General features: G+C 50.0%; 1 protein-coding gene across 2 annotated transcripts; it reads right to left on the bottom strand.

Annotated features, from left to right (window-relative positions):
* Positions 1-19,559: 19,559 nt before the first annotated feature.
* FAM83F (family with sequence similarity 83 member F) lies at positions 19,560-67,876 on the bottom strand. Of its 2 annotated transcripts, XR_010139468.1 has the most exons (6): positions 67,287-67,876; positions 41,933-42,100; positions 41,259-41,380; positions 39,310-39,983; positions 31,414-31,778; positions 30,052-30,422 (listed from the first exon to the last, which is right to left on the bottom strand). XR_010139468.1 is itself a non-coding variant. In XM_002831162.4 (5 exons), exons 1-5 carry the CDS (start codon positions 67,773-67,775, stop codon positions 31,729-31,731), a joined length of 1,503 nt encoding a protein of 500 aa, XP_002831208.1. In that variant the 5' UTR covers positions 67,776-67,876; the 3' UTR covers positions 19,560-31,728. The 2 variants fall into 2 exon arrangements, 1 of the variants encoding a protein (XP_002831208.1); XM_002831162.4 differs by having other exon boundaries at positions 19,560-31,778.
* Between the last annotated feature and the right edge of the window lie 2,817 nt (positions 67,877-70,693).

Genomic DNA, 70,693 nt, shown 5'->3' with positions numbered 1-70,693 from the left:
GAAACCCCGTCGCTACTAAAAATACAAAAAAAAAAAAAAAAAAAAAAAAATTAGGCAGACGTGGTGGCGCATGCCTGTAATCCCAGCTACTCAGGAGGCCAAGGCTGGAGAATCACTTGAACCTGGAAGACGGAGGTTGCAGTGAGCCGAGATCACGCCATTGCACTCCAGCCTGAGCAACAAGAGCAAAACTCCGTCTCAAATAATAATAATAAATCCAACAACAGCGGACATACATTGCTTTCAAATGCACAAATAATATTTACCTAGATAGACCATATTCTGTACCATAAAACAAATCTCAATACATTTTAAAGGATTCAGTTATACAAAGTGTACCAAAAAGAATTCAAATAGCATAACCAGAGGCTACTATCCTTGGAAAAGTCAGCTTGCAAAAAGGTTGGCTCTTGGGTGGCATCTGGGAATCTAAATTTCAGGACTGTTTCCACCATTCTCTAATTGATAAGGGTGGTTTACTGTGTCAAACTCTACATACCATGCGGTTCATGCAGAACACCTGTTTTCCTACTGGAAGCCTGAAATTTTGGTACATGCTAGGTACCAAACTAGCTCCTGATAAAAACCCTGGATTCCTAGGCTCAGGCAAGCTTTCCTAGTAGACAACACTTCACACACATTGTTACAACTTGTTCCTGGGGGAATTAAGTGTGTCCTGTATGTTCTACTGGGAAAAGACTTTTGGAAGCTTGCACCTGGGCACCTGGTTTCTACCAGCACCTTTTCCCTTTTAATTTTGCACTGTATTTTTTCACTGAAATAAATCTTAGTCATGAGTATGACTATATGCTGGGCCCTGTGAGTTCTCCTAAGTAATCACTGAACCTAGGCATAGTCTTGGGGACCCTAGAAACACAAAGTCTATTCTTTGGTACAATAAAATTAAAGTAGAAATCAATAACAGAAAGATATGTAGAAACTTCCAAGTATTTGGAAATCAAATAACACTTCTAAATAATCCATAGGTTGGCTGGCCATGGTGGCTCATGCCCGTAATCCTAGCACTTTGGGAGACTAAGGTGGGTCAACATGGCGAAACCCTATCGCTAATAAATTTATAAAAATTAGCCGGGTGCGGTGGCACACACCTGAACTCAGGAAGTGAAGGTTGCAGTGAGTGGAGATCGTGCCACTGCACCTTAGCCTGGGCAACAGAGTGAGACTTTTTGTCAAAAAAAAAAAAAAAAAAAAAAAAAAGTCATGTGCATTTTTTATGTTAAAACTTTTTTTGTTAAATAAAAAAAAAAAAAAAAAGAAAAAAAAAATGATGGCCAGGCACAGTGGCTCACGCCTGTAATCCCAGCACTTTTGGGAGGTCGAGGCGGGTGGATCACATGAGGCCAGGAGTTTGAGACCAGCCTGGCCAACACAGTGAAACCCCGTCCCATCTCTACTAAAAATACAAAACTTAGCTGGGCATGGTGGTGTGTGCCTGTAGTACCAGCTACTCAGGAGGCTGAGGCAGGAGAATCGCTTGAACCTGGGAGGCGGAGGTTGCAGTGAGTCGAGACTGCGCCACTGCACTCCAGCCTGGCGACAGAGCGAGACTCTGTCTCAGAAAAAAAAAAAAAAACTCCATCATGACCAATGGGGCTTATCCCAGGAATCCAGGGTTGTTTAATGTTCAAAAGTCAGTCAAAATAATTCACCATGTTAACAAACTAAAAAAGAAAAAACATATTTTAATATATTTTAAAAAGCACATCCAATGAAACAATCTCCATTCCTGATTAAAAACTCTCAGTAAACTAGAATTAAAAAAGAAATTCTGAAACCTGATAAAGTGCAACTATGAAAAAGCACAGATCATACCACAGTTAGTGATACAAGACTAAATACTTTCTCCCTAAGACACAGGAGAAAAGCAAGAACGCCCACTCATATCACTTCTGTTCAGCATGGTACTCGAAGTACTAGCCAGGACATTAAGGTATGAATTAGAACTCAAAGACTGGAAAGTAAAATTATCTTTCTTTGTAAATGATATATTTGTTTAAAAAAAACACCAAAATCTATAAAAATGCCATTAGAACTAATGAATGCAATTAGCAAGTCTACTTAATTCATTATCGTCACAATCGTATCAGTAAGAACAAACTATATCCAAATGAAGGGGGCGTTACTTAAGAAAGGCTTTCAGGAAGACAAAGTTCCGAGAAGGCATTTTGAGAGTAAGGGGGACAATGAATTGGCAGCCAGAAGCAGGGAGAAAATTTTACGTAAGTCAAACCTTTATAGAGCATGGAGACAAAAAGAGAGAAAATAATATGGAAAACGGAGAAAAGATTGTACAGAAGGCAAAGATTCAAAAGAAAGAAATGGCAGTTGATAAACGGGAGCAGTAAACGAACTTGACTGGAACAAAGGTGTTTGGATTTCACACAGTAAGGACAGGTTGCTAAAGAAAGGAAAAGAAAATAGTACGTAGGAAATGTTTTCTGGGGAGAAACTAGAAACAGGACAACTGACTAGAGAGCTATTTAAATAACCCAGAAATAGACCAAGGATGATTTAGATTCAGGATGGTGGCATGAACATAAAAATGAGAAGGTCAAAGTCCAAAGCCACAGAGGAAAGAAAAACTAAAGGATATGGCAATGTTTCCAGATTCAATGTGTCAGGATTTCAAGATTCAAGTACTGGGCAGGTGGGCTGCCAGCGACAGGGGATCCAACAACATCACACCTATCCAGACGGAGGTGAAGCAGGGGCCCCTCTCCAGCCTCCAGTTACCTTTCTGAAAAGCACCCTGAATGATAAGCCCAAGGTCTGAAAAATAGGAGGTTAAAGCAAAGCAAGAGAAAATGACATTAAATACACATTTTTCAGTACAGTCAGTGAGTCTAGAGACTGTCTGCTTCCAAAGCTAACGTGCTGCATCGGTTGAGTCCCGGCTCTGGCCAGTTCAGGAAGCACAGGGTGGCGCCACAACGTGCTGAGGCCAAGTCACAAGTTTTCCGGGACAGGTAGAGGGCCCCCTTTTTAAAGTTTTCAAACCATCCCTTACTGGCTTGAAATGTGATGTCTTTTACATCTTCATTCATTCTTCTTGTCTTTGTGATTTCTACCAAGAGCCTTTTTTACCATTTATGTTTTGTTTTTGTTTTTTTGGTGTTGTAAAAGTAGTATTTTCCCCTCTGAGCCTTTCGGCTACATACTGGGGTGTGGGGTATAAAAAGATCTCCTCTTTCTAGAGTAGTCCACAGACCCACCTGCATGGTTTAAGCTGGAATCAGTAAGTATTGTGGCCTTTTGTTTAAGGCAATTAAGCCAAACTGCAAGATAAAACACTGTAAATTTTAAACATATTGGTGTAAAAATATAAAACTTGTATAGTAAAAAGAAGGTTGACAAAATTGACTAAAGAGTAGACGGTGAAAGATTAATTTAAAATCTGTTGTCCATGGTACATCTAACAGGAAAGAGTCTTTATTTAGAAGGTCCATAGAGATAACATCTGAGTAAAACCTCTCCTCAGGAAAAGGATATTACTGAGCATGAGACACCATCAGCAGGATTTTCACAGGAGGAAGACATTTAGCTCCTCAGAGAGCAGCCGTTTCATCTTTTACTTTGGATTGCCTTCCTCCACATCAGAATCTTGTACCCAGCAAGTACCCAAGACATTTCTCTTGATATGCTGACCAGGGGGTCTCCAGGTTAGAAAGCCTGGTCCACTTCCAGTTTTTGAGGCTTGAGATAGATATATATATATTTTTAAATAAAGACATGCCAAAACAGCATTATGAAAATTCTGGGCCGGGCGGGGTGGCTCACGCCTGTAATCCCAGCACTTTGCGAGGCTGCAGATCACCTGAGGTCGGGAGTTCGGGACCAGCCTGACCAACATGGAGAAACCCCCGTCTCTACTAAAAATACAAAATTAGCCGGGCGTGGTGGCACATGCCTGTAATCCCAGCTACTCGGCAGGCTGAGGCAGGAGAATCACTTGAACCCAGGAAGCGGAGGTTGCGGTGAGCCAAGATGGCACCACTGTACTCCAGCCTGGGCAACAAGAGTGAAACTCTGTCTCAAAAAAAAAATCTGGCATATTTTTAATGTACACATTTAATAAATCAACACCTTTAGGAAAAGAATTCAATGTAACCGTACTATTCACAAGGTAAGAGGATTAATAAACATGTTCCCTTGTCATAAACCACAGATAGTGTTGCCTAGTAACAAGTTTAAAGGTATAATCAGTATCATCTTTCAATCCTGTGACTTTATCTCGACTGTTTACACCTACTATGTGCAAACCATTCTAGTGGGTGCCATGACAAAACAAAGTAGCATAAACTCATTTTGAGCTCAAGGTATCCAAGATGAGAACCCATGACTTCTTCTTACTCTGCTGAGATACCACAAGGAACTTCCAATGAGTATAGTCTACCTGTGCCCATGGGAGAAATCTGGTGGCCTTGCCCCATCAAATCTGCTACCATCTCCATTCAAACAGCTTCCATTTGTCTTTCTCCCCTGGGTCCTTCCTGTATATCTTTTAATAGATTATAGATTTTTTTTTTTTTTTTTTTTTTTTTTGAGACAGGGTGTTACTCTGTCTCTCAGGCTGGAGTACAGTGATGCAATCCTAGCTCACTGCAGCCTCCAATTCCTGGGCTCATGTAATCCTCCTGCCTCAGCCTCTTGAGTAGCTAGGATTACAGGCATGTGCCATCATGCTCAGTTAATGTTTAAAACATTTTTTGTAGAGATGGGGTCTCACTATGTTGCTCAAGCTGGTCTCGAACTCCTGGCCTCAAGTGATCCTCTTACTCTGGCTTCCCAAAGTGCTGGGATTACAGGCATGAGCCACTGCACCCAGCCTGATTTTCTATCTTACTTAAAGGTGTTGCCTTCTCAACCTCGTCCTGCTTCCATTTTTCTCCGTCCTTTCTCTTCCAAACATCTTAAACTAAACTGCACTCATTACTACCATTCTCCCTATCATCACTCACTCCTTAGCCCTTTGTTATGAAGATCAAATACATACACAGAACTTGCAGAAATCGGCATTATCATAAGTCAATTAACATCTTGTGAGTGTAATCAGCACCACCAGAGCATAATCACTTCTTCCCATTTGAAAAATATCAAGCTCTGAATATGCAAAGCTGAGAAACATTAGTTTAGCCAACAAGGTATGGACATCCTGCAACTGAAAGCAACTTAGCGGAAATAGAATGGAAGATGGCTAGAGATGGGGTGGATGGGGAAAGGAGACACTACTTAAAGAGTAACAGGGAGAGAAAAATGGATAGGGGGAGACAGAAAAGGAAAGAGATATTGAAAACAAATAGGAGTAAATGAAGGAAAATGGACTACATTTTTATCCAGTTAATCTCCCTTTTTCAAATCTGGTTGAGAATTAAATTAGATTAATGTTAGCTCAGTGAACCACTTGTAGACTTGGAGATATGTAAAGACCTTCAACCTGTAGCAACTGTCTTTCCCAGAACATATACCAGAGACCCTTCTGGGTAGTCCTCTTTTCTGATTTCCTCCCTTTCACTGGTTCAGTGTCTGATCCATTTGAGATGGTATCAGCACCCACCTCAGGTGATCTAGAAGTCACTTCCTTTACACTCTCTGCTCCTACAGATAAGCTTAAATGAGTCACCACTTTCTAATTCCACCTAACATCATTTGCACGGTTATAGGTACACCACTGAAGCAAGTATATTAACTAGAAGTGACAAGTGCCGTTGTGGTTTATGATTATCTTCTCTGAATGGTACTCTATGCCTTTATGAATTCAAACATACAGAGTCAAATCATTATTCTAAGGTCATTTCCGGTCCTAAACTGCAGTGGAGTGTAAGAGGCTGAGTCTGACATAACACGGTTCAACTGTAAGTCAGCTGTCAGCCCTGTACCCTAATGCCAGCCTTGTGAAGCATACCGCTGTGCCGGTCATCTTCTCCACATACTAAAAATGCTCCCTCGTGCCTCTGCACAGGCTGTTCTCTCTGCCTGAAATGCCCTTTTCCTCCACAACTTAGTGCGAGTGTTACCTTCCCTGGGAAGGCTTTCTCAACCTCCCCATCGTGTTGATGACCTTCCTTTTCATCCCCGCCGTACCCCTTGTACTATTACAGCACTTATTACACTAAATGGCTCTCATCTGTGTCCACATCTGTCTCACCCACCTGGCTGTGCATTCCTTGGGAACAAAGATCTCCTTTCGCTCCACCTCTGTAGTCCTGGCTCCTAGCACAGCATTCAGCCTGTCTATGCATTCAAATGTTTAGTCAGAGTGTCATCATGTCAAGCCCAAGCATAATTTCTTTTCTTTTTTTGGAGACAGAGTCTTGTTCTGTCACCCAGGCTGGAGCTTAATGGTGCAATCTCAGCTCACTGCAACCTCTGCCTCTCGGGCTCAAGCAATCTTCCTGTATCAGCCTCTCGAGTAGCTGGGACTACTGGCGCGCACTACCACAACCAGATAATTTTTTTTTGTACAGATGGGTTTTACCATGTCACCCAGGCTGGTCTCGAACTCCTGGACTCAAGTCACCTGCCTGCCTTGGCCTCCCAAAGTACTGGCATTACATGCATGAGCCACTGAGCTTTGCCTAAAATGAGGTTTTTTAGAAATTCTATTTTAAATTCTTTCTTAACTTCATTTGAAAAAATATTTATTGATGACCTACTATGTGCAACTCACAGTGCTAGATGTTGGTGACACAAATGTCAATAAAACAAGAGTATTTTTATTCATGTAGCTATTTTCCAGAAGGGGAAATATAATATACAAATTAAATAATTATACAATTGATATCTTCTAATGTGGGGGGGGGGGGTGATTAGGAAGTCATTAAAGAAGAGACACACACACTGAGCTCAGGATTGAAGACGCATCAACTAAGGTTGGGCCTGCGGGCTTCCAGCTGTGGGAATAGCAAGCTCAAGGAAGGGACCTTGGGTAGGGAAGAACACACATTTCAGGAACTTGAAGAGGGTCAGTATGGTGAGAGTACACTCAGCAAGGGGGAAGACAGTAGGAAAAGAGGCAGGGGACGCTGGCAGAAGCTTCACTGGCCAGTTAGTGAAAAAGGCAAGAACAAGAATTCAGGTTCTTATCAGGGTCTTTAGGCCTCACTGACAGTTTTGTTTTTGAGACAGGGTCTCACTCTGTCACCTACACTGGAGTGTGGTGGTACAATCTCGGCTGACTGCAACTTCTGCCCCCAGGCTCAAGCTATCCTCCCACCTCAGCCTCCAGAGTAGCTGGGACTACAGGCAGGTACCACTACGCCCAGCTAATTTTTGTATTTTTTGCAGAGACAGGGTTTTGCTATGTTGCCCAGGCTGGTCTTGAACTCCTGAGCTCAAGATATTTGCCCGCCTCAGCTTCCCAAAGTGCTGGGATTACAGGCGCGAGCCTGTGCACCCAGCCTTATTAACAGTTTTAAGTAGGGGAGAGATATGATCAGATTTACACTTGTTTTTTAAGTAAATGTTTTAAATTAAGAAATATACAGAACAGATCTGTAGTTTTAAAAGATTATTCTCACTACAGTTTCAACAATTCTCTGAAGGAGAGAAGTTCCTACTTGCAAAAGAAAAAACTAAGACTCTGCAAAGCCAAGTAACTTACTTCAAGTTATTTATTTAACAAACGTTTGAGTGTCTACGATATGACAGACACAGTACAGTATGTGCCTAGGGATGCAAAGATGACTACAATAGTCTCACTTAAGAAATTTGCAATCCAGCGGGAGAGACAGATTAAGAAACATGATATAATGTAGTCTATGTCAGAAATGAGTAAAGTCTAAGAGAACAGAGAGAAATTAAATCTTCCTAGGAAGAATTAATCATTTCACCTTTGTGTTAAACGGGTATTTTTCTTTTCCATACTGTAGTTTTTGAATTTTCAATCATTCCTGCGCTTGGCACCCAGTATGCACTCAAGCAAATGTCAGCAATACAAATGAATCCAGGACTTTTGACTCCTAATTCAGAGACTACCCAACTCTGCCCTAATTCTGGAAGACCTGCATTAGTTACAATAATTATGGAACTATTTTGGAGCTCTACTTTTGAAGCTGCTTTCGGAGCCTGTTTATAAACCACAAAGAAAGTCAGTCTCATTAAAACTGTCAAACTTCATTAATGACCCAACCTGAAAATCCATAACAATATCTAAACATAGTTATTTTTTTTTAAAAGAAAATCTCCAAACACATCGAGTGGTATATGTTAAATACCTAAAGCTTTTAGTATGTCAATCGTACCTCAATAAGGTGGTTTGGGGGAAAAAGAAAGCACAAATCGACATTCAGAGGATGGTGAAATGCCCCTATGAAGACAACCAAGCAAATATACCATATACGCCTTGTAATTCATGATCTCTGTACTCAAAGGACTTACATTCCAGTTTCTAACTGGAAAGACAAAGCATAGCACATAAAAAGAATAAAAGAGAATAGAAGGTAACATTTGTTCATTTATTTAAAACATTTACACACTGCCTACTACAGGCCTGGTCAGAAACTGTTCTAGGGATGCAAAGCGGGTAAGATAAATGCCTGCCTTCAAGAAACTCAGTCTTACGGGGAAGTCAACAATACACAGGCCAGGCACGGTGGCTCACGCCTGTAATCCCAGCACTTTGGGAGGCTAAGGCAGGCAGATCGCTTGAGCCTGGGAGATCGAGACCAGCCTGGGCAACATAGTGAGACCTCGTCTCTACAAAACATGAGCCAGGTGTGGAGGTGCATGTCTGTAGTCCCAGCTGTTCAGGAGGCTGAGGTGGGAGGACTGCTTGAGCCCAGGAGATAGTGGTTGCAATGAGCCATGTTTATGCCACTGCACTCCGGCCTGGGTGACAGAGTGAGACCCTGCCTCAAAAAAAAAAAAAAAAAAAAAAAAATAGAGTACACAGCGTTGCTATTAAGCAGGTACACACAAATGAGAACACTGAGGCTGTGTACAGCTGGCATCAATTCTAATTCATCAGACACCAATTCTTATTGGTCCGTGCTTTATCTGTTCTTAAATTTTGTAATATTACCTCTGATTATAATGCAAATTCGTAAATACGATAAGTAATCACTATATGAAAAAAACAATGACACCAAAAAAATTGTTAAAAGTTTTCAGAGAATATGACAAGAACTTAAATTTTAATCTTGGGGTCCTCTTGTGTTTCTTGGCAAGGAAAGTTGGCACATTTGGATAAGGAAGCTGGTTCTAGGTGAGGGGAATAGTAGCCAAAAGGCCAGTGGCTGGAATTACCCAGTTATGGCCCTTCAACTATGTGGAGAGCATGGTTTAGAGTTGTGCTGTCCAACATGGTAGCCACTAGCCACATGTGGCTACTGAGCACTTGAAATATGATTACTCTGAACTGAGATGTATATGAGCGAAAAATACACTCCAGATTTCAAAGGCTTAACTAGAAAAAAAGAATGTAAAGTATCTCATTAATAATTTTTACCAATTACCTATTTAAATGATACTATCTTGGATATACTGGTCAATAAAATGCTATAAAAATCAATTTCACCCCTTTCTACTTTTTTAATGTGGTTACTAGAAAATCTATACATATGTGGCTCATATTTGTGGCTTACATTCTATTTCTATTGGACAGTACTAGTCCAGAAACTTTAAATAACAAGCTAAAGCATTTAAACCCTCTAGGCAATGAAACACCATTGAAGGCTTTCAAACTTTTTTGCCTGTGGTCGATTTGGGAGGGAGCAGGAAACATAAACAAAGCACTGTTTCAGGAAGATCAGTGTGGGGGCAATCTGCAGGGGTGAGACACTGGAGGCAGTTGTCAATGTCAACAGGCTGTAAAATGTCAAAGGGTAAGCAGGCTCAGCTGGAAAGTATACAAGGTCTTTAGAAGCCCCGTGCTGGGTGGAGGGAGGAGGAAGAAATCAAGAGCAGGTTGAAATACGGGAAGAATAACAGCTGCCAGTGCTGACCCCAGCCTGGACAACCAAGGTGCAATGCTTGTGGGACTTAGTGAGCTCAGCACAGTTTAGTTTAGATCTAGTCTGGCTTAGTGATAAGGGCTTCCAGGCAGAGATACAATTCAGAACAGGACTGGTGTCCTCATCAGCAATTTTGGAATCTATCTCACTGTGGCAAGACTTCCAACAGTGAGATCAAGTCCCAGAGGAGACAGTGAGGAGGTAGGCAAGGCTACCAGAAACTACAGGATAGGCTGGGTGCGGTGGCTCACGCCTGTAATCCCAGCACTTTGGGAGGCTGAGGCAGGTGGATCACCTGGTCAGGAGTTCAAGACCAGCCTGGCTAATATGGTGAAACCCCATCTTTACTAAAAATACAAAAATTAGCCAGGTGTGGTGGTGCGCACCTGTAGTCCTAGCTACTCAGGAGGCTGAGGCAGAAGAATTGCTTGAACCCAGGAGGCAGAGGTTGCAGTGAGCCGAGATCGCGCCACTACACTCCAGCCCGGGCAACAGAGCGAGACTCTGTCTCAAAAAAAAAACCAAAAACAAAAAAACTACAGGATGGCAATAAATAACAAAAGCAAAAGCCCAGACTTACAACACAGCCTACAAATATTTACTGGAAGTCTCCTGTATGCCTGACACTTGGCCAGGCTCTGGAGATACAGTGAACAAAACAGACATGGTCCTGAATCATGAATTGTGGTGAGAGCTATGAAAAAATAACAGGAGCTCTGCCAGTCTTAACTGAGGGTGGATGGGGGTAGTGGGACGAGAGCATAAAGGAGGACCTTTCTGAGGTGACAATTTAATCTGAACCTGAAGTTAGCTGGGTGAAAGCTAGTGGGGAGCAGAGCAAGGACAGCCCAAGCCAAGAGAGCGGTGCAGGTGTATACAAAAACAAAAGCCTTAAGGCCGGAAAAGGCTTGGGCAATTTGAGGAACTGAAAGAAGGACCTTGCAGTTAAGATGCTCAGAGAGGAGGGTGGGGTGTAAAAGAAGTGAGAGAAGGTTGGAGAGGCCAGAACACACAGAGCCTCATAGGATAAAAAGTAAAATCCCAAACCGGCCTGAGTGCAATGGGAAGTCATACAAGGGTTTTGACCACAAGGAAATGGTACAATCCTAAAGGGATTCTAAGGGCTCCAACTACCCATGCTCCTCTCAGGTCGCTGTATCCAGGCTGGCTTGGCAGCAAAGGGGCAGCAGCCAGTAGCGTAACTAAGTAGCAGGATTCCAGGTTTGAAATAACAGAGTTTATTATACGGCCCTCCAAATGCTCCAGGGTTGCAAATTTGAGAGGATGATGGCACCACTGAAAAACACTAATAATAACTATAATTAAAAATTATAGAATAATAATAACTAATAGAAACTAACAATAACTAACAGAAACTAATACTAATGGGAGGCATTACTTGACTTTCAACATACTGAGTACGAAGAAGTAGCAAAGAAAGAATGCCAGCCAGGCACGGTGGCTCATGCCTGTAATCTCAGCACTTTGGGAGGCTGAGGTGGGCAGATCACTTCAGGTCAGGAGTTCAAGATCAGCCTGGCCAACATGGTGAAACGCTGTCTCTACTAATAATACAAAAATTAGCCAGATGTGGTGGTGTGCGCCTGCAATCCCAGCTACTTGGGAGGCTAAGGCAGGAGAATCGCTTAAACCCGGAAGGCAGAGGTTGCAGTGAGCCGAAATCACACCACTGCACTCTAGCCTGGGTGACAAAGCGAGACTCCATCTCAAAAACAAAACAAAAAGAATGCCAGCAGGTAAATATGGATTTTGTTTTGGAGTATGGAAGAGAGGGGAGGCTAGCATATACAGAGGTGACAGTTAAGTCTCATAAATAACACTTATGAGGATTAGAAAAAGAGAAAAATAAAACAATAAAAGGAGCTCTTAGTAATTGACCTTAGTGTTTATCTCTGGGATAGAAGTCAGTAAAGGAATGATGCCCCAAAAGGTAAGAAGGAGGACAGTACGATGTTAGAAAAACTTAAGAAAAGGCAGAGTTAAGAAAGCTGACTGGGCACAGTGCCTCATCCGTGTCCTAGCACTTCGGGAGGCTGAGGTGGGGGTTCGAGACCAGCCTGGCCAACATGGTGAAATCCCTAAGGTCGGGAGTTTGAGACCAGCCTGGCGGGTCACTGTGTTAGCCACAATGGTCTCGATCTCTTGACCTCGTGATCCACCCACCTCGGCCTCCCAAAGTGCTGGGATTACAGGGGTTAGCCACCGCGCCCAGCCAGCAGTGTATAAATGTTTTAAATAAATGAACAAATGTTACCTTCTATTCTCTTTGTACTAAAAATACAAAAGTTAGCTGGGCATGGTGGTGCACGTCTATAATCCCAGCTACTTGGGAGGCTGAGGCAGGAGAATCGCTTGAACCCAGTGAAGTTGGGGGGGGGGGCAGCGGGGCAGAGGTTGTGGTGAGCCGAGATCATGCCACTTCACTCCAGCCTGGGTGACAGAGCGAAACGAAGGAACGAAGGAACGAAGGAACGAAGGAACGAAGGAACGAAGGAACGAAGGAGAAAAGAGAAAGCCGTGATCCAAAGGGATGGGACAAGGGAGTTTTTTTTGGAGTGATGGAACCGTCCTGATCCTGACTGTGTACATTCATGTGTAAACATTCACAGAACTGTAAACACACATAAAAAGTCAATATTACTGTATGTTATTTTTAAAAAAATGTTTAAAGGGATAGGAGTTGTCAAAAAGGATTGGTTGCTGCAGGGAGACAGAAAAGGATGAAACCTGAAAAGAGAGTTTTGGAATTTTTTTTTTTGAGACGGAGCCTCGCTCTGTTGCCCAGGCTGGAGTGCAGTGGTGCGATCTCAGGTCACTGCAGCCTCTGCCTCCTTGGTTCAAGCAATTCTCCTGAGTCAGGCTCCCGAGTAACTGGGACTACAGGCGTGCACCGCCACACCCGGCTAATTTTTTTGTATTTTTAGTAGAGACGGGGTTTCACCATATTGGCCAGGATGGTCTTGATCTCCTGACCTCGTGATCGCCTGCCTTGGCCTCCCAAAAGTGCTGGGATTACAGGCGTGAGCCACCACACCCGGCCAATGTGGGAAATTTACCCACTAGGTAATTGGCAACCTTGGAACAATCTGGCTGCAAAAGTTTAAAGAATGACCGTGTAGTGAATACGTGAAGAAAGAGAAGCAGCCAGCATAGACTGCTCTTTCAGAACTCTGGAAGTGAGAGGAACAGAAGCTCAAACATGATAGTAGAACAGAGAGATCCAGCAAACTGGCGGAATTTTCCAAGACCCCATGAGTTGCTCCATTTAAGTATTTTCTCAAAACGCGCATTTTGCACATAAGCTAGTCATTTTCTTATTGTCCTGTTAAACTGAAACTGCACAATTCAACGACTAACATGAATCCAAAATCTACATTTTGATTCTGCTCCTTAGAATCAAATGTTAGTTAGTCAACTAACATTTTCTGTGTTCCCACTATGTGCTAAGCACTGTGCTGGATAGAAAAATGAATAACGCTTAGTCCTTGGAAGAGCACACAATTTATCACAATACACAATAGCCTGGGACTGGAGCAGAGATCTGCACAAAGGGCTCTGAAAGCCTTGAACTCTGAACTAAAATGTATTTTTACAATCTTTATAAAAATTAAACAGGGAAGAAATAAGATGCACTTTTGCAAAAATGTTATTAATTTCCAAAAGCCAAGAATGAGCTTAATGTAAACCTTTTTTTTTGAGACTGAATTTCGCTCTTGTTTCCCAGATTGGAGGGCAATGGCACAATCTCGGCTCACTGCAACCTCCGCCTCCCGGGTTCACGCGATTCTCCTGCCTCAGTTTCCTGAGTAGCTGGGATTACAGGCACCCACCACCACACCCGGCTAATTTTTTGTATTTTTAGTAGAGACGGGGTTTCACCATGTTGGCCACACTGGTCTCGAACTCCTGACCTCAAGTGATCCACCTGCCTCGGTCTCCCAAAGTGCTGGGATTACAGGCATGAGCCACCGCGCCCAGCCTAATTTAAATTCTTAAGTTAGGTATGGGCAACCTAATCATCAGTGGTATTCTCCCTTTCTATTCCTCTCTACTTTTCAGTGCCCTTTCTCCCTCTGATAATTCAGGAAGGAGGCAAAATGAAACACACGTAGGCTCTTAAACCAGACAGACGTTGAGACTAAACCTATGCCCTTGAACTGCATAGCTGTGTGGCTCTTGGAGATCCCTTTTCTCATTCATAGAATAGTAACGATACCTACCCCACAGGCTTGGGGTAAGAATTAGGGGAAAAAATGTAAAAAGGCTGGCATAGAGTAAGCATACAATAAATGTTAGCTAATATTATTACTGCCATTTCAACAAGTGGTATTGCTCTGACTTTGAAACATTTTTAAGGCCAGGCGCGGTGGCTCACGCCTGTAATCCCAGCACTTTGGGAGGCCAAGGCGGGCGGATTATAAAGTCAGGAGATCGAGACCATCCTGGCTAACATGGTGAAACCCCGTCTCTACTAAAAATACAAAAAAATTAGCCGGGCGTGGTGGCAGGCGCCTGTAGTCCGAGCTACTAGGGAGGCTGAGGCAGGAGAATGGCGTGAACCCAGGAGGCGGAGCTTGCAGTGAGCCAAGATTGTGCCACTGCACTCCAACCTGGGCGACAGCGTGAGACTCTGTCTCAAAAAAAAAAAAAAAAAAAAAAAAAAAAAATGTAAGCGCTTCCATTTTAATGAGGGAAATTTTTTTTCAAGGGCATGACATTTATATGTTACCACAGAAAAGCAGCTATGGAATTCCTATCAGAAACCACTCTGCTCAAATAATGGTGTTTGGGATAAGCCCTTAATAATAGTCAAGAACTAAGAAAATATAAAAGTATTATTATCATCATCATCACCACGTCCCACGTGGGACAAGCCAGTCTGATTTGTGTTCTGGATATTGGTGACTGTGCCTTCGTGCAAGTGGGCACTACACAGCCCTCCCACTACCTGCCTACAGCAACGCCGCACGCTGTAGAGACAACGTGCTAAAAGTTCCGCTCTGTAAGAGGCATTTACACAACACTACCCAAAACACATCTGTACTTTCAAAGCCAAGATCACTGATGATTCTCCAAATCAAGAGAAACCTTATACTACTGAAATCTCCCACAGCGAAGAGAGAAGCAACCTCTATTAGTAAACTTTCACAAAATGCTAATGTGTATCATTTCTACACACTTTCTATATATACTTAACTGTTGGTGGGGGCACTAATGTTTTATTCACTGATTCTTGGCTTGTTTTATTCACTATGAAGAAATATCTTTGGCCAATTTTGTATAATTTTGCTTAAATTATAATACAAATGACCAACTTGAAATTCACCATCCTCTCGTTCAATCTCTAGCACTGACGCTAAAAAGTAATAAAACAGCCAAAACACATGAGAAAGCACGAACTTAAAGTCCCAGGCTGGTAACCTGAATTCCAAAGAATTCAGAATAAGCTGGTCCTTAAGGCGCTTGACTAGAGGTGACCGTTACTGGACGTCTTTAGCCACTACAGCGTGTCTCGCTGGATCGAATGTCCAGCCTACAGCCGAATAAACCGGTAGTCTGGAACTGAAGGGCACCGGACCACGGGAAGGTGTAAAAACACTCTCCGTGGCCCCTCGTTTCCTTGTCCAGAGTCTGAGCCGCCTCCCCAAGTGGCCGCACACGCAGGGCCCTGGCGAGGGGTGTGGAAAGCATTCACCCTGTCACGCAGGTCCTGCACACAGGCCGGAACGCTGCGCAGGGACCCGAGGATCCGAGGCCTGCCGCCTCCCTCTGCCACCGCCAGCCAGGGGCGGACGCGCCTCCGCGGGCCGGGAAGGTGTCCCCGCGCCGAGGCCCCCCGGAGACGGGAAGCGAACTCGACTCGGCCGGGCCAGCCCACCCGGAAGCCCTCCCCCAGCTCACACCTGCTGGCGCGTGACGCCCGGAGCCGCGCGCGCGCCCGCCCGTGCTTGCCCGGCCGTTCGGGGAGCCCCGGCCCGCGCGACGGACGTCGCCCCGAGTCCCTCCCCGCCCCTCGACTCAAATCTCGGCGGCGCCCGCTCCCGTGGAGCGCGCGCTCAGCGCCGCCGGCCGCACCAGCCCCGCGCGCGCTCACGCCCCCTCCCCGGCCCGCTCCCCGCCCCACGCGCGCTCCCTCGCGAGGACACGCACACGCCGCGCCTCCGCTCACCGCCCCGGGCCGCGCCGCGCGCCCCCGGGGGCGTCCTCGCCGACCCTCGGCCGCCCCGCTCTGTCCCGGCGGAGCGCGGGGGAGGGGAAGGACGGCGCGGCCGCCGCACCTCACTCACCGCCGAGCCGTGCCGGCTCCGAGTGCGCGGCGTTTCGCTGAGGCGAGGCGCGCAGTCCCCGCTTCTCCGGAGACTATGGAGGAGACGTCGTAGGGGGGACTGAGGGGCGCGGGGGTCACTCCCTCCCGTTTCGCCTTGCAGAAGCACGGGGACCCCAGAAACTAAAAACAAAATAAACAAACTTTCCCCTCCGCATCCCTCCCCCAAAACCACAACACAAACACTCGGGGGCCCGCCCAGAGCCCCACTCCATTGGCCGCAGGGAGGATGCTTCCGGCTCTCACTGGCTGGCTTTTGTGCCCGTCAAGCTGTCGTTCCGCCCCTCCAATTCCTCGTTGCTGCCTTCGCCCCTCATTGGTTAAGTGCTTCCCGTTTAACGAGCTAGGAGTGGCTGAGCTGCCTGAGCCAATCATGCGGGGACACACCCCCTCAGCATCCCAGAGGCCGCTTCCTCGGTCGAGGACCCAGAGAGACTCAGGGGAAACTAGAGCATGATGGCGGCCGAGGTCGCTTGGCGCAACCATCGTCTTTTTTCTTTATTTTTAGCTCATTAGTGCCTTGCCTCGGCGCTGTTTCCCTAACCTCCTCTCTCCATCCAGTACTGCCCTATAACGGAATCTATACGTGCCGGCTCCTTGATTTATTCCCTCCGAAGTGCTGAGTGTGGGCTGGTTGTGCGTCATTGGACTGTCAGGATGTCACTCCCCAGTCAAATCTTCAAGCTATTGGTGGAACAGCAGGAAAGCCTGTCCAGCAACAAGGGCTAACACCATTGGTTTGACTCCACTGTGTTATTTCCTGGCACCTTATTGGGCAAATAGGTGCGTCAGATCCGGATTCGCTCTGCTACGGTTAATTGTTTACTGGGGATTTGGGGTCAACTCTGGTTGTTTGCCCAGTAGTTGACGATAATAGTGACTCCCATGCCTATTTTGTGCCAAGAATTGGGCTGCTTTCTTCACAAACATTATCTGGTTAAACCTGGGAGTGATGCAGTATCCAGTTTTTATAGATGGGGAATTAAGGCTGGCGAGAGCTTAGAAAACTTGCCCAAGGTCATCCAGATACAAAGTCATTGGTGGGCCTGGAATCTGGTCCTGGGTCAAACTGCAGAGACTTCACTCTTTTTATTATGCTTTAGTGCCTCCACCTTAGACGATGTACTTGTCAGCCAACCCAGCATCTTAAAAACGTTTCACTTGGAACTCAAAAAAGTCTTCAGTCAGTTTCTGGAAGTGACTTTGTTGGGGACTTACTATGAGAGGTTGTCATTGCCTCCACCACATCTTTCTCCCCAGGACCCATTCCTCTCCCCTTTAAGTTAAGGTAGACATTTCTGCCATCCTTTTATGTGAAGCCTGCCCGCCACTCGCAAACCCTGACCAACCATCTACAACTCATTCTTTGGAGAGAGTCCTCAAGAGCTGGAAAACTAGGAGAAATCAACTCTAAAGAGACAGACAGAATAAATCGTCTTAGAAATGAATAATTTATTGCATGCAAAGAGAACAGCTCTTCAGCTCCTGGAAATCTTCCAGGATATTTGATGCTGAACAAGACGTGTGCTCCTGGCTGGTGGCCACTGGGTTCTTTCTCTGTAGCAGCATTCATCGAAGTGAATCCAACATTTCCGCCAGAGGAGGGCAGGATGCTTAGGACCCATTGCCAGTGAGCTTTTGCGACCGAAATGATCTCCAGGAGCACAATACTGGACTCTAGCCCACATTCCATCTTGGATAATTAACATTTTACCGTCCCAAATCCCCATCCCCTGTAGCTTCAGTGGGATCACCGCCCTTGTTTCGCTTCCTGATCCAAGCTGTTGTGTAACCTCCTTGGCACTGCTTTAATAATAAAACAACCATTGTAACATAGTAACAATGCTCAACACTTAGAGCCTTTCAGCAAATGAAGCCAAGGTATTTCATAAACGTCAATTAACAGTAAGTGGCATGTATTCCTAGGGCAACTGCAAGAAGGACAGAAGAAAGATCATCAAATTCTAATATAGGTTGTAAGAACGTGAATCCTTAAAATTGTATGCACATACCCCATATTAGCCTTCCAATATGGGGATTCTGAACTCAAAAACACAGTGAATAAGAAACATTCAGAATCTAAAATCTTCCTAACCTTCAAAGTTGGTTGCTTGGACTCCTATTTTAGCACTTAAGTTGGTGCTTGACTTTCTGGGTAATTGTTTGATACATTTCAGTTGTAAGTACCTTGAAGCAGATGATTTCTTTTTCATCTTTGTGTCCTTCACATTGTTCTGATCGTAAAAGGCCCCCAAATAAATACTCAGTAAATGTTTAGTGAGCATGTCAGGCACTTTACTAAGTTAGAAAGGCTATGCAGAAGAGTGATACACTCTCTCTTCCTTCAAGGACTTCAGTCTACTAGGGGTGTCCAGCAGATAAGCAGATAACCATGATGCAGTGCTGTGAGAAGGTGCCCTGGAAGCAAATGGTAGGGACATGGGACTCCATCTCAGGAGGGACAGAAATGGCTTCCTGGAAGAAGTGACACCTTCAAGGAGAACTAAAGAATGAGTTACGGTTAGCTAGGCAAGAGACTGGTGATGTGTGGTGACCTACAACATTTGTTCTCTGGTGGCAGGGAGCAGAATGGGAATATCCAGAGATGGCCAAAGCCTGTTCTTCTTAGAATCTTTGTCCATAAAGGCCTCAGCAATTTGTCCACTCCACCTCATTGTGCCTTCCCTCCCGGAGACAAAGCAAATGCCTGAAACCTTCTCCTATTTGCCCACTTGAGAATAGGAAAATAATTTCCAAATAAGATCGCCGTTTTTCTGATCATAAAAGTAACATTGAGGGCAGGCACATTGGCTTATGCTTGTAATCCCAGCACTTTGAGAGGCCAAGGCAGGAGGATTGCTTGAGGCCAGGAGCTTGAGAGTAGCTTGGGCAACACAGGCAGAGCCCATTTCTACAAAAAGAAAGAAAATAAATAGTTGCGCATGGTGGCCTGCGCATGGTGGCCTGCGCCTAGTCCCAGCTACTCGGGATGCTGAGGTGGGAGGATTGCTTGAGCCTGGGAGTTCAAGGCTGCAGTGAGCCACACCACTGCACTCCAGCCTGGGCAATAGAGCAAGACCCTGTCTCAAAAAAAAAAGTAACTGAGTAAATATAATGTTAACTCAATATTTAATATTCTATATTTCAGACAATACAGAAAGTTATAAAGTAAAAGCCCCCCATAGTCTGTTACATCCAGACATCGTTAAGGAGACTATCTTCCCAGACTCTTTTGTGAACAGACCCACAAATGAGTTTCTTCTTCCAACAAACAGTGGGATGTGGTTCAGGGTCTTTTCTGGGCTCTGACGGCTCTCATCACCCAGAACTGTGGCTTTGGATGGAACCTACCCTCGCTTTCTATACTTATAGGAAGGAAGCCAATCTGTCAGTCAAATATTTATTGTGGAGAAGATGGGTTTCAATTCCTGTCACAGCCAATGACAGGACTTTTGGGGCTTACTCAGCCTGGTGTGAATGTTGAGCCAATGAATGGGGTGAGGGTGTCTGCACTGTAGGGCTTACAGGCCTGCTTTGGTGCCTGTGGAATCAACTCATACCCTGAAAAGGCAGCCCAGGTCAGAGAATGCTATGCCAGGGTGCTCTCTTGTGCTCGCTCTCATTTCCTCTCTGCATGCTACTTGGGGAAAATATTTTTCTGTTTGTTTGTTCCAACCCACCCAGCTTTCAGAGTAAAAAGACTCGTTAAGCCCTGCACACTTGTATGCAGGCCAAGTGCACTATGTTCTTGGAGCGCTGTGCTATTCTTAGTGCTCTATATGTGGTGTTCTATACAGTTGGCTTTTTGCTGGAGGGGAAGGCAGATTTCATGAGTGATAGCTGCCTTGGCTGGCTACCAAAAGTGCTCTGAGCCATCTCAAGCAACAGGCCTTCCTTTTTTCCCTTGAGAGGTTGTGTTGTGATCCCTGCCCTTGGCTTGGACAAATTCCAAGGCAATGGGAATTTTTGTGAACAATTCTGCAATAACCCACAAGCTGGGGGAAGGGGGGATAGCAAGCTGGATCTGCTCCAGCTCTAATTTCTGTGGCACAGGAGAACTCCTTCCGCCCTTTGCACTGGCCCCTCATAGCTATGAAGAATTTGGAAGTGTTCATTAAGCATTCTCCAATTCTTGAAGCTTATAACAATGGGAAGATCCCTGTAAAGGAATCTGATCCAAAAGACAAGGGGACAGCTGACAGCTGATTCTGCTTGCTTGGGCAGTGGGTGTAGCCATTGCCAAAGACCAAGAGCAATGAGGCAGGGAAACTCTCTAGAGTGCTGATTACAGAGGACATGCTTATACGCATTTATTGCATGTCTGGGAGCATTTACTGTGCAACACATCCCTTTTGTCTGTCTCACCTTCTAAATCACCTATCATTTTTTATGACCACACTTCCTGAGAAGCTACTTAGTTAAGCAGCAAACACTGGACCCCCTCATGTGTGCTGGCCAATGCTAGACACACAGGAGGCGGCTCACAGGAGAACCAGGATTATGGTTAATAATAACTACCCTTTGGTGGACACTTGCTGTGTGTCATACATTGTACTGAGGGCTTTACGTGGATTATGGCTGTTAATCTTCACAACAACCATTGTTATCCACATTTTCTAGATAGGAAAATGGAGGCACTGAAGGGCTAACTAACCCATCGTTGAACCTAGGCAGTCTGACTCCAATGAGTAAGCTCTTGTCCACACTGCTACATTGCCTCTGGGATGTCTGACTTGGGAACCCCACAGTGCAGCTGGGGAGATGACCCGCCCTCAATGAACAGTTGTCCTCATAGTCTTTAGTATCTCAGCCCCATCCTCTTTACCCCCTATAAACTCAAGGAAAGAAATACACCTCTTTCCGGCTCAATTACTGCCTCTGATGGTCCTTCCTCCACGTCCCAACTGAGATCTGGCTTTTCTCCCACTCCCTTCAAATAGCTTCCTTCCCTTTCTTCTCTATTTTCTTATCCTAGCTTCTTAAATAATGGCCTGCGGCCATCTCCACCACCAGGAATGCTCTCTCGTTCTTTCTCTGAACCTGGCTTCTAGCCCTAACTCTACTGAAATTCATTTCTCTAAGCTCATCTATAACCTTTTTGTGGCCGAGATCCAAGAGACTATCTCAGTCCTTGTTTCCATGGCTTCACCAATACGTTTTACTCTGAGAATCTTTTCTTTGCTTCCCCAAATAGCCAGCTTTCCTCCTACCTCTACAACTGTTCATGCTCTTTTCCCTACCATCTCTTTCTCTAAGCTCCTTCAAAAGAGTCTGTCTGCACTTCTCTCCTTATGTTGTCTCTGGGGGCGTGCGATGCTCGCAGGACTCAGCGAGCTCAGCTGGGTCATTATCCTACTTTCACCTCTAAGATGAGAATTCCATCTCTCCATCTCCACCCTTCATTCTGCAGCTTGTTTGCTGCGTGACTTTTTGCAAGTCACACAAACTATCTAAGCTTCAGTTTCCTCATTTCTAAAATGAATATATTGAATCAGATTTGTTATTCTCCACCTAAGATAAGATAAAACCTAACATTTTAAACCACCTACCAGGCCAGGCGTAGTGGTTCACGCCTGTAATCCTACCAGCACTTTGGGAGGCAGAGGCAGGTGGATCATGGAAGTCAGAGGTTCAAGACCAGGCTGGTCAACATGGCAAAACCTCGTCTCTACTAAAAATACAAAAATTAGCCGGGCATGGTGGCACGCACCTGTAATCCCAGCTACTCGGGAGGCTGAGGCAGAACTGCTTCAACCCGGGAGGTGGAGGTTGCAGTGAGCTGAGATCGCGCCACTGCACTCAAGCTTGGGCAACAAAGGGAGACTCCATCTCAAATAAAAAAACTGCATACTATGCCAGGCAGGACTAAGTGGAAAATGAAAGCATGGGGTTCTGTGTTCACAGGTTGCATGCCATGAAGCCAGCTCTGGTACCAGCCTCTGCTCCAAGCATTGTATATGTATGAGCTTATTCAGTCCTCATAGCAACTTTCTGAGGTAGATACAGATGAAGAAAGTAAGGCAGAGATAGGTTAAGCAGTTGCCCAAGGTCAGTTTTTAATTGGTAGAATTGAGAAAAATAACACTTGCCTGTTGGGGCTGTTGTGAGACTCACAGGTGCAGGTACATAGGGAAGGCTGGTTCCCGTCCGGGGACCCCTCAGCCCGGCCATGCCCATTCTCCTGCAGAGAGTTTGTCCATGCGGTTTCTGCTGCCTACGATGCCCCTTCTTCCTCTGCCTGTCCCCAAGTCTACACGTTCTTCAAAGCTCAGTTCAAGCCCCTCCTCCTCCTCTGAGGGGTTTCTGCAGCTGAGGCAGGCCCACATCTCTCTTCCCCTGGCAGATTTCCTGAGCACCCGTGGTGAAGGCAGCCCCCTCCCCACCTTAGGAGCACTCGCTGGCCTTTGCATACTCCAGGCTCAGTAATAACCAATCCTACAAGGCCAGAGGAAAACCTTTTTTCTCCATATCCTTGGAGCAGCTTGCTGTAGACTGTCTCACCCACCAGACAGGAAGGCTTTGCCGGCAAAACCTATATTTGAGTTAGCTGAGTCTTCACTGTGTCCTCGATAATTGTGATTCTCATAATTCTCCTAAAAGAGTTCTGTCTAGGCTCTGGACCTTTCCCTGGAATGCCTTGCCTCATTGTCCCCTCCTTCATTCACTCCTCAGGTGTCGGCTCAGAGATTACTTCCTCCTCCAGGAAGCCTTCCCTGTTCTTCATCCCCAGGTTAAGTGCCTCCTCTGGGCTTCTATACCCGCTGTGCTTTCCCATCACAACACTTGCCTGCCAGTGTCCATCTTCCTAACCATGTTCTGAACATTTGAAGGTAAAGGCCAGGTCTGTCTTATCACAGTGCCTGGAACACAGTAAGTTCTCAATAAGTTCGTTTGAACAAATGAATGAACGAATTAATGAATGAAAAAATTAAACGTTGAGCAGGTGCAGTGGCTCACACCTGTAAGCCCAGCTACTTGGGAGGCTGAGGTGGGAGGATCGCTTGAGCCCAGGAGTTAGAGACCAGCCTAGGCAACATAGCAAGACCCCATCCCTAAGTTTTTTTTTTTTAATTAGCTGGGCAGGGTAGTGCATGCCTATAGTCCCAGCTACTTGGGAGGCTGAGGCGGGAGGATCACTTGAACCTAGGAGTTTGAGGTTGCAGTGAGTTATGATTATGTCACTGCACTCCAACCTGGCAACAGAGACCCCATCTCTTAAAAAAAAAAGTTGGTGAAAACTCTGGGCTCTGCAGGCATCTCAGCACAGGGCTGGGCACCTGATGGGTGCTTATGTAAATTTATGAAATGGGTGAGAACAACTCCAGAATTTCTGTTCAGAAGAAGGCTTAGTGGCAGCGGTCTGGTTGGAGGAGTGAGACTAATGAATTCCTCTTGACAGAACAATGACAAAGTAAACATGAGAGTTGAGAGTCCGTGTTGGGAGCGGAGGCATAAAGGAGAGGTGTCCTAGGCCAGAGGTCAGCAAGCCCGGGCTTGAGGACCAAATCCAGCCCATTGCCTGTTTTGGCACAGCCTGTGAGCTAAGACTGGTTTTTGCTTTTGTTTTTCTGTTTGTTTGTTTTTGAGATGGAGTCTACCTCTGTTGCCCAGGCTGAAGTGCAGTGGCATGATCTCAGCTCATTGCAACCTCTGCCTCCCAGGTTTCAGCAATTAAACCTCGGGAGGTTAAGCCTCCCAAGTAGCTGGGATTACAGGCGCCTGCCACCACACCAGGCTAATTTTTGTATTTTTAGTAGAGACAGGGTTTCACCACGTTGGCCAGGCTGGTTTTGAACTCCTGACCTCAGGTGATCCACCCACCTCGGCCTTCCAAAGTGCTGGGATCACAGACATGAGCCACCGCACCTGGCCGGTTTTTGCATTTTAAAAGAATATTACTACTTTGTGATACATGAAAATTATGAGATTCAGATTTCAGTATTCATAAGGTTTCACTGGAACATGGCCACACCTGCTTGTTTCTGTACTGTCTAGGGGTGCCTCAGTGCTATGACAGTAGCTCCAACAGACACACTGAATGTCTGCAAAGCCTACAGTATTCACTTTTTGGCCCGCTGCAGAAGGAGCTTGCAGATCCCTGCTTTCGCCGTCTAGCTGACCCAGGGGAGGAAGGATGCATGCTGCCAGCCAGCCACAAGGTGTCAGCCTCTCACCATGATGCTGCCAGCCGCGTGGGCCTCTCCAAGTTCTCCAAGGCTTCTCTCCAGGGCCACCTGTGCAGGACCAGGACTGTGGCCCCTAGACCCCGTCCCACCAGGCTATAGTCACTAGTGTGAAAGCCAAAGACATCAAGGCGGGGTGTGGAATCTACATGAGGAGTACAGGCCTGGCTTGGGAAGCCCCATGGCTTGGAGAAGGGTTGGCAGACTTCTTCGGACATGCTCTGTTTCTTTGACTTAGGTTTTATTTGTATTTTGTATACAAAAGATTCTCCAAACAAACTAAAATTGTTTATTTCACCACAAACTATCAATCCAGAAAGGTTGTGGGACTTTTGCACAACCAGATAAGACCACAGCCCTCTAAGGATGAACCTGCATGAGGGGAACACAGGTCCCTGCCAAGCAGAGTGGCTCCAAAATGGCATCTCTGGCAGGTTTTCTCTCCCTGTCTGTCGAAACCTGGGCCTTGGCCAGGTGTGGTAGCTAATGCCTGTAATCCCAACACTTTGGGAAGCCAAGGCAGAAGGATCGCTTGAAGCCAGGAGTTCAAGACTAGCTTGGGCAACATAGTGAGATCCCATCTCTATAAAAAAATATTAAAAATTAGGGCAGGAGTGTTGGTGCAAGCCACTACTACTACTAGATACTTGGGAAGCTGAGGATGGAAGATCTCAAGGAACTTATTGAGCCCAGGAGTTTGAGGCTGCAGGAAGCCATGATTACACCACTGCACTCCAGCCTGGGTGACAGAGCAAGATCATCTTAAAAAAGCAAAAAAAAAAAAAAAGAAAGAAAACAGCAAAAAGAAACCTGAACTCTGTAGCTTCCTTCAGGTGAATGAGCAGTTAGCCCTGTGTGCCAATGATTCAATATGAAAGTGGTAAATTTCACAGGGAAGCAAGGGGGAGGATCTAGGAGAGATCCCAAAAGGAAAATAAGCCACTGGAGGTCACACCCCCGGAGGCTCCTCCGATGCCTAGCTGTGTGCGTCAGCCCCTGTGCTAGGTGCTTCACGTGGTTACTCTGGAGAGTCGTCTTGAGATCATCCCCATCTGACACATGAAGAAACAGGAAAGTTTGGGGATGTGAAATTGCTTGCTGGGGTCATTAGCCTGTTCGGTGGCAGAGATAGGATTTCAGCCCTCGCCTGCCTGTTCTGAAGCCTGTCCTCTCTATGCCATGCGCCCCCGCCAAGGTCATGCAGGCGTACCACCTCAAAACCATGCCTTCCTCGCTCACCATGTATCCCCAGGCCGGGCACCCAGCAAATATCCACCGGATGAATAAATGGGTGCAGGCTCGCAAGCACTGCAGCGAACCTTTCCCTGTCCAGTCGCCTAACTTCCAAGACACTTCCCGGAAGAGATGAGGCAGGGAATCAAAGCTGCGAACAGGAAATAAGAATCATGACGCATGGTTTTCTGCACACAATGGGCTCTTTTCCCCTTGCTTGTGCCCACAGCACTGTGGGCACCGTGGACATACTGCCTGTTCTTGCCTTTTGCTCCTTTCCTCCCCCAGCTCCCACGTGCTTGCTGGCTTCCATGGCAGGCCCTAGCCCATCTCCTTCTATTACGTGGACATCTGCTCCTAAAGCTGCTTTTCAGTGGCTGCAGGCAATGCCCTAACTTCTAGCCATTTTTCTAAATGAAAACTTGTTTCCAGCCGGCTGTCACTGTGAAAATGCTCTAGGACGGTCCAGATAACCAGATTCTAGCTCTTCCTGTGACTCATTGGGTGACTTTGGACACATTTCCTCACCTTGGGCCCTCCTTTCTGTGCTAGCTTTTGAAAGGAAGCACGCAGACAGGGCCATCCTCGAGCAGCTAGAGGCCTGCAGGCCCAGTGCCACCTAGTCTGGACCACCCAGGAGATGAAGACCATGCACTTAGGACAGACGAAGAAAGGAGAAGCCTTCCTAGAGGAAAGGATTAGATCAGGAGGGACTTTTGATAAACCCAGTCCTTAAGAAATTAAATCACAGCAGAACCGCATTTGGCATATATGGTATTAGAAGTCAGGAATGAGACAGAAAGGGTCATGATCAATTCTAGAACCTCTATGACACCTCTTGTTTATTCAACTGGCTAATTCTCTGTACTGAATGGCAGTCAAGTCTTCAATCATTTAACAAATAGGTATTAAGCATATATTGTGGTTGCAGAGCTGAGCCAGGCAGGTGAGGCACCAGTGCTCACAAAGCCCGCTCTCCAGGCTCAGGAACCCCAAGGACAGATGGGTACCTATCGTGCCAGGCAGCAGCACATGGCATCTAGAAGCAGGGCTTTCCTCAGTCCCTAGTTGGGAGAGCAGAAGCTGCAAGGGGAAGGGCGAGAAGTCCAGGCCTGCCTAACTGTGCAAGGTCTCTGGGCTGATCTCACGGTTACTTAGCCCCAGAACATACTCATGGCTGTGCCTGCCCTTCTTGCCCTTCTCCTCACTCAACCTTGGACTGGCTCTGCTCACTGAGCTGGGGGTACCTGTTCTGCAGCAAACCTCCTGCCCCTGGAACAGCAGTGCAGACGATCAGCAGCAGCCACTAGGTCCTTTGGGCAGGGATGCAGGGGTGTGGCGCACCGCCAGATGAGAAATTGCATCCCTAGCGCATGGCAGGGCTAATTAGCTGCTAAGGGGGCTTTGTCAATGTTCACTGAGAATGTGGTCATGACAGGCAGGTAGCGATTCCTGCTTGGCCTGACTTGAGTGTTGAAGGCTCTCTGCTGTCAGCACTGGCTGCTTTTGGAGGTGGGTCCACCGCTGGGCACACACAGGTATGTGCAGTGGTACTGTCTGTGCAGGATGTAGCTGAGCCTGAAGGAAGAGGGACAGACTGGCAGGAAACCTGACAGGGAGCTGAGTGGAGTGAGGCAGATGTGTGTACATAAACACACCCGTCATGGGGAATATAAGGTGGTAAAGAACTAAGAAAGATAACCAGAACAGAAAGGAAAGATGCTACTGTGTCTCCCAGGAAGCAGCGTCTCAGGCAAGTCAGCCAACCTCTCTGGGCCAGGGTGCTGTGTCCAAGGTACCCAGGGCAGAGAGTGCATTGAAACACTTCGGAGAAGTGGCCTGTGCAGGCCACCAGGTCAGGACTGTGAGCAAAAGAGCCAGTGCTCTCAACGGGGGCACTTTTACCCCCCAGGGGACATGTGGTAACATCTGGAGACATTTTTGGTGGTCTCATCTGAAGGAGTGCTAGTGGCATTTAGTAGGCGGAAGCTAGGGATGTTGCTAAACGTACTATAATGCACAGGGCAGCCCCATCCCCAACAGAGGATTCTGCAGCTCCAAAGCATCACCACTGCCAAGACCCTGAGTTCAAGGAACAGGCTCAGACCTGCATTATCTGTGACGTGGGATCTGGGGAGAGTTGTGTGCCTCCTCATCTGAAAGATGGGGATAATGAACCTTAGCCAGGCTAGGCGTGGTGGCTCATGTCTGTAATCCCAGCAGTTTGGGAGGCCAAGGCAGGCGGATCACCTGAGGCCGGGAGTTTGAGATCAGCCTGACCAACATAGTGAAACCCCGTCTCTACTAAAAATACAAAAATTAGCTGGGTGTGGTGGCGCGTGCCTGTAATCTCAGCTACTCAGGAGGCTGAGGCCGGAGAATCACTTGAACCCAGGAGGTGGAGGTGGTAGTGAGCCAAGATGGTGCCACTGCACTACAGCCTGATCGACAGAGCAAGACACTGTCTCAAAAAACCCAAAACAATTACCTGCGTTTCTCATCATACGACTTTATGAGACCCACTCCCCCAATACACAGGAAAACTGTTACCTTTCTAAAGGGCTCTTTCTTGAGCTTTTCTTAGTTTGAAACCTTCATGTTACTAAAGCATCTAGCATGGTGACTGGCATATAGTTGGTGCTCAATAAATATGAAAAAGAGAAAAGCAATACAGTAGTAAACAAAAAAATAGCCCGGCCAGGTACGGTGGCCTGTAATCCCAGCACTTTGGGAGGCCGAGGTGGGTGGATCACAAGGTCAGGAGATCAACACCAACCTGGCTAACATGGTGAAACCCCGTCTCTACTAAAAATACAAAAAAATTAGCTGGGCGTGGTGGCGGGCGCCTGTAGACCCAGCTGCTCAGGAGGCTGAGGCAGGAGAATGGCGTGAACCTGGGAGGCGGAGCTTGCAGTGAGCCGAGATTGCTGTCACTGCACTCCAGCCTGGGCAACAGGGTGAGACTCTGTCTCAGAAAAAAAAAGAAAAAAAAAAAGAAATAGCCCACTTCCCCTCTTTGGCCAGTTTCTTCCATATCTCTGGGTCTCATTTTTTGCCTAGCCTTTCTATAAAGTTCTACACAGGCAGAGGGTAGTGATATTAACAGAGGCTATCTTGAAAGCCCTCAAGGGATCAGGGATAAGATTAAGGACAGGTAGCTAAGGAGATGGGAAGTTTTGCCAAATCCCAAGGGGCAGGCTCCCAGACCCATCCAGGAGTCCTGTGCTTTCTGCCCTTGTGGGGCAGAAGCAAGCGTGGCGGCCACACCAGGGGCTCAGCTCACTGGGAGGTTAGGCTTCCCAAAGAGCTGCACCAGCTGTGAACACTTACCCTACAGAAGCTGACTCAGAAAGTCAGACAGCAGCTTGGTGGTGGTGTGGGGTGGGGGGCAGTGAAGCCAGACCCCAGCCCCGAGAGTGCTGCCTTATCCTGTTCCTCCTAGAGCCCTTCCAATGTAACCAGCCTTGCGGAAGCTGCTGTGCAGGGACCAAGGGCATGATCCACCCTTGAACTTGCCATCCAACTGGGAGGGCCAGATGTACCCTTGAGATGTGATGAGTAAGAGACTGCTTCACAAAGTATGTGCAAGTGCTGGAACAGAGGGCAGGCGCACTCACAGCTGAGAAGCCAAGAGGCAGAACAGAGTGGGCCAGTGCCTAGGCAGACAGGCAAACATGAAGAGCTACATTTTGTGAGTTCAAGATCCTTGCCATCTCGGACTACAGTTTCTGTCTCAAGCCTTTTGGAGCGGGGGGCGGGGCGGGGGGCCCGACACCATCTTGTCCATACTGCTATAAGGATGAGGACACAGGCCAGCAGGGAGAGGCATCCTGCCTGGGCACTCCTGCCTTGTGCCTGGCCCTCTTCCCACTATGCCAACTTGCTTCCTAACATATGGTCTCCTCATCATTTCTACCAAGAAAGTGTGAAAAACCCCATCTTGGCACATGGAGAAACTGAGGCAGGAAGGCCTGGCTCAAGGCTGTGGTGACTTGGAGATTCCAATCAGGGATCCTCCTCCCAGATTAGATGTCAGGGCAGGGGAGGGACCTGGGTGTGCTTTGGGTCTAGAGGGGGTAAAGGGACAAAGCAGGGCCTGCTCTTCTGGCAGGGAGGCACAGATGCCCTTGGCTGACTTGCTTGGAGGCTGGTCCCTTCCCCAAGCTGCCTCCCTCATCCCTAGAGGCACCCACCCTCCACACCAAAGAGTGATCTCTTTGCCCCGTCGCAATTTACACATCTCATGTCCCATACCTTCAAGATGTCCCCCTCGAGCTGAGGTGTAACACCCCCACACCCCACCTCCCCCCTTTCTCCCTTCCCTCCCCTCCAGAATGAGCTCATGCCACACTGCCTGGCTTTGGTGCCTAAGGAAACACTTCCCAGAAGTATTTCATCTTCATAAAAGCTCAGGGAGGTGGGCCAGAGTCCCTTCTCCACACGCCCTAGAAGCCAGCCTTGGGATTAACAGAGAAGACCCTGGGGACAGGCTCACCCTTCCTTTCCCTTCCGCTCCCCACTGCCAGAGAGATCGCGTCTCCTCAATGGCTGCCACGTGTGGTCCCCACTTCCTGCTTCCTCAGAAGCAATGGCTGGCTCCCGCAGCCCAGCCAGAGTGGCCCCTTTTCTTGCTCTCACATCAGCTGCCTTGCAGACATCTGTACCCCTCCCCCAGGTGCTGGTAGTGTCCTAGTGTTTTTTAGAAGGAAAGAAAGAGGATGAGAGTTTGGTTCAGAGGTCAGAGGGCAAGAAAGTCTGCTGCCTGGCTCTTCCACAGGGCTCAGATTCCCCCATCGCCCTGCCCGCAGAGCCGGCTCACAGAGTCTGCAGTTTGGCAGTTTCTCCCAGGTCCATTCACAAACTCTCCTCGGCCCTCTCCAGTCACCCAAGTGGGGAAGGCAGAATGGAATTGCTTACTGGGTCTCCCAGCTCAGCCTCATGGCAATTAGGGTGACCTGCTCTGGTGAGGCACAGGCTCCTAAAAATGGCCTGACTCTTGCAGGAGGCAACGGCCAGTCTGGCCAAAGTGTAACCTCGAAGCCCTGGTTGGTGAAGGGGTCCGAGGACCCCGTTAGAGTTGAGGGAGAAAAGGCAAATGCTCCTGTCCTCAGGGCCCAGCCTCCCACACCCCCAATCCCCTCTCAGCCAAGCCCCCTCCCTGCCTTGGGCTGTAAACCAAAGTTTACTGAATGAGGGAAGGAGCAGTTCCAGGTAAAGGCCCTGTAAGGACCCCCATATAGGCCCGCAGCAGGCAGCAGCCGAGGAGGTCTGGACCACTCATGCCGAGACTGCCAGGACGGCACCGGGCAGGGGAAAAGAGACCTCAGCGTGAGCGCTCTCAGAACAGCAGTGTCAAATTCTGCCCCTCACTGCGGGAGGCCGCGGGATCTTCCCCTCATTCAAGTCTAGTTCAGGAGCCTGCAGGGACGGGGCCAGGAAGGCCACTGCAGCCAGTGCCCCTGCGGTTCCGGCTGCACCTTACACCTGGAGTTCAGAGGCTAGAGCAAGACTGGAACTCGGGATCCCAGGCTCAGGGCCCTGCCCTCTTCCCTTTTATTCCACCAATCTTGGGTGGGGAGTGGCGTGGGGAACCAGAAGCACCAGGAAGCCTGGGAAAGGAGAAGCCACTGCAGCTGCCCCAGACACCCCATCCCATTAAGGTTTAAAGAATGGCCCTCACCCCATCTGGCGATCAGTGGAGGGGGTGGGGCACAAAGGCGAGCAGACACTGGTCAAGCTTCCACTTCATGTAAACAAGGAGGCCGTGGCACTGACCCCCGCCCAGCCACCGACAGTCCGGTGGAGGCGTGTGAGTGAGATGCTTCGGACCCTCTCATTTGGGATCCAGGGTCCCTGAGGCCAGGACGGAGGCTGCAGGGCAGGAGGCCAGTTGGAGTCTGATGTGCAAACTGGTGCAGTGTGTGACCTGCGCTCTCCACGGCACGGGGCAGGGCAGGTGGGCATCCACACGTCCTGCCAACAACCATCCCGCAGCTCAGGAAATCACACAGTTGCTGGGCTTGGCAGAACTGGGACTTGTTTTACCTGCAGAGGCAAGGGACACAGGCGGGGAAGGAAGTAAGTGAAACGCTTGGTGGATTCAGCTTCAGTTCCTACGCTGTGTGCTGTCCACATCTCCAGTTGAGGGGCTGGGGTCACTGTCTCCCTCCCAAGCTGCTGATCTGGAAACCAAGTCAATAGGGCACCCGGGAAAGTAGAAGGGAAGATTCTGCCTGTCCCAGCAGCCTCGGCAGGAGCCCCACTGGGTGGGACATCAAGGTGACAGCCATCTCCTGACCAAAGAGGGGTAGGGGAAGGATCCAGGCTGCAGAATCAATGACAACAACCATCAAGTCCAAAGTCTTGGCTGCTCTGTCTACGGACTAGCCATTCTTTTGTTTCTTTACTTTTCTAATAAACTTGCTTTCTCACACACACACACACACACACACACACACACACACGTCTCGCCAAGAGGCCGCTCACTACCAGCTAAAACATGCAGCTCCACAGCCTGCAAAGTAAGACCGCGGTCCTTCTCTCTGGTTCCCCTCCCGGGCTGTCCCATTCTACCAACGAGGTACCCACAGCTCCCAGAGCCAGCCAGCGACAGTGCCAGGACCTGGCCTTCCCGGTCCAGTTCCAGCTCCTTCTGCCACAGGCCGCCTAGGCTGGAAGAAGGAAAGCTGGCGCCTGAGTAAAGGCTGGCGCTGGCCAAGAGCTGCCACCACGGGGTGGATCACACTGCTTAGGATGTGGCTTTGAAGGGAAGACGGAGAGGAACGCGCTGCCCGTAGGGAGGGAAGGGGTAGAGAAAGCTGACCCCCTCCCAGCCAGAGAAGCTGATTTCTCCTCTTCCCCAGGCCTCTACCATTCTTTCGCACTCTCTTTACAGTCCTGAGATGAGGCCTGCGGTTCCTTTGGCTGGATTCCTGCTCTCGGACCTCTGGAGGCAGGGCAGGGGAGTAGCGAGGCAGGCCTGACACCTGCAGGCCTGCGAGGTTTGGGGGGTTGGGGCGGGGAGCCCATGTCCTCGGAGCGCTGGCTGCCTTTCCCCAGGTGGAAGGCACTCGTGTTATTTCTTGCCAGTTCCCCTCCACACAGCAAGGGCTGCCTCCCTGGTGCTCACACAACCTTCCAGTATCACTTCAGCTGTGAATTTAATTAAGGCCATGTCTGCCTCCTCTCCTGGGCCATGAGCAGGACCCACTGAACAGAGCCCAACTTGGGGCCCTGCCCTGCCACACAGGCTGCTGCTCCGGCCCACTGCACTGTGAACCACCGCCTCGGGCCTCATCCATCCAGGCAGACTGAACGAGCTCTTTAGGACTGACCACAAATCCAGCTGCACCCTCATTAAGGGTGTTCCCCCACCCTTGGGCAGGAGGCTGCGCCCCAAGGGCTCCATGGCCAAGGCGCTGGGGGTCACCGTCTGCAGTGGGGCCGAGCACGTCTGGGGCAGCTCTGCTAGTGGGATGAAACGTGGCCGTCTTAGAGTCACTCGCTGCTGCAATGGACACATCCGTCCCCATTTCCCCCCATCAGCTGGTTTGATTTGCGTGGCCCACTAAGCAGATGTCACTTCCTCCCCAGAGGCAGCAGCATTTTGGAGGCAGGTAAGCAAATCAACCACCAGATCGTTAAACAGGGGAGGCGGTGTAGCTGGGGGTGGGATGGTGGGGGGTGGTGGTGGGGGTAGCTGCTTCCCAAGCCTGCACACCGCCTGGCTGGCTGCCTCCAGGAGAAGCCTGGGCAAGGCAGGGGCAGGGCCTGTCTTCACCAGCACCGTGCTCCCCACTTTTTTGTAAGGCAGGGTGAAAGCCTGGAGAGAGCACCTAGACTCGGAATTCATTTCCTAGCCCCAGACAGGACAGAGAAACTGGCTTGGCTTGAGGACAAACTCTGTATCCCTTGTCATTCCCTGAGTGCTCACGTATTGGGAGCTGACCACGTGTGGGGAGTCAGCCCTGCTCAGGTGAACAGGGAAGGTGTATAAATGGCCAGAATAGTCTTTTTTACAAAGTATGTGTGGCCTGGGAGCTTCAGAGGTGACGTCAAGGTGGAGCTGAAAACGGGTGCAGGGTGGGAGGACGGGCCGCTCAGCGGAGCGGAGCCGTGTGACGTAAGCATGGGGTGAGGGTGGCAGCCTGGGGCACTCAGGACCTGCAGTCAGTCCGGTTTGCTGGCAGGTGAGGTGGTGCAGGAGAGAGGGAGGCAGAGGTCACCCACACGGAAGCCATGACAAGGACAATGATGTGCAAACCGCATGCACAGGCTCCAGGGCTTCGCATTCCCCGTATCTGGAAGAGTCTTCCCTCGGATGTCCACAGGGCCCTCTCCCTCCATTCAAGTCTTGCTCCGAGGCTCCTTGGTTAGAGAGCCTTCCCTGGCACCCTTTATAGAAGGGTCGTCCTCCCCCAATCCTGGTCTCTCCCCAGGGTAACATGCTCCATAAAAGCAGGGACCATGTTCATTCTGTTCATGGCTGTGTCAGGAACTTAGAGCAGGGCCTGTCACAGAGCAGACACTTCGTAGATACATATTTATTGAATAAAATGCATGAGACGGCAATGGCGAGCTACTTAGGGGTTTAGCGCAATCCTAGTAACAACAGTAATAACAGCAGCAGATGCACCAGATGTAGCAAGAGCAGGAGAGAGATCTGAGACCCGTGGCCCCAAGGGATGACACAGGAGAACAAGTCCCCCAATCCAGCGGCCCGGCAGCCACAGCTCTACAGAGCCAGACCACACTGCCAGCCAGGGGGCCAACCACACATAAATCCAGGGACCCCAGGAGAGTTCTGGAAAGGGACTGTCACTGCAGGTCACCTCAGAGAAACTGGGAAGCAAAGCACAGGCCCAGGGACTCTGGGGCAGGAAAGGACCCCGAGGCACTCTGGGAAGCAAGTTGCTGCCCTCGTCTTCCTCTCGGCTCCCATGACACCGTGGGAAAGGGCTGGTCCTCTATTTGGGGCTCTGGCTCTTCCAAACAGTTTTGTTTTGTTTTGTTTTGTTTTGTTTTGTTTTCTGAGACAGAGTCCTGCTGTGCAGTGGTGTGGATCTGGAGTGCAGTGGTGTGATCTCCACTCACTGCAACCTCCGCCTCCCGCGTTCAAGAGATTCTCCTGTTTCAGTCTCCCGAGTAGCTGGGACTACAGGCAAGTGCCACCATGCCTGGCTAATTTTTTGTATTTTTAGTAGAGACAGGATTTCACTGTGTTAGCCAGGATAATCTCGATCTCCTGACCTCATGATCTGCCCGCCTAGGCCTCCAAAAGTGCTGGGATTACAGGCATGAGCCACCACGCTGGGCCCAAACAGTCTTTAAAGGTGCAGGGAAACGGTGCCAATCCTAGCCTTCTGGAGATGGCCATGATATCTGCAGAAGGCTGGGGAGGCAGGAGATCACACTGCCCTTTCTCCCTGGGCAGCCACGGACACAGGGCCTGGCCTCTCTGAACCTCGGGGGTCTCATTGTGAGATGCTGTCATCAGGCAGGATGGCAGCGAGGAGGACGCCAGTTCCGTATGATGGAGTATGACACCATGTCTCTTGCAACTTCAAAAGTGTTGGCCATTTCCCAGTCATCTCCCTGGGGGAACTGGGTAGGGTCTCAGGCACAGCACAGGGATCTCCTCCCCTAGGCTAGCAGCACTCAAAGGGCAGGGCCTCATCTGTGTTTCCTCAGTCGCTACGGAGTCGGCTGGTCTGAAGACCCTCTGCACTGGGGAGCTACACTGGAAAATGAGGGCCCTAATTTAAAATGCAGATTCCTAAGCCCCGCCCGCGGTACAGACTCTATTTGTTGGATTTTATTTTTGTCTTTAAAAATTTTATTATTATGATTTTGAGATGGAGTCTCACTCTGTCACCCAGGCTGGTGTGATCTCAGCTCACTGCAGCCTCTGCCTCCTGGGTTCAAGCGATTCTCCTGCTTCAGCCTCCCAAGGAGCTGGGATTACAGGCACCTCCCACCATGCCCAGCTAATTTTTGTATTTTTAGTAGAGACGGGGTTTCACCATGTTGGCCAGGCTGGTCTCGAACTCCTGACCTCAGGTGATCCACCCACCTCGGCCTCCCCAAGCGTATTTGTTGCATTTTAAAATTTGTATTTACTTTTACTTTTATTTTTTTGAGACAGGGTCTCTCTGTTGTCCAGACTGGAGTGCAGTGGCGCAATCACAGCTGACTGCAGCCTCGACTTCCCAGGCTCAAGTGATCCTCCTGCCTCCACCTCCCAAGTAGCTGGGACTACAGGCACACGGCACTACCCCCAGCTAATTAAAATTTTTTTTTAAGAGATGGGGACTTGCTATGTTGCCCAGGCTGGTCTAGAACTCCTGGGCTCAAGGGATCTTCCCAGCTCAGCTTCCCAAAGCACTGGGATTACAGGCATGAGCCACCGCGCCTGGCCTCGTTGCATTTTTACCAAGGCTCTCCACTGAGGCTGCTCTGTGAGTTTGGGGGTCCCTGACCCAGGGAGCCTGTGCGGAGGGCACAGAAGCTCCAGAATAAGGGATGAACACTCCCAGCAGGAGGCGAGGGCTGAGGGAAGACGTAGAAGGAAGAGGCGCCTAGCTTCTGCCACTAGAGGGCGCCATGAGCCTTGAAACCGCTGGGCATCCCCGGCCCCCAGCTGGATCCCCAGCCGGAAAGGAGGAAGCAACTTCCCTAAGGTTCTCCCAAGGGCCACACCTGGGTTTGCAAAAATTTGCATGCTGTTTGACAACTATATACTCCTTATCAAGCAATTTTACAGGCTGTCAGCTCTGAGCTTTTTCTATTTTTTCTCTTATGACAGAAACTGTCATCAACCCAGGTTCTCCCTTGACAAGAGGGCAGCAGTGACAGAAAGAACAGAGGCAGAATCTGAACTCCAGGGGACCTCGGAAACCCTCAATTGTGCACCCCCCTCCCCTTCTAGATGAGGACACCGCCCCAGGGAGGGGACGGATATGTCCTGGGTACAGGGAGCAATGTGTCCCGAATTGAGAGCCAGGTGGCAGCCGCTCTGGGAGGTTCTGAATGTTTACCAGGAGAAGGGGACACTTTCCCTGCATGGGGGCCCAAAGGCAGGAGCTCAGGTTCTCACTGATTCCCACCGTGGGAGCCCCATGCTGTCAGGGGCCCACCTTCTCACACATGCAGTCCTGGCTGCTTAGCTGCTGCTGCCTGAGGGGAGACACTGAAGCAGCCCCACTTGGCCATGGTGTGGGAAGCTGGAGGCCATGAAAAACGGCCTCTTAGGAGAGGAGCTCCCGGCCAGGCACGGTGGCTTGTGCCTATAATCCCAGCGCTTTGGGAGGCCCAGAGGTAGGAGGATCACTTGAGGCCAGGAGACCAGCCTGGGCAACATGATGAGCCCCTGTCTATTCAGACAATTTAAAAAATTAGCCAGGCATGGTGGCACACACCTGTGATCCCAGCTACTCAGGAGGCTGAGGTGGGAGAATCGCTTGAACCCAGGAGGTTGAGGTTGCAATGAGGTGTGGTCGCACCACTGCACTCCAGCGAGACGTTGTCTTAAAAACAAACAAAAACAGCAAAAGACAGGAGAGGAGCTGCCGCTTCTCCCTCAGGCCTTGGGAGGGAAAGGAAAGGTGCGTGAATTCCAGGGCTGCAGGTACTGGGCGCCCACCCAGGTGGGCAGAGGCCTTACCGGAGGAGGCTGTTCTGTGTTCGCCTAAAGGACGGACGAGGAACTGGATGATGGTTCCAGGCATCCCCGGACCTTCCTGGCTGTCTGTGCCCTCGCCCTCACTCTTCCCTCTCTCTCTCTATCCCAGCATCAGGTGCCCTGGAGAGGAGCTTCCCGAGGGCACCGTCTGTGTCTGCAAGGCTGGCTCCTGGGCACCGTGAGCAGACACCAGAGAGCGGCAGCAGGGGCAGGGCCGCCGTGACCACCCGAGAGGTGGGAGCAGGGACATGGATGTGGAGGGACACGCAGAAGGCAGTGGGAAGGGACAAGACAATGGTCTTTGAGTTTCCATGGAAACTGCACCTCAGGGCGAGGGGCTGAAGGAAGAGAAAGCTTCAACTCCACTTCAGTCAGGACTCGGGAAATAGCCCTTGCTGCTGTCGGCTCGCCCCCTCCTTCCCCTCTTCCCCCTCCTTCCCCTCTTCCCCTCCCTCCCTTGCCAGGTGTTCACCATGGCAACCCTTCCTCCAAACCAGAGGTACAGAGCAGCAGCAGCAGCAGCAGCTGGTGTTAGGGGAGCCAGGGAGCCCAGGCGGAACGGGGATGGGGCCAGCCACCCCTCCCCTGACAGAACATGGCTGTGCCCATGCCTGGTCTTGAATCCTGGCCTTACTACCACTTCCTGTGACCTGGGACCACTTCATTCACCTCTCCGAGCCACCTGCCACCTCTGTGCTTGAAGGGTGGTTGTGGGGGCAGAAGGGGAGAGAGAGCGCCTGTGCAGGACCTGGCAGGCCAGCAGCTCAGTCAATGTCTCCAGGCCAAATGGAGGGAACGCCCTGGCACTCCCACTGTGCCCACAGTCACAGAGGCGCCCAGGCCTGTTCCAACTCCAAGAAGCAAAGTTAGCCAACATTTCCTGAGCACAGAATGTGTCAGACTCCAAAGCAGTGCTGGGGAATTAGCAGAGGGGATGACACTTGTGCTCCCTGCTCTCACGCCATCACAATCCGGTTAAAGCTGGGGTGTAGGAATGCAGGAGTCCTGGAAGCCCTTGGGCCGGGCACACAAGACCTCAGGCCCTGCCATTGCCCACCTGGCCAGCCAGAGCCCAGTTCTCATCACTGGGCTCCACAGTGATGGAGGGAGAAACCCCACCACGGAAAGTCCCCTGACTCAGGGATGCAGAGATGAGAAAGGCACCGCCACCAGCCACCTGAAAGGCCACCCCGGAGACTGCTGCAGAGAGAGACATAAAGGCCAGGGCCTCCTGGGGATCCCAGAGAGATGCCCAGAAAGATGCTGCCATGGAACAATCCCACCCAGGGACAAGCAGCCAGGCAGACAGCACTCAGCAGAGGGACGTGGAGAAACCAAGTCGGACTGCCCGTCACAGAGACAGGCACCAGTAGGGTACAGGGGAGGGTGGGGTGTGTCTAACCAGGTGAGAACCTGACAATAGGTGATCTGGCAAGGAAGAAGGTTTGCTAGAAAAAGCCCTCAACTCAGAGCCAGGGTCGAGCCACAGCCATGCACCCCACTGTGCGGAGCCCCCGTTTCTTCACTTACAAAGGAGAAAGTTTCTCAGCTTATTTGATTTGTTGGGTTACCATGAGGGCTGATCTGAATGCCTTCTAGCAGTAGCAGTAGAAGCTCTCAGACCCCTCCATGCCAAGCCTGGAATCCTTCTCTTCTTTCAGAGAAGAGGAAAATGAAACTCAGAGCTGCAGGACTTGCCCAGTGCCTCCAGGCAGCTAGCGGCCGGGGCCAGAATGGGAACCAAGGACCTCGGAACCCCAGAGCTCCTGCCCTCTCTGTGCCCACAGATGGAATCTACTCCTCTGCAGGTATGAGGCAGTGCTCCTGGATAAGAGCCGATGTGGGGCCAGGGCCAGAGGCCTGGGGAGGCACCAGGCCAGAGGGAAGAGGGCTCACCTGAGATGTCAGCACTGGAATTCTCGTTGGGCCTCTTCCCCGTCAGAAACTCCACTTCAGAGAAGGTCTCGGTGGAGACAGAGCTGGCCATGCCATTGGGCGCCGCAGGCCTCTTGGCTCGGCGACTGAAGAGCCTGCTGCTGAAGCGCCTGGCGGGGGCGGCCTCCCCCCGGGCCGCTTCTCCCATGCCATTTCGGCTGGGTGCCTCTCGGGATTTGGGCTTCAGGTCTCTGTGCATGTGAGAGACCATCCTGCCATCCTTCCGGCTCAGCTCTCCCAAGGGGATGGGCTCCACGGGGGGCAGCAGCTGCTCCACCGTAACCAGGTCTTTCAGGAAGCTCTCCAGGCGCCGGGCCGACTCGCCACCACTGCCGCCCTCCTCCTGCCCCTCCGCGTTGCCGCCCGCCTCCCGCTGCTGCCGGGCAGCCCAGCGCATCGTCTCCCCGGGCGGGTGGCGGCAGCCTGACACCAAGGCGTACTTGGGGTTGATGAGCCTTCGAGCCACGGTGGAGTACTGGAGGCCAAGCCTGCCCGCCAAGCCCAGCTGCCGGTACAAGGCCACCTCCTCGGAGACGGCGTACAGCTCCCGGAACTCCGTGTCAAAGGGCTCCACGTTCTGCCCTGTCAGGAGCAGGAGGAGGTTTCTGTCCACATAGGAGGAACTCCAGGTGAACCTGGGAACATGGGGACAGAAAAGCAAGACGCATGTGCCCAGGCCTCTCTCTTGCCCTGCCCCCACTCCCACCTGCCCCTCCGCTGTGGCCAGACCCTTGCTGCAGGTGTAAGGCTCCTTGTGGGCCACACGCTGGACTGGACTCCCTCCACCCACCCATAGCCTCCCTTTCCCCAGAGCTTGGCCTCAAATGAAGCAAGCAGGCAGTGGGTGCAGGGAAAGAGCATGGGAAGTCAGGCCTGCATTCAAACCTGGTTTATATTCTCGTGTGCCTTGTAAGCTGGGGCTCCCAGGACATATGTTCACAGGGTTGTTGTGAGGCACAAATGAAGTAACTCATGTAAAACATTTAGCTCAGTCCCTGGCACAAACACACATTTAAAAAATAGTAACTGCAGCTGCCACTATTATGAATATTATTCTACTCTGTATTGGTTCTTTTCTGATTTTTTTAAGCACTTAGTGTCTGCAGAAACCCATACTCTGATCACATGACAGGACTTACCCTGCTATTCACTGTTGCATGTGCTCAGGTCTCTCTTCTCGTCACCTACATTTTAATTTACTTGGAGGGCAGAGATTACACAGATACAGTCTCTCGTGTTCCTGGTAAATTATTTTAAAATCAGAATTCTGAGGCCAGGCTCACACCTGTAATCCTAGCATTTTGGGAGGCTGAGGCGGGCGGATCACTTGAGGTCAAAAGTTCGAGACCAGCCTGGCCAACATGGTGAAACCTCTTCTCTACTAAAAATACAAAAATTAGCTGGGCATGGTGGTGGGCACCTGTAATCCCAGCTACTCAGGAGGCTGAGGCAGGAAGATCGCTTGAATCCGGGAGGCAGAGGTTGCAGTGAGCCGAGTTCACGCCACTGCAGTCCAACCTGGGCAACAGAGCAAGACTCCATCTCAAAAAAAAAAAAAAAAATTCTGGCGATATTCCCTGCACACCACACCTTCCTGTTTCTTTCCAGATCTGTTGCATCCCACTTCCTGCTTGTCCTACCTAATGACTAGCCTCAAAATGCAACCGGCTGCAAATGGACCATGAAAAGCAGACAGTGCGTAATGCCTAGGAAGAGTTGACCCTCTTTCTAGAATAATCCATCAACCAGAAAGTTTGAGGGAAGGGACTGGGCAGAAAGCTGTCCTTTGCTATTGCGTCAGATGATACCTGTTACAACTCATGATGACGGAGGCTCCAGTCTGGCATCTTCCTGAACACCTACCTGGAATCAAGGCCTCCTGGGCCCTTCTTTGACCTGGCCCAACTCACCTGTAAGATCCAGTGGCCACTTTGTCACCATCCACCATCAGGAACCTTGATGACAGGGTCCCCTTGATCCTCCCCATGGGCATGTAGAAGCCGACGCCTGTCACAGAGCGGACACGGATGTTCTGTTGGGAAGAATAGAAGGCCCCGTCACCTGGGTTGGGCCAGCCTCTGTGCCAGGTCCTTGCTTCTGCAGAGGAAGAGCCCCCTTGTCTATCTATGGACCCTGCCTGCAGGCTCCTGTCTTCACTAGATGCTCTGCTTCCTACAGCCTTCCATAGGGAACCCTCTTTGGAGAGCAGGAAGAAGTCCCCAAATCTTGATTCAGGCATGGACAAGCCCAAGGTGGTTCCTGCCTCTTCTCAAAAGGCCCCAGAAGAGAACAACAGCCCTCACTTTGAAGTCAGTGATTCTGCAGGCTAAGCACCCCAGGACCAGCCCAGAGCTGCCTCCTTCAGTCTCAGCAGCCTAGGGATAAAATGGAAACTGGGCATATGATTCAGTAGTTAACAGTAAAGCCAAGGTTAAAGGCTTGACTTTCAACAAAAGGAAAGGTGTTGAGATCTTGAAGTTCACCTGAGCCCCCAGTCAGGGAAGAGGCAGGGGGGAGCTGCAGGATGGGGCAGAGGTAGTCTCTGTCTCATCTGCCCACTTTCCACCCCAGTGGTGCAACTTACCCGAATCCGGAAGTCAGTGAGCTGCAGGTCCTGACACATCTCCAGGAAATACTTCACTCCTGCCTCGTCCAGGATGATGTACACTGGGACCCGGCGCTTACAGGCAGCATCCACAATGTCTTGAAAGATATCACCATCGGTGAAGAGGTCCATGACCACAGCAATGACCTGGGTGGGGAAAGGCACTGGTGAGGCACAGGGTGTCTACACGCCCACAGAGGCACGCCCTGCTCAGACGGGACCACCTCGCCCTGGGGTCACTGGTGGCCAAGAGTCAAAAACTCCACCTGCACCATTCCTGGGGCTCCACATCCCCCGACTTTTGAGCATATCTGAGCCCTGGAGATGGGCCTGGGGGTGCAGGCCGCGTGCTTGTACTTCATCCTGGACAAATCCCCACCTCCCCATCCTGGGGGTCTTCCAGCAGCTCTTAAGAAGCTGTATCAGGGCCAGGCGAGGTGGCTCACACCTGTAATCCCAGCACTTTGGGAGGCCAAGGCAGGTGGATCACCTGAGGTCAGGAGTTTGAGACCAGCCTGGCCAACATGGTGAAACCCTCTATTAAAAATACAAAAAATGGGCTGGGCATGGTAGTGGGCGCCTGTAATCCCAGCTACTTGGGAGGCTGAGGCAGGAGAATTGCCTGAACCTGGAGGCAGAGTTTGCAGTGAGCCAAGATTGCGCCGTTGCACTCCAGCCAGGGCAACAAGAGCAAAAAAAAAAAAAAAAAAAAAAAAAAAAAAAAAAAAAAAAATTAGCCAGGCGTGGTTGCGGGCACCTGTAATGCCAGCTACTGGGGAGGCTGAGGCAGGAGAATTACTTGAACCCGGGAGGTGGAGGTTGCAGTGAGCCGAGATCGTGCCATTGCACTCCAGCCTGGGTGATACTCTGTCTCAAAAAAATAAATAAATAAATAAAATGGAATAAAGAAGCCATATCATGGGAGATCTAGAGGGCTGAGGAAAGTTGCTCCTGACACCCTAGAAAAACAAGCAGGCACAAGGAGATGCCATCACTGAGATGCCAGGGGTGGGCTCATCTCCGTGAGCCACAGATCTGCTCAAACATCACTTTCTCAACAGGCCTGGATGCGCTGATGGCCTTGCAGCTGTGCGAAGCTCTGTGCTTCCCCAGGCACAGATCCAGGCAGAGCTCCGGCTGGCTTGGATTCCCTTGGCCTTCAGGTGTCCATCCCATACTACCCCATCCTCAAATCAAGGTCATTGCTCAGGACCCTTCATTTACAAAGATCAGTCCTGATTATCCACTCTGGAAGGCAAGGTTTATGCAGCCTGAGGCAGCTCTACCTTTCTAACCGCAGCTACTTCCAGCTTCCTACACAAACCACGCTCCACACTCCAGCTTTCTTGTTGGCCCAAACACTGTGCACGTGACACCAAGGAAACATCCTCGGCTTTGGGGTCGGAGAGATTTTGCTTTAACTGCGGATCTACCACTTCCTAGTTGTGACCTTAGGCAAGTCACTTAACCTTAATGAGACACTGTTTCCTCATCTGCAAAGTGAGGATACCTTGCATTTTACACTTTTGCCCTGAGGATTAGGGATAACTTTGTAAAGCAGCAAACACAACCTCTGGCATGTAATAAGTCCTCAGTAAATGGTAACTGCTATACAGTCCAGGAAGTCGGTTTGCCTTCACAACTGAAAGCACCGACTCTAAAGTCAGGCAGACCAGGCTGGTATCCCCATGCCACAGCCGGCCCAAGCTTCTTTGGTCGCAAAATAGAGCTAATAACTGCACCTATCTCAAAGGGTTGTCCTAGGACTTAGTGAGATGTACCATGAAAGTGCTGAGTGCAGGGCCGGGCATGGTGGCTCACGCCTGTAATCCCAGCACTTTGGGAGGCCGAGGCGGGTGAATCACTTGAGGTCAGGGCTTTGAGGCCAGCCTGGCCAACATGGTGAAACCCTGTCTCTATTAAAAATACAAACATTAGCCAGGCATGATGGCGGGCACCTGTAATCCCACCTCCTGGGGAGGCTGAGGCAGGAGAATCGCTCATTGCAACCCAGGAGGCGGGGGTTGCAGTGAGCCGAGATTGTACCATTGCACTCCAGCCTGGGTGACAAGAGAGCGAGACTCCGTCTCAAAAAAAAAAAAAAAAAAGAAAGGGAAAGTGCCGAGTGCAGCACCTGGCACCAGGTACGCTCAATCAGCCTCCATCACGGGGATGTCACCACCTTCACATGTGTGCTCTGCCATCACCCTGACTCTAAAGACTCCTGTGCCCTGCCCTACACAATACCATTTAAAGTTCTTCATAGCTCTTACATTTTGAGAAAGAAAAACAAAAACAAACGAACAAAAAAAAGTTTTATCTGAGGAATGAGAGACCTTTTAAATTACCAGGCCCAGAGAGGCATTTAAAATGGGACAGCAGCCAGATACAGTGGCTCATGCCTGTAATCCCAGCACTTTGGGAGGCTGAGGTGGGCGGATCACTTGAGGCCAGGAGTTTGAGACCAGCCTGGCCAACATGGTGAAACCCTGTCTTTACTAAAAATACAAAAATTAGCCAGGCGTGGTGGCGGGTGCCTGTAATCCCAGCTACTCGGGAGGCTGAGGCAGGAGAATCGCTTGAGCCAGGAAGGCGGAGGTTGCAGTGAGCCGAGATTGTGCCACTGCCCTCCAGCCTGGAGGACAATGAGAGACTCCATCTTAAAATAAAATAAAATAAAAAATAAAATAAAATAATAAAATAAAATAAAATAGTCATGTCTCACTTTCCCTCAAGCTAAATAATTACTATTATTTAATAAGTGGCTTGAAGCCACTTGCTGTATGAGGCCTCTAGACTGACTCCAAGTAGCCATAAAATGCTACACACTCCATAGTTCAACAAGGTAGGCTGGGCACAGTGGCTTACACCTGTAATCCCAGCACTTTGGGAAGCTGAGACAGGAGGACTGCTTGAGCTCAGGAGTTTCAGACCCACCTGGGCAACATGGCAAAACCCTGTCTCTACAATACAAAAATTAGCTAGGCATGGTGGCACGTGCCTGTAGTCCCAGCTACTTGGGAGGCTGAGGCAGGAGGATTGCTTGAGCCCATGAGGTTGAGGCTGCAGTGAGCCATGATAGCACAACTGCATTCCAGTCCAGCCTAGACGACAGAGTGAGACTCTATCTCAAAAACAAAAAAAAAAAACAAACACAACAACGTATAGTCAATCACTGACAATGTTATTTCTGTAAACCAATGAGACTTCCTGACCAATGGCTTTGGTTGTCCCCCCGGCTCCTGATTTCATCCTTTTTTCTTTAAAAACTTGAGCCTCCCCAAGGAAACCTGGAAGTGTGTCCCGGGATGCCATCCTAAATCTTGGCCCAAATAAACTCTCTATACTAATTTTGCCCCAGAGTCTTCCTTTGAGGTTGACATTGTGATAATCATTTATGAAGGGAGAATGAATTCTTTCTGAGCTCCACAGGCAAAGAGAGGACCTAAAGACAGATAAGCTGCAATGCTGATTTCAAGGGGTTAATCCAAGTGGAATGACAAGACCTTTGCACAAAATAACTAAGACATGAGATAAATGAGATAAATGCCTTTAAGAGCGTGACATGTGATGTGGATTTGGGGTGGGTGGGTGAGCGGAGAGATTACTTCTAGCCAGGGGAGAATAAGACTTTACCAAGGAAGCTGAACTGTGAAGGACGGGAAGCCTTTGGCAGCCGGAGGAAAATTGAGCAGGGAGGTTGTCTGGGCTGCCTTGCACAAGTGTATCCTGCACACGGGCACTGGCTGAGGAGGGGAGTGGGAGCTGCATCTGCCCCGGGAAGGGTCACCTTTTTCTAATCTACGTACAGGTGTCACGTGGCCTAGCAGGGGCCTGCAAGGGGAGCATTTCAGGGAAAGGGCACAGCACAAACAAAGTTACCGTGCCAGTTAATTTTATGTGTTCGCTTGGCTGGGCAAACATTATTCTGGATGTTTCTATGAGAGTGTTTTTTTGGATGAGGTTAACATTTAAATCACTGGACTTCAAGTAAAGCAGATTACCCTCCATAATGTGGGTACATCTCGTCCAATCCACTGAAGGCCTTAGTAGAAGAAAGACTGACCTGCCCTGGGCAGGAAGGAATTCTGCCAGCAGACTGCCTCTGGGCTCAAACTGCAGCTCTTCCCAGCATCTCCAGCCTGACAGCCCATCCTGCAGGCTTTGGTCTCGCATCTCCATTATCCCGTGAACCAATTCCTTAAAATCAATCAATCTCTGTCTCTCCGTGGATCTCTCTTACACACACACAAACATGCCCATCCAGTTGGTTCTGTTTCTCTGGAGAACCCTGACTAATACAGGCACTGAGGATGGGAATTAACATGTACTAAATACTTTCAGTGCACCCCAGGCTGTTTCCTGTGCTTTAGGTAAATTTTCTAATCTGATCCTCACAACTATTTTGAGAAAGGGTTATTCCCACTTTAGAATTGAGGAAGTAAACACATAGGGGGCAAAGTCCTAAGTCCAAGGTTATAAAGCTGCCATGTGGCAGAGCAAGGAACTCAGTCCTAGGTGGCTCCAGGGTCTTCATTTCACTGCTTCCTAAGATGGGATTGCTGGGAGGTACTTCAGAAACACTGAATCAAAAACTGGCTGTTTAAAAAGACTAAACGAGATAGACAAACTTCTGGCAAAACCGACAAAAAAGGAGGAGATGTAAATAAAATACTGAATGAAAAAGAAGAAATTACTACAGACATAATAGAAATTTAAGGAACTGTAAACATGGTAAAAAAGAATATTAAGGCCAATTATATGCTAATGGAATTGAAAATGCACATGACATGAGAGTTCACTTAAAAAAGTGAACTCAACAAAATATACCATAACCAAGTAAAGTTTATCCTAAGAATGTTAAGGGTGACTCAACATCAGAAACGGTATCATTTTAATTTAAAACATTTACAGGGTCGAGAGGAGGAAATCATATTTATCTTAATAATTTTACAAAGTATTTAATAAAACTAGATCCCTACTTGTGATTATAATTCTCAGAAAACAAGGAATAAGAGGGATCTTCCTTAACTTGGTAAGCTCTATCTACCAAAAACCCACATGAAACATTTTACTTAACAGAGAAACTTATGATGTACTCCCTTTAAGTCTCAGGCAAGTGAAGGATACTCATTATCACCACTACAGTTCAATTGGAGGTCCTCACCAATGCAATAAGACAAAAAATAAAAAAAAAAAGAAAAGAAAAGAAAAGAAATAAGAGACATAAGGATTAGAGAAGACAAAACTACTAGTATTTAAGAATACAATTTTCATAGAAAATCCAGTAGAATAAAGAAAAAAGCAATTAGAATAAAAGAATTCAGCAAAATTGCCAGATCCAAGAAAAACTTAACAAAAACCAATAGCCTTCTTCTATTCAAGGAGTAACCAACCAAAACAAAGAAAAAAAGAAAACAAAAGAAGGAATGAAAGAAAGAAAATAAGATCCATTCACAGTTAAAACCTAACCACATGGCATTTGGAAATAAATATCTTCAGGAAGAAAAATAGGGAACTCTACTAAAGGGCGTTTTAAAATATGTGAATAAATGAAGCAATAAATCATGAAAAGATAATATGATTTAATATTTTAAAAATCGAATACTCTCCATATTAATAAAATTCAATGCAATTCCATAAAAAGCTCAGTAAATGTTTTTGAGAAACTCAAATACTTGTAAGATATAAAGAAGAATAAAGATCCACAAATAGCTACATCCATTTTGAAAAAGAAAAACTAAAAGGGAACACTTGTCCTATAGAGAGTAAGGCATACTACAGCACCATAGCAATAAGAATTGAATTACTTGTACTACTTAAGTAGGAAGGAACTGACCAATAGACCAATGGAACAGAATGGTGAGACCTGAAGTATACACACAAACACATATATACATGTATACCCACACACATACACAAAACTTCATGTATGATAGGGGTAGAATCACAACTCAGTGGAGAAAAAAAAATGCCCTTTAGCAGATGCTACTGGGAAAACTGGCTTACTACATAGAGAAAAACAGAGGTGGATCCATCCCTACTTCACACCACATGTAAAGGAAAATTTCAGGTAGGCTAAGTACTTAAATGTGAAAGATATAACTAATAAGGGAGTTGAAGAAATGCAAGAAATTATTTTCATGACACGGGGTAAGAAAGAATCTCTTAAGTTTCCAAATGCACAAACCATGAAGGCAAATAAAATTGTGCTAATAAGTATGTAAAAAGGAGCAGTCTTTTTGTTTTTTTTTTTTTTGAAACGGAGTCTCGCTCTGTCGCCCAGGCTGGAGTGCAGTGGTGTGATCTCAGCTCACTGCAAGCTCAGCCTGCGGGGTTCACGCCATTCTCCTGCCTCAGCCTCCCGAGTAGCTGGGACTACAGGTGCCCGTCACTACACCTGGCTAATTTTTTTTTTGTATTTTTAGTAGAGACTGGGTTTCACCGTGTTAGCCAGGATGGTCTCGATCTCCTGACCTCGTGATCCGCCTGCCTCGGCCTCCCAAAGTGCTGGGATTACAGGCGTGAGCCACTGCGCCCAGCCCTTTGTTTGTTTTTGAGATGGAGTCTCCTTTTTCACCCAGGCTGGAGTGCAGTGGCGCGATCTCAGTTCACTGCAACCTCTGACTCCCAGGTTCAAGCGATTATCGTGCCTCAGCCTCCCGAGTAGCTGGAATTACAGGTGCACACCATCACGCCCAGCTAATTTTTGTAGTTTTAGTAGAGACAGGGTTTCACCATGTTGGCCAAGCTGGTCTTAAACTCCTGAACTCAAGTGATCTGCCTGCCTCAACCTCCCAAAGTGCTAGGATTTCAGGTATGAACCACAGCATCAGGCAAAATAAGCATTCATTAGTAATCAGAAAAATTCAAATTAAAACAAAGAGATGGCTGGGTGCAGTGGCTCACGCCTGTAATCCCAACACTTTGGGAGGCCAAGGCGGATGGATCACCTGAGGTCAGGAGTTCGAGACCAGCCTGGCCAACATGGTGAAACCCCGTCTCTACTAAAAATACAAAAATCAGCTGGGCATGGTGGCACATGCCTGTAATCCCAGCTACTTGGGAGGCTGAGGCAAGAGAACTGCTTGAATCTGGGAGGTGGAGGTTGCAGTGAGCCGAGATCGCACCATTGCACTCCAGCCTGGGCGACAAGAGCAAAACTTCATTCCAAAAAAAAAAAAAGAAAAGAAGAGATGAAAGGAAGAGACCACTTTACAACTATGAGATTAATGAAAAATCAGAAAGTTGGATAATCCAAACTATGAGATTAACGAAAAATCAGAAAGTTGGATAATCTAAAATATTGGTAGGTGGAGGAAAGGGCACCTTTGTCACTGCTGGTGGGTGGGAACACTGGTGCAGCTATTCTGTAGAGAAACAGGCAGAAGTTAGTGGATTTAAGCAAGTGCACAGCTACAAGCCAGCAAAGCCACTCTTGGCTGTGCACCCCTGGGAATCTCTTGGATCTTTGCACAGGTCTATATGGGGGCCAGAACAAAGATGTTGCCTGCATCTTTCTTTGGGATATCAAGGAGCTGGCAATGACTTAGATGTCTATTTCTAGAAGACTGGGTAAGGAAAATGTGAGGAACGTGATAGAATGTTTTACAGCAGACAGAAGCGACGAACTAGTTCCATGTCCCGTAACTTGGATAATTCCATTTAAAATGGATAGTTCAAATGAAAATGTTAAAGAGTGAGATCTATAGCCTAATACCACTCATGTAAATAAAAACACACTACAGGCCTCAGCAACATGAGTCCACTCTAAGCTGGACACCTTGGAGTGTTCAGAAATGAGAGGACAGTGAACTCTGGCCTAGACAGCACGTGGGAGATAAACTACCAGGAGCACTAATAGATAAACTATCCCAGCCCTTTGGGAGGCCGAGGCGGGCAGATCACCTGAGGTCAGGGTTTGAGACCAGACTGGCCAACATGGTGAAACCCATCTTTACCAAAAATACAAAAATTAGCCAGGCATGGTGGCGCATACCTGTAATCCCAGGGAGGCTGAGGCAGGAGAATGGCTTGAACCCGGGAGGTGGAGGTTGCAGTGAGCTGAGATCGTGCCACTGCACTCCAGCCTGGGCAACACAGCAAGACTCCATCTCAAAAAACAAAACAAAACAAAAAAGCACACTACATAACATAACACTGCATACTTTTCAAGGATACAAAGATAACTGAGGACATATGCTGAACACATGAGGGTGGCTGCCTGTGGAAGGAGAAAGGAGTGGGAGGGAAGGAGAAAGGTAAAGTAAGAGGCCTAAAGTAAAAGGCTTGCTGGTGGCAGTGTGCCGTGAACTAAGGTGCACAATCAGCTCTTTGCACCTGGGGTCCAAAATAGCCAACCAACCAAACCAAAATCACATTCGAGTCCTCCAGCTGGGCTGGCACAGTTCAGGGCAGGTATGGGGTAGGTATAAGGGTGAAGGTACATGGGCTGGATATGGAGGGTTTGAACACAATGTGCAGAGTTCTGGCTTCATTCCACCAGCAATGCAGTTTCCAGGGCTCTGATACTTGATCGCCATCTCCTAGTGCTGATAGTTTATCTCCCACGAGCTGTCTAGGCCAGAGTTCACTGTCCTCTCATTTCTGAACACTCCAAGATGTCTAGCTTAGAGTGGACTCATGTCGCTGAGGACAGCTTGACTGGTTTGCAGAAGCATGTCTCAGGTTCACAAGCTTACTTTTGCTTTGTGGTTGAAAAATTAAGCAGGGAAGCTGGCCTGTCCTAGCCCCACCTGCCTAAGGATGTCAGGAGAGGCAGCAGTCCCCACAGCCTGGCTTTCGCGAGTCGGACTGTGACACCCTGGTGCGAGCCAGCCATCTGTGTCACACCAATTAAACAATGAAATATCTGTAGTAGAAAAAAAAATCAATTGCTGGCTGACTCCTGCAATCTAGTTGTGGAGAAGTGATAATTACCCTCCGCTTTGGTCTCTGAGGGCCCTGCTTTGACATTCAGCTCCGCAGTGTCAGGCCCAGGGGAACCAGCTCCCCACTCTCTCCGCTTGGGTCTTTCACTGAGCACGTGATTCTCCACACCGAGCGAACTTCAAAGCTCCCAGTGTAGATGGAAAATCGGGTTTAAAAGCATGACATCATGGGCTCAGAACCCAGGGAAGCCGATTTTGTTGGGGGAGGAAATCACGCCCCCTCCAGCTGGCTGCCCACCCCTGGTGTCTTTTACCTGGTTACCTACTGACGCACAATGCCTGGGGAGAGAGGTTAATTCGAGGTGGCAGCAGTTTCTATAAGCTGTCGCAGGCGCATTGGCAGACAGCCTCTGATGTTGTAAGACTTCTCATTGGGTGTTTGATAAGCTCATCTCCTCATCTGATATCCTGCCTGGGCGGCAGGACGGGGAGTGAAGGTGGGGAGGGAGCCTCCAAATGCCCCTCTCCTGCCATTCAGCTTTAATTAAACTGCCGGCATTTCCAATTCTCTTTCTGGACTCCGTAATTACCGTCAGATAACAAAAATGACAAGAGGGCTCCACCTGGCCCCTGCACCCCACGTGTGTTTGGATGACCCAGACTAGAGAAGGCATGGCTCTGCCAGGTCTCCACATCCACAGAGCTGACTGCAGCTTGGACGTGTCCCTCAGCCACACAGGCACTCCCCAGATCAACATCCTCCTAGTCACTCTGGCCAGAAGCCCAGGCCTCCTCCTCCTCCCCACCGACCAAATCCCATCAGTCACTGAATCCAGCAGGCCCCACCCCGGGCACCTTCTCAGGGTTAATCCTTTCTGTCCCCACTGGTACCTCCCCAGCTCGGACCCTCCTCCTTTCCTACCATGCTTCGATGAGCTTCCTAACTGCTCTCTCCTGCTCACCTCTGCCCTCCAATTCATCCTCCACAGCAGGATGCAAACTGAGATGCATGGGCAGAGAAAGACAATACCATCCGTCCCCTTGCCCTGCTGACGTGGAGCTCAGGACTCTGGGGCGGGTGCGGCTGCCGTTGCCTGCAAAGAGCCCCAGCTTCACCCCTTCTGTGGGTGTGAAAAAGCAAAAGGCCACAGGCCAAGCTTGCTGATCTCGGGGGGCCTGTTGGTGACAGTCACTTATCCTGGGGAAGGAAGGGAAGCAGCTAGGGACACTTTCCCGCTGATTACCTACCCATGTGCGCCTGGGGCCGAGTCGCCTCCCATGCCCGCCCTGCCTACCTCCCAAGGGCTGTGGGAAGGCTCGGATGAGATCATGCCCACGAAATCCCACGAAAACCCTGTGCAGTTATGAGAGATCCTTATAAGGCAAATGGGGGGAACTCCCCACATCTGAAGCCTTAAGGTCTCTCACGGTGGAGAGAACAGCAGCTGAGGAAACAGGTCAAACTGCTGTCTCCCAGAATGGCCATCTGTCTGGCAGCCCAGGGGAGTTAGTCTATCTGGGACCAGAGGGCAGTTCTTCCCTTTCCCACGGGGGGTCGAGCTGGGTCTGCCTGCAGCCTCTGACTCATACATCTCCAGCTGTGGAATCTCCTTTTCTGATCTCCCCAAAGAGAGGATCAAGCTCTACAGGGCAGGTTGTCAAACTTCAGTGTGTAAAGAATCACCTGGGAACAGGGATGTGGGTATGCCTATTGAAGATGCAGATTCCAGGGCCCCATCCTCAAAGACTCGAATTCAGCAAAGGCCCAAGAAAATGCATTTTAACAGCAGCCTCTGTCTTCCACCCCCACTCAGGTCACTTGAATGCACGAGGGGGACATGTCCCACTTTGAGTGAAGGCTGCTGCGTGCAGGATAATATACGGTCTGGAAGCAGAAAGTCTCACTGGTTGTTTGGCTTGGAGTGAGTCATTTACTGGGCCTCAGTTTCCTCATTTTAAAGTGGGAAGGTGATGCCTTTACAGGGCTATTCTGAGCTTCAAATGAGATTCTGCAACAGCGCGGTACTTGTCCTGCTGTGAGCGATGGGTAAATGCAGGTGCCCTCTTCTCTCCTCAGTGATGGAGCCCAGAACAAAGGGGCCACCACTTCAGGGGAGCGGGTGAGAAAGAAGGAGACAGCCAGTGGGGGGCCCGCTGAGCTCCCGAGGAGCCAGGCAGCCCACGCCTCCCGCGGCACAGACATCAAGGTAGGGATGTCGTTCCTCTGCTCAATGCCATGCCCAGCAGGCCCTGCCAACGGTGGTGATTAAAGCTCAGGGAACACGACGCTTCCAGAAAGGTCAACACTTGAACTAATTGAGGGGAAGGGCGGCCCAATTAAGGAAGAACTCACATGATGAACTGTTCACCCAGCCATACCGGGTGTCTACACCCATATGCTGAATGTCGCAACGCACAGCTAAGAAAACCGCTGCCAGAGTAAAGCATCTCAAGGCAGGCTGCAGGGAACCAGAGCAACTTCTAACTGGCACAGCCGCCACTGGAGCACAGAAAGGTGCTCTATGGAGACGATGCATCCAGGAGAGGGTGTCGTAAGTACTCTGGGTACACTGCAAAGACTGTCACCAAGACTGCAACAGGCCCCATCTGAATTATCACCAATGTTTACGCCAGTAGACTGGGAACCACTAAACAACAAACTTTCTCTTAAGCTCCCCATGTACACGCTCTGGGGAGAGAGGAGGAGAGGAAGAGGACAGGAGGAAGAGAGGAGAGGAAAGGAGGAGGAGAGGAAAGGAGGAGGGGAGGAGAGGAGAGGAGAGGAGGAGGAGAGGAGAAGAGAGGAGGAGGAGAGGAGAGGAGGAGGGGAGGAGAGGAGAGGAGGAGGAGAGCAGAGGAGGAGGAGGAGAGGAGAGGAGGAGAGGAGGAGGAGAGGAGGAGGGGAGGAGGAGGAGAGGAGGAGGGGAGGAGGAGGAGAGGAGGAGGGGAGGAGGAGGAGAGGAGAGGAGGAGGAGGAGAGGAGAGGAGGAGGAGGAGAGGAGAGGAGGAGGAGGAGAGCAGAGGAGGAGGAGAGACGAGAGGAGGAGGAGAGGAGAGGAGGAGGAGGAGGAGAGGAGAGGAGGAGGAGGAGAGCAGAGGAGGAGGAGGAGACGAGAGGAGGAGGAGAGGAGAGGAGGAGGAGAGGAGAGGAGGAGGAGAGGAGAGGAGGAGGGGAGGAGGAGGAGAGGAGAGGAGGAGGGGAGGAAGAGGAGAGGAGGAGGAGAGGAGAGGAGGAGGAGAGGAGAGGAGGAGGAGAGGAGAGGAGGAGGAGAGGAGAGGAGGAGGAGAGGAGGAGGAGAGAAGAGGAGGAGGAGAGGAGGAGGAGAGGAGAGGAGGAGGAGAGGAGGAGGGGAGGAAGAGGAGAGGAGGAGGAGAGGAGAGGAGGAGGAGAGGAGAGGAGGAGAGGAGAGGAGGAAAACAGGAGAGGAGGAGGAGAGGAGGAGGAGAGGAGAGGAGAGGAGGAGGGGACGAGGAGGGGAGGAGGAGGGGAGGAGGAGAGGAGGAGGAGGGGAGGAGGAGGGGACGAGGAGAGGAGGAGGAGGGGAGGAGGACAGGAGGAGGAGAGGAGAGGAGGAGGACAGGAGGAAGAGAAGAGGAGGAGAGGAGAGAAAGAGGAGAGGAAGAGGAGAGGAGGAGGACAGGAGGAGGAGAGGAAGAGGAGAGGAGAGGAGGAGGAGAGGAAGAGGAGAGGAGGAGGAGAGGAGAGGAGGAGGACAGGAGGAGGAGGAGGAGAGGAAGAGGAGTGGAGAGGAGGAGGAGAGGAAGAAGAGAGAAGGAGGAGGAGAAGAGGAGGAGGAGAGGAGGAAAGGAGGAGGAGACGAGAGGAGGAGGAGAGGAAGAACAGAGGGAGAGGAGGAGGAGAGGAGAGGAGGAGGAGAGGAAGAAGAGAGGAAGAGGAGGAGGAGAGGAGAGGAGGAGGAGAGGAAGAGGAGAGGAGGAGGAGAGGAAGAAGAGAGGAAGAGGAGGAGGAGAGGAAGAGGAGTGGAGAGGAGGAGGAGAGGAAGAAGAGAGAAGGAGGAGGAGAAGAGGAGGAGGAGAGGAGGAAAGGAGGAGGAGACGAGAGGAGGAGGAGAGGAAGAACAGAGGGAGAGGAGGAGAGGAGGAGGAGAGGAGAGGAGAGGAAGAGGAAGAGGAGAGGAGGAGGAGAGGAAGAAGAGAGGAAAAGGAGGAGAGGAAGAAGAGAGGAAGAGGGGGAGGAGAGGAGGAGGAGAGAAGGAGGAGAGGAAGAAGAGAGAAGAGGAGGAGAGGAGAGGAGGAGGAGAGGAAGAAGAGAGAAGAGGAGAGGAGAGGGGAGGAGGAGGAGGAGGAGAGGAGGAGGAGGAGAGGAGGAGGAGGAGAGGAGGAGGAGGAGGAGAGGAGGAGGAAAGCAGGAGGAGGAGGAGAGGACAGGGGAGGAGAGGAGAGGAGGAGGAGGAGGAGGAGAGGAGGAGGAAAGCAGGAGGAGGAGGAGGAGAGGAGGAGGAGGAGAGGAGGAGGAGAGGAGGAGGAGGAGAGGAGGAGGAGGAGGAGGAGGAGAGGAGGAGGAAAGCAGGAGGAAGAGGAGGAGAGGACAGGGGAGGAGAGGAGAGGAGGAGGAGGAGGAGGAGAGGAGGAGGAGGAGGAGAGGAGGAGGAGGAGAGGAGGAGGAGGAGGAGAGGAGGAGGAGGAGAGGAGGAGGAAAGCAGGAGGAGGAGGAGGAGAGGACAGGGGAGGAGAGGAGAGGAGGAGGAGAGGAGGAGGAGGAGGAGAGGAGGAGGAGGAGAGGAGGAGGAGAGGAGGAGGAGAGAAGGAGGAGAAGAGGAGAGGAGGAGGAGGAGAGGAGGTGGAGAGGAGGAGGAGAGGAGAGGAGGCTGCAGGGCTGCCTGCAGGAGGGGCTCCTGCTGCAAGACCCCCACAGAACACCCCTTTAACTTCCTCCATCCCTGGTCTCTAGATTCACATCGATCCAACAGCACAGAAGGGTACTGCAGTGGGGAAAGTGCCAAAGATTCCACGCTGGCTGTGAGGCCTTGTGCAAGTTACTTAAGCCCTCTGAATTCCACCTGTAAAATGAGGCTACTTCATGGTTCTATGAAGATGAAAAGAAATGTGATCAAGCCTGGATAAAATCTTGCCTGGTACCTGCCCCACCTGGCTGAGCTCTGCCCTTCCTCTGGGACAGGGCCTGACACGCAGTAGGTGCTCAGGGTCACCGTGCAGCAATGCTAGTTCATGCTGCCCTGACTGTTCCCCTCTTGGCAGACAGACCCCATAACACAACCCAAGTGCCCTGTTTCCCTGTTTCCCTGCCCACTCAGCGGCTCCTGACTGCCTACAGTCAAGTCGAAGGCCCTCAGCTTGGCTGAAGACCCTTCATGTGCTTCCAACCCAAAGAGGCATTTATCCACTTTCTCCCCAGATAATCAGCTCATACCCCGCAAGATTATTTGATGTTCTCCAAACTCACCCAGCAGGCTCCGCTCGTGCCGTAACTCAAACGGTCACCCTCTAAGCCTGTAGTGATGGGAATGCTCTTTGTCGAGGTCCTTGTTTCACTCTTCCCAGGGCTGTCCCAGGATTGTCCTCTGTCCTCAGTCCCCAGTGTAGTGTGTGCCTTCCCTAGGACGCATGTCTGCCCAGGGTTGTGTCTGTCTAGGCACATGAGGGTGTCTCCCCATCTATCCAGGAGGGGTGGGGGACAGAGCCCTGCCATCGATCTAAACAGAATGCCTCCACATAGGGGGCTTCCCTTGGGGAGCTGAGATGTGGCTTGGGCCTGAGTCCTGGTCCATCAAGAGGACAGAGCCAAATCCAGAGCTGCAATAGCATCTTTTTTTTTTTTTTTTTTTTTTGAGATGGCATCTCACTCTATTGCCCAGGCTGGAGTGCAATGGTGCAATCTCTGCTTACTACAACCTCTGCCTCCCGGGCTCAAGCAATTTTCCTGCCCCAGCCTCCCAAGTAGCTGGGATTATAGGAGTATGCCACCACACCTGAGTAATTTTTATATTTTCAGTAGAGACGGGGCTTCACCATGTTGGCCAGGCTAGTTTCAAACTCCTGACCTCAAATGATCTGCCCGCCTCGGCCTCCCGAAGTGCTGGCATTACAGGCGTGAGCCACCGCGCCCAGCTGCAACAGGGTCTTGTTCCCCACTTGGAGGTGAGGCTGCCCCCACCCCAGCAGCAGGGCATCGGTGCTTCGTCTGCTGGGGCTTCCCAGCTGTCTGTGGCCGCGTTCCACTGTCTTAGACTCACTAATTAGACATCATAAAACACTGGGCTCCCTCCCTACACTGGCAGCAGTGGAGCCCAATTCCACCCAGCCAGGCCGCTTCCTCTCCAGAGCCCTCTACCTCAGTGTGGGGCTCTGATTCCAACCCTGCAGGTCAGGTCTCCCTGCTGCGCCCCCTGGAGCTAACTCCCTGTCGAGCTGATCCAGTGAGGCCATCACTCTCGACAAGGCTGAATGAAGGAGGGTGTATGTACAAAGAAGATTCAGGCTGGCTCTCCAGAGGAGGAAGACAGATGGCACCCATGTGAGCAAGGCCGACTAATTCAGCTGTGAACAACCACGTGTCATGACCTGCCAGGGAGTAGGCAGAGCAATTCTTTGTAAGATCCTAGGCCGGCTTTTCCCTGCCCCACGGCAAGCTTCTGGGATGACTTTCCCGGCACTAAGTTGGTGTTAATTAGTGAAAATTATCCAATGCAAGCTCATTTTAACATTAGCTTAAAGCCAAACATAATTAGAAAGATAAATCAGCGGCTAAAAAAAATCCAATGAAGATACACAAGCGATTTTTAGGATCATCTGCTGGTTGGCGTTACTAGCCTTGAGCTCTCAAGTACATGGACAGAGTGAGGCAGGGCTCAAGAAGTATCTGTCGAGGTATTTCTTGATTGATCTATCAGGGTAAGACAAATGGAGTTGGCAATTTGCCTGGGAGGTGCTGAGACGCAGCAAGGATAACTCTGTGGCTGTTGCCAGATGATGTTACCTAGGAGGGCTTCCCTAGAGAGGAAAGTTGAGAGTGCAGGGAGGGATATGATTGAAAGTGATCAGGAGGGCATTCAAGTGATGGGAACAGTGTGAGTCCACATGTCCTGGGCCTCCAGTTTTGTACACAGCCTGCCCTGCCCTTCCACAACTGGCTGATTCAGCCATCAATTCCAAGGAAGCCTCTGTTCACCTGGAGCTCAGTACAGGTGCACGAGCCTGAGAATCGATGCATTTCGGTTCCCATCTAGCATCCTATTTACCGGTGGTGTGACCTCATCCTCTCTGAACCTGTTCCCTCATCTGTAAAATGAAAAGCTGCTAGATTGTTGTAAAAAAAATTAAATGGAATAGGCTAGGTGCGGTGGCTCACGCCTGTAATCCCAGCGCTTTAGAAGGTCGAAGAGGGTGGATCACTTGAGGTCAGGAGTTTTGAGACCAGCCTGGCCAACATGGTGAAACCCCATCTCTACTAAAAATAAAAAATTAGCCGGGTGCGGTGGCTCACACCTGTAATCCCAGCACTTTGGGAGGCCGAGACCGGTGGATCACCTGAAGTCAGGAGTTCAAGGCCAGCCTGGGCAACATGGCGAAATCACGTCTCTACTAAAAATACAAAAATTAGCCAGGTGTGGTGGCATACGCCTGTAGTGTCAGCTACTTGGGAGGCTGAGGCGGAAGAATCACTTGAACCCAGGAGGCAGAGTTTGCAGCGAGCCGAGATAGAGTCACTGCACTCTAGCCTGGGTGACAGAGCAAGACTCCCTCTCAAAAAATAAAATAAAATAAAAAAATTCTAAAAGGGCTGGCATTTGCCTAGCACTTATATGCCCAATAAGTAATAGCTATCAATATCCCCACCCCCACCACTGCGCTGTAATTTAGTTTCTTTTTGTCACCCCCCATTAGACTTAAGGCAGAATTCTCATTGTACTCCTCTGTAAATTTCTGGTTCCTGGCACATAGTTGGGTCTCAGTGAAACATGGTGAGTGAATGAGCAAATGCAGGGAATCTCCAGGCCGTCTGGGAGCCCTCCTGGATAGGTGAGTTAAGGAAACTCATAGTCTGTCCTCAATGGCCCACCGAAAGGTAGAGAGTTCTGGGTCCCACCTCCGCACCCCCATCTCCTGACTCACTGCTGAAAAATAAATAAATAAATAAATAAATAAAATAACACTTATCCGGAGCCTCCCACATGCCTTGCCAGGACTGCGAGAAGCTCAGCAGAATGATGACTGGTGTGCAAGCTGTGCCGGGGATGTGTTTCTGGATTATTGGAAACCTGGGCCAGAGAGACTAATAATTAGAAAAGCCATAGGCTCTCTTCCAGGGCTAAGATTATGGGATCATTAGCAAGTCCACAGACTCTGATTTCAGAGAATAAACAAGGAAACTGGGAAGGGCAGCAGCTCCAGCTAAGGCCGGCTGGTCATGGCACCTGGCATGGTGTGTGGGGGTGGGGGCGGGCAGGCATAGCTAGAATGACTCAGCCTGGGGGGCAGCTCAGGACAGCCCCAGGAGCAGGGGCAGGTGGTCAGCCAGGACGCAGCCCTGGGCTCGTTTGTTCTCTGCCCTGCTCCCCCCCTCCCCCAGCTTGGATTGGAAGCTTGTCCCCAAACAGGCTCTGCTTTGTACACCCTAAGAAATGGGAGGCAGATCTGGCCACCAGCCAAGGTGAGGCAGCATCCCTGGGGGTGAGAAGTTGGAGGGACTGACAGTTGCTGGGGTGGGACTCACTTCAAGGTCTCAGCCTGTCAGGGAGGGGCGTAAGTCCCAGGGGGCCAGAAAGTGGCCATAAAGAGGACAATCTAGGTCTCTGGAGAAACTACCTGTACCCAGCTTCCCTGTGTTACCTGCCTCAATGTCACTAGACAGGAGGAACCCTCTTCCCCAGGCACAGAGTGGACCAGCTGGCAGTTGTGTACTTGTCTGTCTTTAGAACTGGTCCAAGAGCCTCCCAGGGCCTGGCTGGCGACATACAGACTTTGAATGTTTCTGGAAGTTTTAGAGGAAGAGATGGCCCCAGAGGACAATTTCCAAGGGCAACTGTCGTGGATGGACACCACCTTGAGCTGAGACCTGGGTGGAATCTCCCCCAGCCTCTTCTGAGTTCTGCAACCTTATGCTTTCCCGGAGCCTCAGGGAAAATATCCCTTCCTTTGCAAGGTGCTGAGGATTGGATTAACGAAACGAAATGGCACGCAGGGCACCGATCCCATCACTCAACATTAGCCCTTCTTCAGAGAAATCCCTTTTACCGTACGCGTCACTCACCTTTCTCAAAGTGCTTTCTCATAGCCTTGAACTAGGTTCTCAGAACAATTTGTGGAAATAAGCAAGAAGGCAAGAATTATCCCCATGTTAGAGATGCGGAAACAGAGGCCCAGCAAAGCCAAATGATGTACCCCACATCACCCAGTGAGCTAGGAAAGAGATGGCCAGGGCAAAAATGACGATTCCCAGGCTCCTGGCTCCCAGCCGCGTGGGCTCCCTCCACCCGCCAGTGGCCTGGGCTTTCAGAGACCTCCACCCAACAGAACTGGCTTTGCTACCGTGAACCTTCAAGAGAAGGTCATGAAATTTACTGAGGCCCCACCTTCTACTTTTGAACTTTCTGGGAAATACCCATCCTCAGAGGTTCAGGGACCCAAAGTATCCGATTTCAGAGGAGCCAACTCTCCCCTCCCTCTTCTCCAAAGAGGGAAACACAGCCCAAGGCAATGATTACATCATGGTTAACCATCAGCAGCCCCACCCTCCTGTTCCAATGAAAGCTTTAGTTCTCCAGAACTAAAAGAACTTGGGGAGTCTTTCCAGGCTGCCCTGGGGCTCTCTGGGCTGGGCCTGTGCAGCAGTCTGGCCCTTCAGGATGACTGTATGTGGGGAACATCCTCAGGGGACCCCTGCTTTAGGAACAAGGAAGCCTCTGCACCTTCCTGCTTTATCCCTCTCTGCCCATGCCAGATCCCAGCATAGATCCTGGGCTGAGGATTCCAACGCCACAGCCTCCCGGAGGTAGCTCGGAGGCCAGCAGAAAGCTGCCCTTACCAACCATGGCCCACCACCACCAAATCACAGCCAACAGATCAATGCAGTGAGTGGGTGGGAGGGCTGTGGGCAGCCACTCCTGTCTCGCTCAAAGGTGGAAACAGGAGACACACCGGCACAGGGTCTTTGGCCCTCCCAATTCACCTACCTCTAATCTCCTGGGTGGGGCTCCCTAACTTCTGGGGAGAAAATTCGGCCACCCTTCCCTCCCCTGCTCTGCAAAAAGACAGAGATGACAGCAGTTACTTTCTAAAATAATGAACATTTGTATGATACTTTTCAGTATCCTCAGCTTTCACACATCGTTTCTCCCTTGTTTTTCTTTTTGTTTTTTTGTTTTCTTTTTTATTTATTTATTTTGAGATAGAGTTTCACTCTGGCACCCAGGCTGGAGTGCAGTGGCGCAATCTCTGCTCACCGCAACCTCCACCTCCCACGCTCAAGCGATCCTCCCACCTACCTACCTCAGCCTCCAGAGTAGTTGGGACTACAGGTAGACACCACTACATCTGGCTAATTTTTGTACTTTTTGTAAAGATGGGGATTTGCCATGTTGCCCAGGCTGGTCTCAAATTTGTCAGCTCAAGCAATCTGCCCACCTCGGCCTCCCAAAGAGCTGGGGACATGAGCCACCATGCCCCACCCTCCCTTGTTTTTCAAAGCCATCCAGGAAGCTTGGTATTATCTTCCCCATTTTATCAGCCAGGAGCTTTAGAAAGGGAGGTGATTTGCTCAAGGGAACTCAGTAAGTAAGTGGTCAGATGAGGGCAGAAATCAAGACCTTTCAACTTCAAAGTGTCTTCTGTTTTTGACATGAAGCTGGTCCATTGCTCAGAAATGCCAGCTCCTGGGATCATTGATCAAGCATAAAAGAGAGAGACTCAGAATCCAATAGTCAATTCGTCCAGGGCTTGCCAGGAATACCTGGACAGGCTGGGGCAAGATCCCAGAAAGGCTATGAAGTGCTTATTCTCTGGAGCTGCAACTGTGCCATTATCCACCATCCTTAATGCAGCAAGGACTCGGGAACTGCCCAGTGCCTCTGAAACAAAGCTTACGTGGCATGGCCACTTGCAGAAGGGTAGAACGGTTAGGAGTGCGTGGGGCCTGTGGGTCCCTGGGCTGCCTGAGAGGCCTCTTCTTGCTCTGTGAATTTAAATCAGGCTTTTAAAAGGCAGCTTAGGAGCTTCTAGATAAAGTCAATTGTCCCCCTTAGACGGAAGGGGAGGAGGATAATGGGAGAAAAGAGGGAGGTAGGAAGGTATTAGGAGCAAGTCAAGAATTGGGACCGGCTCTCAAACAAGGTGGTGAGGTGACTAATGAATGTATTGCTTGACTTTCAGCATTCAAAAACCAGTAACATTTTTTAAAATTACATATTTTTTAAACTAGGGTTTTTTGGGGCATCTGCTTCATTGCAGCATCTCAATGTCCAGCAAAGTGCCTGGTATGGAGAAAGCGCTTGGTACTGTTTGCCAGTGTAGCTGAATGAGGGAAATGTCATTTGAGGTTAATGGGGAAAGACAGTAGGCTCCACTCAGGGGCCAGGCCCACCATATGCAAAGCTGAGTCTTTTGTGGAGTTGAGCTGATGACTCCAAGACTTTGCCACGCCTGGGGGCATCTGTATTCCAGCTGTTCACCATATCCTCCTCCCACCAGCTGCCCAGACCTCAAACCAAGGCTGCTAACCTCAGCCAGCCATGCCTCCTGCTCTGGAGACTTTCCCTAAATCCCCTGATGCACCTCCCTCCCTGCACCCCATATCCCCAAATTAGAGCATTCTTCTCTCTGCTGCCAGCCAGCTTGTTACTATGTAGATTAAAGGAGTTCCCCGGGGAATGTGCAATTCCATGGGGACATCTCCAGACACCTGCTTCCCCGGAGGGACAGGCGGCCAATAGAAGACAGTTTTCAATTCTATAAACAGATAATTAATCACCTGTGACAGCCAGGGCACTGTTGGGGTACCAGAAAGGAAATTGAGAGAGTAAGCCAGTCTCTCTCTTCCAAAGTTCCCAGTCCAGGAGGGTCAAATGCACTCTCCCAAAGCAAACTGTGTGGACCTTCTGGATTGAAAATTAAATTGACAAAATGCCAAGGCAGAGGTGGCCTCTTAGCGAGGCCTTGAAGGAAAAGGGACAAACCCATCGACAGGCAGAGGTGGGTTAGGGACCAGCCTGGCTGGTTACCCTCTTTCGCCAACCATCCAGGCAGGCCTTTTCCACTAACTACAACAGGAATAAAAATAGAAGCCGCTCCTAGTTAGTCATGGTTACCTACTCCAGCAGCCTCCCTCTCCTAGGTTGTGTTTACAATCTGCATGGGGTCACTGGCATCACTGGTAATCCCAACCAAGGACCTGGGGATGCTGTGTAAACTCCTTGTCCTGGTCTGAAGATAAGTCATTTCACCCTTTTGGAGCTCAGAGGGAGCCTCTGTGTAATGAAGAAAAGACCCTGCCTTACGCAGCTATTGAGGTGCCAAGGAGATTGGACAGTTTGTCATAAACCAAGATGAGCTGGTTAGCTGGGTCAATGGTGCATTTGGGTGTGAGCCAGGAATGCAGGGGTCAAGGGTCAATCTTTGAGAAGCGGGTGTGGTAAACTTGCCTCTGTTCCCAAAGCACGAGGCAACAGTCTCTAAATCCGCTCAGCAGCCTCAAAATTGGATGCCGCTGGTCACAAGGGAGCCTGGGCGCAAGATGGGTGGACAGCTTGGTGCCATCTCAGCTTCCTGCTGCGTTCAGACATGCCTGTAGACAGGTCCTCGGCATCAAAGGGCCTTCCCTAACCCGGTTTACGGGCTGGGCTAGTGCCCCTCCTGCCACGCCCTCTGTCCAGCACTCCTCAGACTGTATTAGATGATGGATCAGCAGAAGATTAGGCTATTTAAGAGCAGAGGTGTGTTTTAGGTATCTGCTTTCCACTAAAGTATGCTTAGCACATGCAGTAAACCTCTAAATATTTGTCCAGTGGCCAACGGATGCACAATCCTTCCAAGTTGCCAGCCCATCCAGATTGCTTCCCTTACTCTGGCTTTGCAAATAAGAACCAAGAGTTTCCCAGTCTACACATGGTCTTGCTGTAAGTCCACTCCCGGGCAGTTACGATGACCTGAGCAGCCCACGCATCAGCAACTTCCCCTGGTCTTCTTTGTTAGCGTATCATAGGCCAGGAGATCATTTTTGGGTCCCTAAAGGCGCCCTTTCTGCCTGTAATTTAAGTAGACAAAGTCCATCATTCAGAGGCACCCAGGTAAGCAGATCACTCAAAAGGAAACAAAACAAAACAAAACAAACAAAAAAAACAGCAGAAAAAAACCCCACCCCACAAGTAAACAGCTGAATGGCGGTTTGGGAAGGGCTTTCTGACATTTGCAGAGGCCCAGGGTACAGGCCGCTCAGCCTGACCTCCTCAAAGGCCCTCCTACCAGTCCACAAGGCCCCTGCTGGGCTGTTTCCTCACTGGTCCCCATCCTCAGCCCCTCCCCCCTGACCCCCCATTCATGTTCTCCTAATTAGGCTCCTTTCTCCATATCCCTGAGTACCAGGTATAGAATCACCCACTGGCCTGTGACTGCAGGCACGGCAGCCACGGGCAACTCCTTCTGAACCTTACTTTCCTGTCTGTGATTCAGGAACCAAAATGATAATACCTCACAGGGTTATTCTGAGGATTAAACGAAATAAAATGCAAAACTCTGGCACACAGTTGGATGTGTCCTGCTGCCTCCCCTCGGCAGTTCCATGTCCCTGCACGTAAACCATCTCAGTCTGCCCCACCTGGCCTCACAGCAGCCAGACTCTCACTGGAAACAAAGGAAACTCCCTCCCTCGGGGCAAAAGGGGAGGAGGAAGGATCTAAGTTAATGGCCAGGGAAGGCTGCCTGCCAGCTGGACAAGCTGGTGTGGGGGTGGGGGACAGGCAGTGGTCAGAAGGTGCAGTCCCTAGAGCAGAAGCTGGGTTTTTCTAGAACCAGCCACGTGACCTCTCGGCAAGTCTCTTTCCTTCTCTGTGCCTCAGTTTCCTCACCTGTGAAACAGGGTCAACCTCTCTGTCCCAACTTCTTCACAGGGTCTTTGGGAAGAAGAGGCTGTGCAGACAGGTGGGACAGCGATTAAGGGTGGGGACCCGGAGGTCCTGATACTTGGGTGGGCACAGACAGTGTCCAACACTGTTGCTTCCTTGGGAGTGGTCACCTGCCTTGGACCCAGTTTTAGGGTCCCCAAACCAGGCCCCACACAGTACTCACCTTCCCCCACGACAGGTCTTTTTTCCTGCCAGTCAAACCTCCTTGCTTTTTTGAAGCAAAAAGCTCTCTTACTGAGACAGTGCCCATTCCAGTTGACCCTCTCCCTTTCCAATTCTGCAACTCACCTCCCTCAGGAAGCCTTCCCAGATTAGGCACATCCAGCCTTAAAAACTCTTTTCTTTCCAACAGAGCCCTAGCATTTGTTAAGCTCTTGGAGGGCAATGCCACACCGTGTATCTTCTTCATGGCTAGTTAGTGCCTGGCACACAGTCGACCCTCAGGAAATCACTGGTTAAACCTGTACTTATTGGATGGGTTCACAATTGTTAAAAGTTTCTGTTGTTAAATATTTAAAGAGTCAAAAATACCTCACTATGCAGGAGATAGTCCTGTCATCCCACATGGGACTAGATGCCTCAGTGGCCAGAAGCCCTGTCTCCCCCTTCTTGTAACAGGGGTACTCCACCTGCACTCCAGGTTGTGACCAGGCTAGCTTCATTCAAATCCCTTGCTTAATCGGACTGCACCATTATTTCAGACACTGGGGCAGTGTAGCACAGTGGTTAAGAGCAAGGGCTTTGGAATTTGGGTCCTGGCTCAGCCACTTACTAGCTATGGAACCTCTGGCAAGAAACTTCTGAATCCTGATGTCTTTTTCTCCAAAAATAAGGAAAACACCTATTCACCCGGGTGTTGTGGAAAGCTAATGAGAAAATGCAGGTGAGTCATTAACACAGTGGATGGCACATATTAAATGCTAAATAAATAGAGGCTTTGTTAGTATGACATCATGAGACTTGACCCCTAACCCCAGCTGCAGCCTGTATTGCCGCCTACATCCTTTTTCCCTCTTCTGTGTCCAATCTTGCCTTTTTCTTCTGCAGAACACAATATACAAAGAAAACTCAGTCAGACAGGGAGGAATTATAGAGAGGGAGGAAAGAAATGTGCGCAGTGGAAAGTTAACCCCTCCTTCTGGTAGCCAATGTAGCCAACTATCTAGATCACCCCAACTACCTAGATCACCCCTTCCAGGAAGATGAGCCTGAGCACTGGTCTTTCTAGCTCTATTTTCCCTCCTCAGGCCTCTTCAGCCTCGAGGGGAACCAGGACTCCAACCTCACTCACTGAGTGGAATTCGAGTGGTGAACCCAAGCCACTCCTGTTGTATTATTCTGAATTGGGCACCAAAAACTGCTGCTGTTTCTTAACAAATCTCAGTGCAGGGCAGCCAGAGTTAGCAAACAAAAGTACAAAACGTTCCCATTCAATTTGAATTTCAGATACACAACGAAGAATTTTTCAGTATCAGTATGTCTTATGTCATGTTTGGGATAAACTGATACTAAAAAGTTATGTGTTGTTTATTGAAAGTTCAAATGTAGTGGGGCATCCTATATTTGATCTGGAAGCTGCCCAGGACTCCTACCCAAAGGCATAAAGTCTTCCGCCTGCTCCACAGCGGACTGGCCTCACCAGCCACCCTGGAAACAGCCCCTCCTTCCAACTCTCAAGCAGGACACATATGCTAAGTAGGAGCCCTTTCCTGAGCTGCCGAGTCAGGTAACCTGCTGTGCCAAGGCGCCCAGCACAGGGCCAGGCACACAGTAAGTGCTCAATATACCCCGCCCCCCATTCATTCCAGGCAGCTAGGGCTTAGTACCCGGCCCAGGAGAGGCTGTGACTGTGAGGGCGCCAGGCCAGCTTTGACTATGGGAGGAGAGGGGTGGTCCAAAGAGCAGCATGGCAGAGGTGGGACTGGGAAGGTCACAGCCACCCACTCCCTGAAGTTGCTTTGACGATCACATGAGAAAGAGGCTCGGGATATGTTCTGGGCAGCACGTAGGTTATCATCAAGACCTTTGAGTGGTGCATTTTAACCACAGGGCCTCGGCCCCCAGTCTTCCCTGGGGAGGGAGACTGGACAGGGAAGTTTCAGAAGTACAGAGCAGAGCCAGCGCCTCTGGACGCTGGAATACCGACGGTTGACATCTGTCCAGCACCTTGTAATTTGCCAAACACGTTCCCAGCCATTCTCTCTACAGGCCTCACTGCAGCCCCACGAAGTAGGGGCGGGTTGGGCCCCATTTTCCCGAGGTAGCTCAGGGCGGCCTGCCCCTGCTCCTGGTCCAGGGGACTGGGGCCGAGGTCCCAGCGGTGTGGGGGCGAAGGCGGGGGCCTACCTTCTGGGCCTGTTGGATCATCTGCCTGACCACCTGCTTGAGGTGCGGCGCCTTCTCGTCCTTGGGGGGGTGGGTGAAGAGCGTGACCCGGCTCACGCCGCGGTAGAAACCAGTGTCCGTCCAGCCCAGGTCCAGAGGAGGCACCTCGGTGTCGGAACGGTCGGGCCAGTAGGCCAGGGACTCGCTGGACTCAGCCTGCGCCGGCGCGGGGGCCTTGGCCTTGGCCTTGCTCTTGCCCCGGGCGTTGGCGGCGAGGACGGCGTCCTCGTAGGGGCTCCAGGCGGCCCGCAGGGCCTGGCGCTCCGGGCTGGAGAGGAAGTCCCGCAGCTGCTCCTCCTTGAGCCGCTCGCGGTAGGCCTGCTCGCCACCGCCCAGCAGCGCCTCCAGCGCGGCCCGCCGCCGCTCGCAGTAGTAGAAGGCGGCCTGCGCCTCGGTCACCTTCTCGTTCACGTGCGCCTCGTCCAGGCAGTTCAGCTGGGACTCGGCCATGGCGTCCCGGCCCCGGCCCTGGCCCTGGCCCCGCCGCGGTCCGAGGTCCCACAGCCGCACCTGGAGCCGCCGAGGGGCGGGGCGCCTCACCTGGCCGCGAGCTCTGCCCCGGCCCGTCCCGCCCCGCCCCGCCGTCGGGGAGCGGCCAATCCGCGCGGGCGTGGCCGTCGGGCGGGGAGGGGCCGCCGCCTCCGCCGGGCTCGCCGGGACCTCCGGGCGGCCTGGCGGACGCGGTCGGGCCCGGGCCTGCAGGGCCCACCAGCCGGGTCTGGAGTCCCTGAGGGGACGCCCCCTGGGGGCGGGGCCGTCGCAGACCCACGTGCGGGCTCCGGACCCGACTCCTCCGCGGGGTAAAGGTTTGCTGTCCGGTCCTTGCTGCCATCCGCCCCCGCCGGCCGCGTCGCGGGTACGAGTTCATTTTCCGTGCACGTGGAGTCCGGAGCACGTGTTCTGGCCCAGTCGCCTCTGGGGCCGCCGAGCTGACCCCTTCCCCGTCGAGGGTCCGGTGTTGGTGGGGGGGCCTGCTGCAGGACGGGATTGTGACGACTGAGGAGCGGGCAGTGGGTGTGCAAAAGCGAAATGCTAATGAGAGCTCGAGCTCCCCACCCTTGCGTCCCAGTTCTGAGATCAGAGCCCTTCTGGGCTGGGAGTCCAACACCTTCACTATAAAACTTTCTTCTAAAAAATAGCCATCCAAATAGAAATGATGTAAAGAGCAGCAGTGGAATTCCCCCCGCCCCCACTTTAATTTGAAGTAGGGTGTGTGGTGTCTATGTGTGTGTGTTTGGGCAAGATAGGCTGCCAGAGACATGATTACTATATTAGTGATTCAAAATATATGTTTGAGCTCAAGGAAGGAAACCGCACGTGCGTGCACACCACACACACACGCACACACACAGCAGCAGCAGCAGCAGCAGCAGCGGTGGCAGCAGCTCTGCTGTTTCCCATCGGATTAAATACAATCGTCTTAGTCATTAACATATTATGTTGTTCATGCACTGCTCTACAGTTTGATTCTCCACATTCAAAATATTTTCAGATCATAACAACCAAAGGTTCACATTTCTCTCATTTTATAGCGCAGCATCTCAGAGCTGGAAGGAGATTTTCAAGCTCCTCCAATCCCCTCATTTTACAGTTAAAGAAATTGAGGCCTAGCAACCTGTGCGTTGCCCAGGTCTCCTGTGAAAGAGGCAGAGCACGGCGACTGCAAGGTTTTCTGACTTGGAGGTCTTTCCCTGACATCACGGCCGCCTTTACCCTTTCTCCTTTTTTTGTGAAACGACAGGTTATTGGGGACCTGGTTTTCACCCCAGGGGATTTGAAAAGGTCACTTACCATTTCTAGGCCCTCCTTTCATGCTCTGGAAAAAAATGAGAGATTTTCAAATGTCTGTACATTATTGTTATTAATATTTTTTTACAATAATCAGTTCTGGCATCCTGTGTCAGCCCAAAGATTGGGAGTGGTGAGCAGCAAGGTGTCCATCACCTCACTTGTCCTTTACCCCTCTTGGGAACTGGAAAGCTTCACTCCTGGTAATGCTCCACTCTTAAGTACATATAGACAGATTGTGTCCTTAGATGGGAGAGCACTTAGTTTATTACGACTTGACACCCTACAAGATGCCAGACTCAATCGTTTGGAGACACACAGGAGCTCAGGGCAGTAGGAGAGAGAGACAAACGCAGAAGAGGATAGGAGTAATGAGAGTGGTTTTTTTGGGCTTTTTTTTGTTTATTTTGTTTTGTTTTACTTTGTTTTATTTGAGACGGAGTCTCGCTCTGTCGACCAGGTTACAGTGCAGTGGTGCAATCTTGGCTCACTGCAACCTCTGCCCCCTGGGTTCAAGCGATTCTCCTGCCTCAGCCTCCGAGTAGTTGGGGTTACAGGCATCTGCCACCGTGCCCGGCTAATTTTTGTATTTTTAGTAGAGACAGGGTTTCACCATCTTGGCCAGGCTGGTCTTGAACTCTTGACCTTGTGATCCACTTGCCTTGGCCTCCCAAAGTGCTGGGATTACAGGCATGGCCCAAGAGTGTTTTAATAAACACAGTCAGGAATGCTTTGGGAGCAAATGGGCTCAACAAACATTTACTCAATGCCTATCGTGTGCCTGGTACACAGTATGTGCCCAGTGTACATTTCTTAAAGAATTTGAGCCAAGAGAAAGGTATGTGGAGGGAGCTTATGGGAATATGAAGGAAGAAGCAATCTGCCCAGTGGGAACTGGGTAAGAAGGGCTTTGACCAGCAAGAAGGGATTTCAAGTGGAGCCTAAAAGGAGGAGAGGAATTCAAGGTGGAGAGAGGGAATGAAGACATTACTGGTGGAGGGACTTGAAACTGGGTTTAGTCAGAACATTATGCTGGCATCGGGCTTATGTGGACTCAGTCACTTCAAGATGCCTTTCAGAGCCTTAGTCTCCTCATCTGCAAAATGGGATAATAATGCTTAACTCTCCTGACCGCCCAGATTAGTGTAGGGATTAAACGAGAACACTTGTTTGACTTAATTAGTACTTGTGTATCCCTGGTAGAAAGTGGTTTACAATAGTGCTTCTAAAATTTTACTGTGCAGCCAGGGGGCTTGTTAAAATGTAAATTCTGATTCAGTAGGTCTGGGGTGAGGCCTGAGACTCTGCATTTCTAGCAAGCCCCCAGGTAATGCTAGGAGTGCTGGTCCACTGACCAAACTTTGCTGGCAAGGATATCAGAGACGGTAAATAACAGCGTGAACTTTCATATCGCAGAGTCCTGGGAATGAATCCAGCTTTCCTAATATTAGCTGTGTGTCCCCAGGAAAGTTATTTTTATTTTCTGGGCCTTTGTCTTATCATGAATGAAATATGGGCAATAAGTCCCACCTCAGCCGGGCGCAGTGATGGGCCAGTAGTCCTGGCTACATGGGAGGCTG

The sequence above is a fragment of the Pongo abelii genome, chromosome 23 (genome assembly GCF_028885655.2).
Source record: "Pongo abelii isolate AG06213 chromosome 23, NHGRI_mPonAbe1-v2.0_pri, whole genome shotgun sequence".
Lineage (NCBI taxonomy): Eukaryota > Metazoa > Chordata > Mammalia > Primates > Hominidae > Pongo > Pongo abelii.
The sequence above is the reverse complement of the archived record's forward strand: the minus strand, read 5'-3'. Positions and strand labels throughout refer to the sequence as shown.

Excerpts from the sequence above, each read along its gene's own strand:
- FAM83F (XM_002831162.4), bottom strand. The coding sequence starts at position 67,775 with ATGGCCGAGTCCCAGCTGAACTGCCTGGACGAGGCGCACGTGAACGAG. Across the intron at positions 41,381-41,932 it reads TCACTGACTTCCGGATTCGG|AACATCCGTGTCCGCTCTGT; the intron begins GTAAGTTGCACC and ends TCTTCCCAACAG. Across the intron at positions 31,779-39,309 it reads TTCCAGTGCTGACATCTCAG|GTAAAACAAGTCCCAGTTCT; the intron begins GTGAGCCCTCTT and ends TTGCCTCTGCAG.